Here is a 62,981-nt window from a genome sequence, read left to right as displayed (position 1 = left end):
CTTATGTTTTTTAATTTCCATTTGGTGTGTATTAAAAGAGAAGTAGCCTTATATGGCAAATATAGCCCAAGCCCTATATTTTAACAGGAAAATTTTGGGGTCATCTGATATGGCCAGTCATCTGATATACCAGAAAATATCGCAATTAAAATCTTATAAATACATGGATGAGAGAAATGTTAAAAATTTATTTCTCCAGGAATCTTAGTGACAGCAAGTTGATATATTCTTTCTAGTTTGTGAAGACTATCAGCCCCAGAGTCTATATTCTAATTCTTCCAAACTACTCCTCATTAAGCTAAACAATCTTAACTTGTCCTCTAATAAAGTGGCATATAAGATGGAAGCCACTCACCCAAATTCATAGAAATATCTAAGTAACTGACATCACATATAAATTCTTGAGAGCCATGAAGCTATTGAAGGAAAAATGGGACTCCAAAAGATAGAGTAAGAGAGTCAAAGGACAAAATTTTGTCAATTGGAAATTTCTTAGGTCAACATTTTTATTTTTAGCAGCAGCCATGCAGAGGATTACAAAGTATTGAAAATTGTGTCAATAGAAACCCAAGTCAAATAAATTAATTGCTGAACAAAAAATCAACAATATTTAAGAAACTACTTTCTATATCAGTAATCTAAATATTGATTAATAAAATAAATTATAAAGTTACTCAAAGTGAATTTTTGCTCTACATAAAACCTTAGTTATGTTATTCCAACACACTTAGCTACGATTCAATGAAAATTATACACTTACTTGCAGCACCAGGGATCACAAACAACAGTGTCTTGGGGATTGTATTCAGCAGACATATAATTCCTGTTTTCAGTTGAGGTGCTTTGCTTGAGCAATCCCCAAGGCCCACCAAATTCATGGTTTAATTCACTCCATTCTTATTGAATAGTACAGAAAGAAGTAAATTAGAATTCATGTCTGCAGTTATGCAGATAGAACCATAAAAAGAATTTGTGAGTATATTTATTTTTATTATTCATAATTCACTTTGCTTCAAAAAGAAAATTAAGTCCTGGGACATGTTAGACAACAGTATGCCTTTTCAAAATTCAAATGGAAGCACCTATATTTCTTTCTACAATGCCTAGAAGAAACAGCAGTATTTGAGTAGTATCTTCTTTGGACTCAAGCAGATACTGCCAAGCTCTGCACACCTCCTTTAAAAGATTCCTACTCTACATTTCCTCCATCCAGGACCGACCTCAGAAGTTCAAGTCAAGAGATTACAAGCACCCAAGAATCCATTTTCTCTTCTTTTAGTACTTAGGATGCAGAATTACACATAGAATCTGTGTACCTATGTAGGTCTCCTCTCCAGATATTTTCTGTCAGGAGGAAGTTGCTTATAAAGAAATGGACAGTTGTGTAGACAAACAATCTAAGGTTTGCCTATGTACATACATGAGATCACCACAAAGCTGCCAGGTGTTGAGCTTGGAAAGAAACTGGAACATGTCATGTTCTGAAAGCTACACTCTTCCTACATTCTACCAAGTTTTATAAAAGGGAACTTAAAGAAATCTAAAAGTTTCAACCTAACCTGGAATTTTCAGGTTAGTAAAAGTTATGCTATTTGAGTGAGAAAATAGTACATTTTGTCTAACAGTTTATTTTAAACATTCAAATATTTAGACATAAGCTAGGTGAGCCTCCATTGGTGTCTCATTCCTGAACCTGCATTTCCACTTTATGTCTGTATTTACATACCAAAATAAATTATTTTCTTTCTTTCCCTTTTCCATTCCCCACAAAAACAAGTCATCCAAACAAACTTACAAGTACAAATTGTATTCAGATTTACCAACGTGGTAACTAAAAACAAACTTCAGAGAACTGTACCAGCATAAGGTTTTTTTTTTGTTTGTTTGTTTCTTTTTTGCCTTGTACACAACCAGCTCATTTCAATTCCCAGCAAAGAGCCATTCTTTAACATTTGAAGTTCAAGGCATATCATCTTCATGATGATGGTCTTCATACCATCATATTACTTAAGGGCTGGGTAAAGCCTTAAATTTCATTATTTCCCCCAGGATCTCTTTTTCCATCTGCCTGCAACATTGTCTTCCTAGAGATTCCATGTGTTTAAAGTTTAAAGGGGTACATTAGCAATAGCAATAGTATAATAAGCTTTTGTTCCTTTCTTTTGTATTCTGTTGAATCTGCTGTAAAAAGACTTCATTAGTTTTTGTGTTGGCATTGCCTAGTATTTAAATTTTATTTTGAAAATGTCAATTGCTCACTGATCCACTAGGTGGTAGCAAATTCCTGATTACTGTATGATTGCTGGAAGTAACTTTCATAACATTCTGAATTGTAAGATCAACAAGTTAATGGAAAACTTTGCCTGGTTTTCAAAAGGCGAGTTTTGCTCTCTATCTGCTATTTACTAGGTGTCTAATCTTGGGCAAGAAGATATTTCAGGGTCTCTAATTACTTAGGATAGTACAGCGGGTAGGGCTCTTGCCTTGCATGCAGCCAACTCAGGTTTGATCCTAGTATCCTATGTGATCTCCGGAAACCACCTGAGGTTATTCATGAATGCAGAGTCAAAAATAACCCCTGTGTACAGCCAGGTTCTCCCCAATATCAAAGGACAAATTCCAGATCTAAAGTATTATTTAATAGCTACCATAGAAAGAGCCAGATATAGCTTAATAGTAAAAGATAGATACTTTTTTACCTTAGACATCTGAACAGTCTATATATATGGCACAGAGAACTTCCATTTGTCTGTTAAGCAATTGTTAACACTTTTCAGTCAGTGCCTATAAAAAAAGAAAATAATATTTCTAAGGGAAACTGTCACAATAAAAGATATATGATAATCAGTTAGTAGATGCTTTGGTTTTGTTGTTGCTGCTTGCTAAATAAAGTGGGGAGCAAGGGATATTGCCTCAAAAAAGTAGCACTTTAACCTCTTTCTACCCACCTCCACTAGCTGGGGAAATGTCTGGCCTGGGGTTAGAACTAGTAGACTTGGCTTTGAGCACCTGCGTGTTATAAATGCATAAGTGTCACACCAGCCTCACTGAGGCAAAAAAAGGCCACTGTACTTGAAGTTCAGGCTTGGGAGATGACTCCTGCCAATCCTTCAGGAATCTGTGGACTCAGGCTGGTGAGAGTAATTGCTCTTTGTAGAATAATAAAGTCCGATACTCACTTGGAATAGGCCTTCCTGTTCAGATCCTTCCTTGACAGAAAAAAAATTCAGAAGGATGAGAAATAGTGAAGTAAAATTGTCTTTTTTTAAAAGAAATGTAGAGAGGTATGAGGAAAGAGAATGAGGAAAATGTATATTGAAGAGAGAATATGTTTATGGATTGGGGAAAAAATTCTCAGAATGGCTTTTAGGAGAAGGTTAAACATAATTTTACCACTCTTGTCTTGGCTGGCAGTTCTCTGCAGACAAGGTTAATCTGGGTGTTGCCTTGGATTCTATGGTCCCTTCATGTTCTTATCATGATCTTTAAGGTCTCCTGTAGCTTTTTCTTTTTTGAGGAGGCTGCCCTTATAAATGACACTTCAGCTTCTCTATTTCCTAAAAGCTTGTGATTTACATCTCAATAAGATATGGTCTTCATGCTTTAGGGCTAGTTCAGGGCTGAGCAGTTTCATTTAAGTTTTATTCTTTCCCCTGAAACACTTTGACCAATCTTTTTTTAAATATCTTTATTTAAGCACCATGATTACAAACATGTTTTTGGTTGGGTTTAGTTATAAACAGTTCACCCCCCCTTCTGATTAAATTTTATTTCATGGCATTTGAATTTTATTCCACAGTATCTAAGCCAAGGATTTAAGCTGAATCTCACTTAAATGTTCAGACTATACACATTAAATTCCACAAGGATCCAAAAGTGCCTCATGGAATTCTCTCTAGTCTAACTTGCTACAGATAGCTCCAAGTCTTGGACTTCTAAGTCCAGAAGGATTTAGGTGCTCTGTCATTATCAATCATCATTAAAACTTAAAAGAATCTTGCAAGGCTGGAAAAATAATACAGTGAGCAGAGCATTTGTCTTGCATAATGGCCTACCAAGGTTCAATCCTCAGCTTCCTGTGTGGCTCCTGATCCCAGCCAGGAGTGATCCCTGACTACAGAGCCAGGAGTAAGTCCTGAGTGTTGCTAGTGTGGACCAAAAGAACAAAATACAAATAAATAAAAAAAGAATCCCCTAAGTGCAATGATCTGGAGCTGAAGACTGGTAACTCATTAAATTCTCCAGTCAGGAATGGGTAGTCAATCTAAATTCGTTCAAGTGAAAATGGAGGTTTTTCAATTTTAGCGAAAAATTACAAGACTAGTTAGTGACTGGAAGATGACCCCTACTGTAATACTATATATATATATATATATATAAAATTTCCTCTGATTATTTATTCTCATCACCAATTATATTACCCATTATATAAAAATTTTAAATATTTTGTTTTGTTACATATTTTATTTGTTTTTGCTTTTTGAGAGATAGAAAAGATATTTGGGGTAACAGCCAAAGGCTCTCAAGCACTATTCCTGTCTCTATGCTCAGGAATAATTAGAAAACCACACACACAGTTCCTGGGGCTGCACCAGGGCTGGCGTTATGCAAGAAAAGCTTCTTAATCCTATGTTATATGTCCAGTTCATTTATTGTATATTATCTGGCAGATTTTCCATGCTTTCTTAGATTTTGGTTTAAAGAGTAGGAGATAAAATTACTGAGAAAGGGTCAGAAAGATAGAATAAGGGTACATCTAATTCTGGTTTGATCTCCAGTTTCACATGATTCCCAGAGTATCTTACTCAGGGTATAGCCCTAGAGACAACAGGATACTTCCAGGAAGGCTCCATTAATCCCCATCACTTTATCCTAAATCTTTGTCATTGAAGCACCAATCTGATTGGCTGGCAATCTCTGGCCCACAGCCTTTACCCATAACTCCTCCTCCTCAGCATTGCTTGAAAAGTATACTCTTCAAGAATAAATGAGGTTTATAAAACAAATCAAATTCCTGAGAAAAATCTTAAAATTTAATCTCATTAGCTACCTTTACTTTGAAAATAAAATATAACTGTAATTATGTTAACAGAATAAAAGAGCAAAATATAAAAAAGATTTTTAGAGTGAATAGTAGGAATTATACTTGTATTCATTCTATCTCTTGCAGTGGAAACAATTTTCAAATATTGTACTGCAAGAGAATTTTTTTAATTTTTTGTATTTGGAATTCAGAGTTTAGTAAATGACTTATTTAACAATAATAAAAATGCGGGACCTGAGTGATAGCACAGCAGGAGGGCATTTGCCTCACACACAGCTGACCCAGGATGGACCTATGTTTGATCCCCAGCATTCCATATGGTGCCTCAAATCAGGAGATTTCTCAGCTCATAGCCAGGAATAATCCCTGAGCATTGCCAGGTGTGGTCCAAAAAAACAAAACAAAACAAAAAAAAATCTCACAATAATAAAAATGCATGCTAATTACTCAGTACATGTAATAGGTGAGTTTATCAGTGCTGCAAACAACGATAGCCTGACTAACCCAGGGCCAAAATGGTGAAGACTATCAGTGATGTTAGGTCAGAGAAAGTAGAATAAAGTGGTGCCAGGAATAAAGAGGGTCTAGAATACTAGTAATAATAATAATAATTAATAATAATAATAATGGCAGAATTCAAAGACAAGAATTCTCTAAGATCTAAAAGATTGCAAATAGTATTATTAAGAAAAATAAAAGGAAAAGGGTAAGTTTACCCCTTTCATGAAGCAGAATTAAGAATTTGCTGATGCTGGAGAGATAGCACAGAAAGAAAAAAAAAACAGAAAAGGGCCAGAGAGATATAATGGAGGTAGGGCATTTGCCTTGCATGCAGAAGGACGGTGGTTTGGATCCTGGCATACCATATGGTCCCCTGAGCCTGCCAGGAGCGATTTCTGGGCGTTGAGTCAGGAATAACCACTGAAAGCTGCTGAGTGTGACCCAAAAACAAACAAACAAAAAAAAACAAAAAACAAAACAAAACAAGAAAAACAGAAAAGAATCAAACCACCACAGTGAAGAAATAAAGTCAAGATCCAGCTTTTACAGGTATCTGGATCTCGGCAAGCCTATTACAATTGCTGGGCCTTACTCTCTGAATACCATTTCCTTTAAAGATGAAACTTTTAGCATTACTTCATAAATATAACACAATAGCTGAAAGTCAGACCTATAGCCTAGTCCTGGTCTTGGCTCTATGTGCTAGTTTTGTAACCTGGAGAAAATAATATAATTTTGTCTCCTAATTATTTAGACTAACAGTTTCCTTTTAACAGTAACAATGCATTTCAACAATACTATTTGATTTTAAGCTGATCATGAAAGAGAAAAATAATGAATTCAACAGGGTCAGCCAATTTTCCTGATTTTTTATAAATTCCCACACAGTCTTTTACTCTCCCTAATCCGCATACTTTTCAGTGTGTGAACAACTAAACTGCTTACAGAAGATTTACTGGTGATATAAACACAAGGAGGATTCCAGAAAATTACATCTAATCATCTTTTTGTGTGCTTTAGAGCAGTGCAAACTTTTACCATTACTGAAGTTGTGAAACCTCTCAATTGTTCAATTAAAGTCTAAATTTTAAAAAATGGTGGGTTGCATGATCAGGAGATAATATAACAGTTAAGGCACTTCTCTTACACTAGGACTATCCCAGTTCAAACTCCAGAATCACATCCAGCATCATATATGATCCCTCAGGAAGGAACTCAAGAACAGCTATGAGTAGCTCTGCTGGGTGTGGCCCAAACAGCTTTAAAAATGAAAACAAATGAAATTTAAATGTACAAAAATTAATAATTCTATTTCTATGAGATTTTACATCTTTATTTTCAAATTTGCTACAGATAGTATATGAAATGTTATGAAATTAGCAAATGTTGACAAATGAAGCCATCAAGAGACAATTGACTAGAAAAATAGTGTAAATGCATGGGGTGATTTTATGATGCACAGCTTACACTCCTGTGACACTGAAATTTATGGTAAATAGTGTTTCTGAGTTGACAAGGATACTAAACTTTTTAACAGAAGGCCTTCTAGCAGGCTATGAAGCGGCAGAGATGGAGAATAATGAGTTTGGAATCTGGGGAAATGCTAGATAAAGCTATAAAGAGGAATGAACTTAACTGACATTTTCATATAACCTCCTTATTCACCATTCCATCAGGGTCTTGGTATTCCCAATCACATTTGTAACACGGTGTATTACCTTACTTACTCTAGTAAAAAATGCCTTGAATGCAGCCAAGCATGGTTTAATTCCTGGTATCACATATAGTGAACTGAGCACAAAGCCAAAGTGATCCTTGAGCACAGAGAAGAGAAAGCCCTGAGCAAAGCAAAATATGGCCTCAAAATATAATTAAAGCAAAAAAAAAAGGGGGGGGGCGGAGAGATAGCATGGAGGGTAAGGAGTTTGCCTTTCATGCAGAAGGTCATCGGTTCGAATCCCGGCGTCCCATATGGTCCCACGAGCCTGCCAGGAGCGATTTCTGAGCGTAGAGCCAGGAGTAATCCCTGAGCGGTGCCGGGTGTGACCCAAAAACCAAAAAAAAAAAAAAAAAAAAAAAAAAAGTTAAATGCTTAAAACAATTATTCTATCTAATTCCTACATGGACATACAATTAAACCCATATGACCTTCATCTTCTGATGAATGGAATTAAAAACCTAGAAAGAACATGGAAGATTTAGAAAAGTAAACAGAAGCAACGTGTTAGTAAAGAGGCCAAGATTTGGAATTCTACAGAAAGAAAAGCTCAACTATTTAATTGTTTTTAACATTGGTATCCCAAAAATCATATTCTAAATTGATTAATATCAAGAATGTAAGTGATCTATAAAGCCAAAAATATTCCAAAAACCATTCTATTGAATACTGTTGAAGAATATTTCAAGGGTTCTTTGACAACAAAGTGCAGAAAGGAGTACATGTACTTAAAGATTTGAAGAAGAAACTGCCTCAATTGAAGGAGAAATGAACCTATGAGAGTAGAGTAAACCCTTTTTATTTCTTCCTTTATATCTTATTTTGGGGTGGGGGGGTGGCAAACCTGGTTGTCCTCATGGGCTACTCCAAATTCTGTGTTTGAGGTCACTCATGTGAGGCCAAAGGAAAATAAATACATGGTGTTAGTGACCAAACAGGGACCTGCTACATTAAATAAATAAATAAATAAATAAATAAATAAATAAATAAATAAATAAATAAAACTTAACCCCTATACTACTTCAATACCATTATAGGTATTGCTTTAAAACTATAGATTGCTTTAGTAAAAGTAACCATTTTAACCATTTTTATTTTCCCACCTATGAGTAAAGATATTTCCATTTCTGTGTGTCTTCTTTCAGTTCTTTTCATAATGTCACAGTTTTTGGGTTTTGGATCTTTCCTTTCCACTGTTAGGTTTATTTCCAGATGCTTTATCTTTTGTGATGCAATTGAAAATGGAATTGTTATTTTTCTTTGCTATAACTCCAGTTGCATACAAAAGTATGCCAGTTGTACAATTATTGGTTTTTATATCATTCCACTTTACTGAATACATTAGTATATCTACAGTGTACTAGTAATATTTTCTATATAATGTTTCTACTCTACAAATAGCAATAATTTTACTTATTTCCTGATTTGTATTTTTCTATATTTTTCTGGCCTAATTATTATATGCAAAACTTCAAAACTATGTTAAAAAGAAATGGTTGCAGTGGATACCCTGTTTACTTTAGATTTTATGAAAAAAACTCATTTTTTCATGATTAGTATGGTGTAAATTGTATGTTTGTCTCTCCTTAATTTCTTGTTGACTTTTATCATAAAATGTTGAGCATTAAATTTTCAGCATCTGATGTTATGATCACATAATTTTATAGTTTTTTTTCCATTTTTTGATAATAATATATGATGACTGTTATTTGCTGTTTTCCAGATAATTTGTCCTTTAATTTATTCAATGACTCAGGAATTATTCAAAACATATTCATTAGTTTCTACATATTTGGTTATTTTTCATGCTTTATTTATGTGTTTTATTTCTAGTATCATGTAACTGTAATCAGAATTGATATTTGGCATTTCAATCTTCATTTATTTATTAAGTCTTATTTTGTAGCCCAACATGTAATTTGGCCTAAGGACTTCTCTATGGATATTTGAAAATAATGAGAACTCATTTATTTTGAAATATCTATACCTACAGATAGATAAATGTCTCTCATTGATTACTCATTTCAACTTCATTTTTCTTAATGAGCTTTTGTATGGTGATGAGAAACATGCCATATAGAACTGAATCCAGGACTCTAGCATGCAAAGTAAGTGTTTTAGGTTTAGAGACCAATTTTCAGGCCCCCTGTTTCTTCATTTTTTTTAATTTGAAAGACTTCTTGTTTCTGGCTATTATTGGGATTAGATCATACTTTTTCATAAGCTTAACAATATTTTTGTGCAATATTATTGTCTGGTTGGTATTTGACTGCCAGTTCTGCCCTGTCTCTCACTTCCATTTAATTTTTTTAAGTTGAATCACATCACTGATATTTTTATTTGTTGTAGGTCACACCAAGAAGTGCTCAGAGACTCTGGACTCAGAAATCACTCTTGGCATTGCTTAGGTGAACATATGGAATGTGATAACCTGAACCCAGGTTATCAAAGTGCAAGGTAAGTTCCCTACCACTGTAGGGCTCTGACCCTTCACTGCTATTTTTCTTTCTTTTACTAGTATTTCTTCCCTTGCTCAGATTCTGTATTTTTTCCCCATGAAGAAGAGCTCATTCTTGTACAGTAGTTCATGTGGTAATGAACTCTATTAACTTTTAAAGATTATTTTCCATTAAAAATTAATGATAATTTTGAAAAGTAAAGTATTCTTGACTAGTATTTTTCATCTTTTAGTAGTGTAACTATGGCTTTTCACTCTCTACTAATCTAGGTTTCTGCTGAGAAGTCAAGTGAAATCCTGTTAGTGGTGCCTTTGTATATTACTTTTAATTTTCCCTAATCACGTTTGATATTTTTTATTTATCATAGGACTTTGATAGTTTACCAGTGATTTGTCTTGGTAAAAATTCATTTTGTATTTTAAAATATAGGTGTTCTTTCAGCATTTATACATCTGTGGCTAGTACTTTCCTTAGTTTAGAAAGAAAATTTTCTATTCTTTAAAGGTAGCTTGTGCTCCTTATGCTTCTTATTACCTTCTACAGTCTCATAACTCTGATATTACTTCTATGATATTTTCACATGCTTCCTTCATTTTGTTCTGTTTTGTTTCTCTTCCCTCCTGTATTTGAATCATTGCTGTGATTCTATAACCAATGTCTTAAGAATAGATCTAATTTGCTTGCTTTTATGTTAGATTAAATTTGATTCAATTTTATACACACACCTAGTATATCTTTTTAGAAACATTCATATCTCTCATGTCTTTGGTGAACTCCTTGTGATCAAATAGCTCTTTCTGATATCCTAGTATTGTTTCTCTTGTTTGATAAAAGTTATCTATATTAATTTCCTTGTAATAATTCTCCAATTTTTGTCTCCTTTGCCAATTTATATATGTGTGTATGTATATACACATATATATTTTATGTATACATATATATAACTGGCACACATATTTTTTGTGTATGAAGCTAGAAAGATTTTGGGGGGGGGAGGGTTTTCTTTTGGGGTCACACCCGGCAGCGCTCAGGGGCTACTCCTGGATCTAAGCTCAGAAATCGCTCCTGGCAGGCTCTGGGAACCATATGGGATGCTGGGATTCGAACCAATGCCCTTCTGTATGCAAGGCAAATGCCCTACCTCTATCTGTCCATTTCAAGCCAGAAAGTTTTTTATTGAAACTTGTTTAGAAAGATGTGAGGGGGGGCCGGCGAGGTGGCGCTGGAGGTGGGGTGTCTGCCTTGCAAGCGCTAGCCATGGAAAGATCGCGACCGCGGTTTGATCCCCCCCAGCGTCCCATATGGTCCCCCCGCCCAGCCAGGGGCAATTTCTGAGCGCTTAGCCATGAGTAACCCCTGAGCATCAAACGGGTGTGGCCCGAAAAACCAAAATATAAAATAAAATAAAATAAAAAATTAAAGATGTGAGGGGAGAAAAAAGAAGTACATGTTCAAGAGAAAATACAGGCTTCCCCAGAGTAGAAATAGTAAAGCAAAGAAACATTGAGACAAACAAGCAATATATGTGTTCAAGGGAAAATGGGGAATTGAAGAGCAGGTCTAGGTCTCTCCAGTTCTAGGTCTGAATTTATACTTTCAATATACTTGTCATTTGCAATGATTGCCTGCATTATTTTTCTGCTGATGCACTTGGTGTGGCTGTTTTTTATTTCCAGTAGATGGTGCTATGACTTTAGTATTGGAAACGTTTGTGTCTGCTTGGAAGTGGGAAGATGGTGGACTTGAGATGGAAAAACCTCAATAGATCAGTGTTTCCACAGGATGTGGAGATCCCAAAAGAGAGCTCTACACTGTCTTTTGGATTCTATTGCCATTTCCAATGCCTATTCCTGCCAACAGATCACTTCATTGTCTGCTCTTGGTGCTATAGCTTGATGCCTATGCTGCTAGGCTAGATGAATGGAATGGACTTATCTAGAATTTCTATCCTAGACCTTGATTTTTGCTGGTAGGCTTAGTCTTTCATTCCGTCTTCTTTTTTTAATTTTTATTGAGACAAATTTGAATTACAAGATTTTCACAATTATTTTTAAGGTACATAGTGACAGTGAATTAGGGCCATTCCACCACCAATGTTGACCTCCTTCCTAGCATGCATCCCATACTTCCATCCTTAGCCCTCTGGACTGCTAGTGTAACAGGTCCCTTTTGTGTATAGCTTGTTGTACTTTGGTCTCTTGATTCTATTGTCGTTGACTTTGGGTTGGGTATTTAGGTCTGATCATTTATTTCCACGCAGTGCTCATGAGACCACTTTACCCTGGTACCATCCACTTTTTTTCCCAATTTGTAGGGAGCCACAGAAATAGGAGGCAGAACAAGATGATTCATGTTCTATGGTCTGTTAAACAAAAATAGAGCCCTGTCTACAAGCTATAAATATAAATTTAAATAAGAAAATAGATAAAAAAGTAAAAGAGGGGACTGATGTGACAAGTTTGTGTTTGGGGTTTTTTGTATTTGTTTTTTGTTTGTTTGTTTGTTTGTTTTTGCATAGGCACAGTAAGTGTTGGAGAAATTAGTAAGGAAATTTTTTTGGCCTAAGAGATACAGAATGTCTCCACCCTTGAAGTATTCTGTCATGAGACCAACTACAGGCTCCAGACATGTTCATTGTCAACCCCAAGGTCTTTCTTTATGGTGCCAGGAAATGTTCTGCTTAGTCTTAGTTGTCAAAGTCAGTCCTTTGTAATTAGAGATCTTGGCTTTTTCACAGATCCTAGGACAAAGAGTAGGATAGAGTCTTTTGCTATGATCACAGGAAAAGTTCTGCTCAGTGGTGGTTGTTGTAGTCAGTCTTCTGTAATTAGTGACCTTGGTTTTTGCACAGATCCTAGAATGCAGTGTCTTCTGATTTCATTTCACCATTAGGTAATAGGGTAGGACAACCTGCCCTTGGATCAAATTGTAGTCAGTCTTCTGTAATTAGTGACCTTGGTTTTTGCACAGATCCTAGAATGCAGTGTCTTCTGATTTCATTTCACCATTAGGTGATGGGGTAGGACAACCTGCCCTTAGATCAAATTGTTGCTATTTCTTCATTGTCAGTGTGTCATATTAACCTACCCTGTTATAAGTTGGTGCTGGAGCAGTATTAGAGACTCCCCCTGGGGTCATTTGAATCCTGGAGCTGGTGCAGGTAACTGTGCCAGTTCTAAGGTTAGGATCTGGGGTTAGGGGTTGGATGTTCAATGTCTTATCATATGAGGTCTAATTATTCTTTCATTTTTGACTAAAGATCGGGCTACACTATTTGCCCTTTTTTCTTCCTAGTCAAATCTGCCTCAAGAAATAGCACTAATCCACTTTGGTCAAAATAAATATTAATAAAAAATTTAAAAACAAAACAATAAAAAGAAATAGCAGCAAGCTATCTACCATGCCTCTTATTGATTCTAATTAATTTCTCCAAATTTTGTTTCTTCCAAATTTGTTTTGTACTACAATCGCACACCTTTATATATGCAGATGCATTTGTCTACAGGTAAAGCAGGCTATGATTGGATAAAACTTTTCTGTATAATGTACTTAATTTCTGGTATTATAGTAGCAAATTTTGCTTTCCAAGATCAATTTGTCCACTTCACCAGAAGTACACTGAAAGTGGGCATCTTTAAGAAGCTATTACTGTGCTTAACAAAGCATATTAAATGATACCATGATGAACTTGATATAGAACTGAAAAAATATATAATGGTGTAAGTAAGGAATAAGATAAGGCTGAAAGTTTCAAAAAAGTTTCATAAATAGCTCTAAGAAAACATATGTGTGTGACTAAAGATTAAAATGCTTCTATTTTGACTTTTAAGTTCTGCATATTTAATTATACCCAAAAGGTCAATAACTTTTTAGGTCAATGACTCCTGTAAGTATGAGGTTGAATTAAAAGTCCATTTGATATTCTGTATAGTAAAGAAACCATCACATATGTTAATATATAAACCTAAACTGAATTTGAAGGTGCATCTTAACATGAAAATGTGCTCACAGAAAAAAATGCATTACCTATTGATAAAACTGAAATAAAATTAATATGATTTAACTAGTAAAGAAAATCTCTGGAAAAAATAAAATAATGGATAAATAACATAATAAACATAATTTTTACACAATTTGTGTTTTTAAGATCATTTGTTTAATAACATAACTATGATGCACATAGAATGGATTAAGAAATAGTTTCAAAGATTGACCTTAGTTGGAAAACATATAATGTATGACAGCAGCTTATGTAAAATGTAATCTATCTAAATTAAAAAAGTCAAACTATCACTATTTGCAGATGCCATGATGACATACATCGAAGACCCTAAAGTCCACACAAAAAGTTCATAGAAAACAATAAACCAATATAAAAAAGTGACCGGCTACACAAAAGACAGTTGCATTCCTTTATACAAATAACGACTTAGAGGAGAAAGAGCGCAGACTCTATCCCATTTAAAAGTGTCCAAAACTATCAAGTACCTAGGAATAAACCTAAAAAGAGGTAAGAGACCTATACCACAAAAACTTCAAAACACTTAAGAAAGGAATTGAAGAAGACCTGAGGAAATGGAAGAAAAATCCATTATCATGGTTGGAAGAATCAATATAATCAAAATTACCATCTTACCTAAACTTCTATATAGATTCAATGTAATCCCTATTCAAATTCAGACAACATTCTTCATGGACTTAGAACAATTAATTATAAAGTTCATATGGAACCATAAAAGATATAGCATAGTCAAAAAACCTAGTTTTTTTAGAAAACTAAGACCGGGAAACTTCTCATTACCTAATTTGACACTCTACTACAAAGTCATAGTGATCCAAAAACCATGGTATTGGAATAAAGACATACTTTCAAAACAAATGCGTCAGAATAAAATATCCAATGACAAACTCAAAGTATATGATCAATTCATCTTTGACAAAGTAGCCATGAGTTTGAAATGGAATAAAGAATCTCTTCAAAGAACAGTTTTGGAACAATTGGATAACCACATGTAAGAAATAAAATAAATTAAAGAGAGATCCATATCTCACATCTTACATAAAAGTCAATTAAAAGTGGATTAAAGATTGAGATTGGGGCCGGCGAGGTGGCGCTGGAGGTAAGGTGTCTGTTTTGCAAGCGCTAGCCAAGGAAGGACCGTGTTTCTATCCGCCGGCATCCCATATGATCCCCCCAAGCCAGGGGGAATTTCTGAGCACATAGCCAGGAATAGCCCCTGAGCATCAAACAGGTGTGACCGAAAAACCAAAAAAGATTGAGATTAGACCCAAATTCATAAAATTTATTTAGGAAAACATAGGCAGAACACTTCAAGACTTAGACCTCATAGAAGTCTTCTATGATAGGACGTCAAAAAAATTGTTAAAAATCAAGCCTGAATAAATGGGACTACATCAAACTAAAAAGTTTCTGTATGAAAAAAAAAAGAAAAAAAAAAGAAAAAAAATGGGCCAAAATTAGAAAACAGATAACTGAATGAAAGAAAAATTTTACATATAAGACATCGGATAAACCTTTGATATCTAGGATATAAAAAAATACTCACAAAGGTTAACTCCAGAATACCTAAATACTTCATCAAAAAATAGGGAGAAGAAATGAACAGACACTTTTCTGAGAAAGAACAACAGATAGCCAACAGACATAAAAAAAAATGCTCATCATAATTTATCAATAGGGAAATTAAAATTAAGACAATAAGATCTGATCTTATACCAGGGTAAATGACAAGTATCAAAAATAATGAGAACAATCTCTTTGGCTTGGATATGGGGAGAAACAAACTCTCATTCACTGTTGGTGGAAATGCTGTCTTGTTCAACCCCTGTGGAAAACAGTATGGAAGGTTCTCAGTAAACTCAAATTGAGCTGCCAGATGTCTCAGCAATCCCTCTTTTGGATATATCTCTAGGACAGAAACAAAATTCATTCAATATTCATTACAGCTAAAATCAGGAATCAACCTAGATGTCCAACAACCGATGAGTGAATCATAAAGATGTGGCACATATATACACAATGGAATACTACATAATTGTAAAGAATTATGCAATCATGCAATTTGTAGCAACAGGGGTGGAACTGGAATATATTATGTTAAATAAAGTAAGCCAGAAGAAGAAGGATAAATACAGAATGATATCATTTACATGTGATATTTAGAATAATTGCATGAGGGAACGCAACGTTCTAAATGGGAGTTGTCTCAAATACCCTTGGCCCCAGAATATTGAGAGAAGGAACAAAACTGAGTAGAAGAGGAGAAACACAAATATGAAAGGATAAGGGCCAGGGGCCTAGCTGTCTCAGGTGCATTGGTAGTGTAAAAAAAAAAAAAAAGGACAGAACTAAATATCCAAGCAAAAAGCAACAAAAATAAAATAAAGTGACCCAAACTTTAATGATCTAAAATTAAAACTGGCCTGTTATACTGGTAGGCTAGGGGGTAGGGGATAGGGGATAGAATGCACTCAGGGAATATTGGTGGAGGGAATACAGCACTGATGGTGGGATTGGCCATGATTCATTGTATGTCTGAATCCCAACTATGGCAGACTTCGTAAATCACAATGGTTTGAATAAAATAAAATTAAAAAAAAAGAAAAATATCATCTAGAATTCTATTCAAAAATATCTCTATTATTGATTAATAAAATGTCTGGTCACTTTCGTTCCATGTTATTATGAGTATTCCTGGTGAACAAATACAACAATGAATATTAGGGTATCTTTCTTAGTGAGAGAGATGCTGGCATTCCTGTAGGCAACAGACAAAATTAATCTGAATTTTTATTCCCAGAAAAATACATCTAATGGTACTATTTTCATTTCCATTCTAGTCAGTATAGTTTGCAGTTTTATATTACATTCATTCTAGTATAAGTATAACACAAGAGCCCACAAACATTTGTGAAACCCCTTTTGCATGCCCATATAATTACACTATAGAATTAATCCCTCGGGTTTCACCTTGAAACCTTGGTGAGTTGCAGGTCTTTAAACACCGTGATTAAAAAAATGATTATAGTTGAGTTTCAGTCATAAATAGAACACTCCTCTTCACCAGTGCAACGTTCCCATCACCAATGCTCCCCATCTCCCTCCTCCCATGATCCCACCTGTATTTACACAGGCTTTCTACTTCCTTTACTTATTGACATTTTATGATAGTGTGGTTATTTTTCTAACTGTACTCACCACTCTTTGTGGTGAGCTTCATATCATGAGCTGGTCCTTCTGGCCTTCATCTCTGGGAATTATTTCAATAATGTCTTTTATTGTCCTTAAAACTCATAGATGAGTGAAACTATTCTTTGCCTCTCTCTCCCTCTGACTTATTTCATCATAATAGATTCCATGTACATCCACGTATAGGAAAATTTCATGATTTTATCCCTCCTGACAATTGCATAATATTCCATTGTGTATATGGACCACAGTTTCTTTAGACACTCATCTGTTGAAGGGCATCTTGGTTGTGTCCAGAGTCTGGCTATTGTAAATAGCACGGCAATGAATATAGGTGTGAGGAAGGGATTTTTGAATTGCCTTTTTTGTCTTCCTAGGGTATATCCCAAGGATTGATATAGCTGGATCATATGGGAACTCAATTTCCAGTATTTTTGAGTAATCTCCATATTGTTTTCCATAAGTGCTGGACTAGACTACATTCCCACCAGCAATGAATGAGAGTTCCTTTCTTACCACATCCCTGCCAGCACTCCTTGTTCTCATTCTTTGTGATGTGTGCCAGTCTCTGTGGCATGAGATGGTATCTCATTATTGTTTTAATTTGCATCTCCTTTATGATTAGTGATGTTTATCATTTTATGTGCCTTTTGGCCATTTGTATTTTTTCTTTGAGAAATTCTCCCCATTTCTTCTCCCCATTTTTGATGGGGTTGGATTTTTTTCTTGTAAAGTTCTGTCAGTATCTTGTGTATCTTAGATAATAGCCCCTTATCTGATGGGTATTGGGTAAATAGTTTCTCCCATTCTGTGGGTGGCTTTTGTATCCTCATCATTTTTTCATTTGAGGTGCAGAAGCTTCTCAGTTTAATAGAGTCCCATCTGGGGCTGGAGAGATAAAATGGAGGTAGGGCATTTGCCTTGCATATAGAAGAATGGTGATTCAAATCCCAGCATCCCATATGGTCCTCCAAGCCTGCCAGGAGCAATATCTGAGGGTAGAGCCAGGAGTAACCCCTGAGTGCAGCTGGGTGTGGCCCCAAAATCAATAATCCCATCTGTTAATCTATGCTTTGGCATGTTTGGAGAGTGCTGTTTTCTCCTTAAAGATGCCTTTAGTCTCAATGTTTTGGAGTGTTTTAGCTATGTGTTGTTCTATATACTTTATGGTTTCTGGTATAATGTCAAGGTCTTTAATCTATTTGCATTAGATCTTAGTTCAGGGTGTTAGATGGAGATCTGAATTGGATTTTTTGCAAGTGGGTTGAACAGTTGTCCCAAACCACTTGTTGAAGATGCTTTCCTTGCTCCATTTTGAATTTAATGCCCCTTTATCAAAGATTAACTGACTATATGTCCGAGATACAGTCTATGAATACTCTAGTCTATCCACTGATTTGAGGGTCTGTCATTATTCCAATACCATACGGGAAACATCACTTTCCCCAACTTTAAATTGTATTACAAAGCTATAGACATTATGACAAACTTTTGAGTCTAAAGAAAGTTTGTCTTTCATTATCTACCATTCCCACCATAGCAAAACACTTCCTACAAAATGAATTGCTCTCTTCTCTGTCTCTCTTTAAAACTGAGTATCAGCTCCATTTTATAAAGCACCCATACCATAAATGCTTTCCCATAGATTTTTATAAAGGAATTCTGCCATAATTATAAAGAACTTCTCATCAGAGTTTTGTGCTTTGTCCCAGATGCATCTTAAACATCTAGAGTACTGTCTGGTGAATAGTAATATTTATAAAAGATTCATTTAATAAATGAGAAAGTTTGTGGGGGGGGGGAAACATGGAAAAAGCTATATAATTCTTTCAGAATCTAAATTCATTAAAGTTAAATTCATTCCTAAATTCATTATCTATCAATCAAATTCATACAATGCATTTATTTTTTCCATTAAAAAAATCCCATCTTTAATGTACCTTGGTTAGGTTACTCCTTTCTTCTCCCAGACACCACTGAGTAATCATCATTATTTTCTACAGCCATCATGGTTAAGTCAGAGTCATCCCTCAAAGATCCCAAACAGAGGGTTGGGATATGAAACTACTGATGAGAGTCTGAGAAGCCATTTTGAGCAATGGGGCACACTTATAGACTCTTTAGGAATGAGTTATCCCAACACCAAGTGATCCTGAGGTTTTGGGTTTGTCACATATGCCGCAGTGAAGGAAGTAGATGCAGCCATTAATGAAAGGCAGCACTATGGGAATGGAAGAGTGGTGGAACCAAAGAGGGCTGACTCAAGAAAGGATTTTGAAAGACTTGGTACCTTCTTAACTGTGAAAAATATTTTTGTTCATGGCATTAAGGAAGACATGTAAGAACATCACCTAAGATAGTATTTTGAACAATATCGGAAAATTGGGGTGATTGAATAATGACTCACCAGGTTAGTGGCAAGAAGAAAGGCTTTGCTTTTGTGACATTTGATGACCATGTTTCCATGGACAAGATTGTCATTCAGAAATACTATACTGTGAATGGCCACAACTGTGAAGTAAGAAAAGCCCTGTCCTAGTAAGAGATGGCTAGTACTTCATCCAGTCAACGAGGTTGAAATGGCTCTGGAAACTGTGGTGGTCGTAGAGGTAGTTTTTGTGGAAATGACAACTTTGGTCATGGAGGAAACTTCAGTGAGGGAGGTGGCTTTGGTGGCAGCCAAGGTTGTGGTGGACATGGTGGCAGTGGGGGTGGCTATAATATATTTTGCAATGATGATTATGGATGAGGCAGCCTGGTTATTCTGCAGGGAGCAGAAGCTTTGAAAGTGGTGGATAGGGTTATGGAAACCAGGGCAGTGGCTATGTTGGGAGTAGCAACTATGACAGCTATAACAACTGAGGAGGCAGAGGGAGCTTTGGCAGTGGTAGTAGAAGCAATTTTGGAGGTGGTAGAAGTAACAATGATTTTGGCAACTACAATAATCAGTCCTCAAATTTTGGCCCCATGAAGGGAGGAAACTTTGGAAGCTGAAACTTAGGCCTCTATGGTGATGGAAGCCAATATTTTGCCAAATAATGAAACCAAGGTAGCTACAGTGGTTCTAGCAGTAGCAATAGCTATAGGAGTGGCAAAGGATTTTAATTGTCAGGAAACAAAGCTTGGCAGGAAATGAAAGCCAGAGAAGTGATAAGGAAGGTACTGGTCGCAACAGATTTGTGAACTCAGCCTAGCTGCTACAAAGAAATCATGTTTTAAACAATATTCACATGTATGAACAAAAAAGACCTCTAGATTTGGATTTGAGATTAATTGTTTAATAGAATATTTTAGTTTATTTTATGTGGAAAGTTTAAAGCATTCCAACTCAGGGTTTTAATTTTTTTTGCATCCATGCTTTTGATTACTAAATATAATAGTTTAATTATGATGCTGAATAAATGTCCTTTTTAAAAAAATAAGAAAAAGTAAAATACTATCTTTAATTTTCTGTTAACCAGGAGAAAGTAGACAATTACATCTATAATCTTTCAGAAATGCTTGTGTTACCTTAGAAAAGTAGTAATTTCGGGCCGGAGATATAACATGAAGGTAAGAAGTTTGCCTTGCATGCAGAAAGTTGGTGGTTTGAATCCAGGCATCCCATGCGGTCCCCCGAGCCTGCCAGGAGTGATTTCTGAGCATAGAGCGAGGAATAACCCCTGAGCGCTGCCAGGTGTCACCCAAAAACCAAAACCAAAACCAAAAAATATATATATAATAAAAGTAGTAACTTGCATTATTTCACAGAACAATTAGACTTATTTTATTCCACATTCAGCATTTCAGAATAAGATTTTATTTATATTTACTTAATCAAAGGTTTTGGCAAATATTCCTTTCAAAAGTCAAAATTCCTCCTATCTCAAAGGTGATTGGAAATTCATCTTTAGTGGCACAAAGTGCCAATAAAAGCTTTGAAGTTCCAGAAATTTTTTTCATAAGCATTTAAGTCAGGGGTCTCAAACTCGTGGCCTGCGGGCCATTTGCGGCTCTCCATACAACATTTTGTGGCCCGCAGCTGGCCTTCAAATATCGCAGTATTCGTGATTATTCACTTACTGAATAATCACAAAAAAATCGCATTAATAAGAAAAAACTCGTATTAAACATTCACATACCTCGAGCAGTTTTGTTCAGGGTATGCAAATGTTTAATGCAATTTTATGCGATTTTTTATTGCTAATATTCGGTAAGCAAATAATCGCAAATACTTTGTGCTTAGTGCAGACGTCATTTCCGCTGCTCCTGCCCACTGTCCCTTGCATTATCAGAGGCTTAAGGGACAGAAGGGAGAGAAGTTTATTACAGAATTAGATTTTGTCATACCTTCATCATGACTTCATCAAAGCCTGCAGTGAAGAGAAAGATTGATGACGAGCACAGACAATTTCAGGAAAAGTGGGAGATGCAATATTTCTTTGTTGAGCACAGGGGCATCCCCACATGTCTTATTTGCTCAGAGAAAGTTGCAGTGCTCAAGGAATATAACTTGAAACGCCATTATTCAACTAAATATGCTGAGGAATGCACAAAATATCAAGGAAATGAGAGAGCCAAGCGGGTTGCCAGTCTTAAAGCATGTCTAATGAGGCAACAAGATTTCTTCAAGAAAGCAACCACAGAGAATGTTGCATCAGTCGAAGCTAGTTACATGGTTAGTGAGATGACTGCTAAGGCAGGGAAACCATTCACAGAAGGAGAGTTTGTTAAAAAAAAATGCATATTACAGGCTGCAAGTATTATCTGTCCAGAAAAGAAAGGTCAGTTTAGCAAAATCAGCCTTTCTGCCAACACTGTGGCAGAGCGCATTTCTGACATGTCACGTGATATTTATCATCAACTGTGTGAGAAAGCCAAATGTTTTGATGCATACTCAGTTGCTCCTGATGAGGGCACAGATATAACAGACACTTTGCAGCTCACAATTGATGTCCATGGTGTTGATTGCAATTTTGAATTGACAAAGGAGCTGCTCACAATAATTCCAATGCATGGCCAGACCACCACTAATGAGATATTTCAGCATCTGTGTGATGCCATTGAGGATGCAGGTTTGCCATGGAGGAGGTTTGTTGGAATAATAACTGATGGAGTGCCAACAATGACAGGGAGGAAAAATGGACTGGTGGCACTTCATCAAAAAAACTGGAAGAGGAGGGTGTAGAGGCCATTGCTCTTTACTGCATTGTCCATCAGCAGGCCCTTTGCAGTAAATACCTGCCGTATGACAATGTGATGTCTGTTGTTGTGAAATGCATCAACCAAATCAGATCCAGGGGCTTAAAGCACAGGAGGTTCCGTGCTTTTTTAGAGGAAATGGAGTCAGAATATGGAGATGTGCTCTATTTCACCGAGGTACGTTGGCTCAGCAGGGGAAATGTCCTGAAAAGATTTTTTGAGTTGAGAGAAGTGAAGCCTTCATGGAGAAGGATGGGAATGCTGTTTCTGAGTTGAGTGATCACAAATGGCTCATGGACTTAGCTTTTCTTGTTGACATCACACATAAGCTGAATGTACTAAACAAGATGTTACAAGGCCCTGGGCAGCTTATCAGTGCTGCCTGTGATAACGTGAGAGCATTCTCCAGAAAACTTGTCTTATGAAAATCCCAGCTCTCTCAGACAAATCTTTGCCATTTCCCAGCATGCAAGGAACTTGCATGGTATGCAGGCATACCATTCAGTGGTGAAAAATATGTTGATGCTATTTTTAAGCTAGAGAAGGAATTTGATCACATATTTGCAGACTTCAAAAAGCACAGAGCCACTTTCCAAATTTTTGTGGACCGCTTTTCCTTTGATGTGCAAGATGCCCCTCCTGTGCTTCAAATGGAGCTTATTGACCTGCAATGCAACTGTAATTTCAAAGCCAAGTTCAGGGAGATTAGTGGAAAAGCATGGGCAATTTTTGAGAGAATTGCCCCCCTAAGCTTTCCCAAATGTTCAATCACACAATGTGCCTTTTTGGGAGCACATATTTGTGTGAAAAATTATTTTCCACATTGAACTTCAATAAGTCAAAGTACAGGTGTAGACTTAATGATGATCATCTTCAAGCCATACTGAGGGTCTCAACTGCTTCCTCTCTAAAGCCAAATGTGGTTCAGATTTGTTAGAAGAAGCACTGTCAAGTCTCTGGCAGCAAGGAATAGGCAAAAGATGCCATGTTCAGAAGAAATGTTCATGATCTTCACTCAATATTCTATTCATGTTCATAAGAAATCATTAAAACTGTTAATAATGACGTTTGAGGACTTTTTTTTTTGAAATTCCTTATGCGGCCCTACCTCACCTCGACTTTGCCTCCTGCGGCCCCCAGGTAAATTGAATTTGAGACCCCTGATTTTAGTGAATTCAGATCAAATCTCTGCCTCCTTTATTTTTTCTCCTATTGTGCAAATAAACAGAAATTTTGAAAGGGGAATGTGTCTGCCAAGTTGTCATTAAGAAAGAAAGAATATGTCTCTCTTTATGGAATCAGAATCCATGCCTTCCAGATGCCCTATTATGTTTATGCAAAAACACATTTGAGTCCTTTCTAAATATTTTAATTAGCCAGATGTTAATGGCACCCACCTCAATAATAACTTAATGCATAGTCATCATTCCTCACAACCTGAGACATACCTGTGTACTGAGAACACAAAGAATTAAGTTAAGTATAATCTAAATTCTTCAATTTTCTATATAAATATTTCTAAAAATGTAATTTACAGACTTGTAAAATACATATAACTGTAAATTAAAAACAATGACAACTATCAGAAATTAAGAAAAATAGGCAATATTATATGGTAACCAAGAACACAAGATGTTAAGTATACTAAGAGGTAATGAAAATACATTATATTTTTTAATACACAATTTGATACTAAGAAAAACTTAGGTTCAAATGCCAGCTCTTCTATGGTAACCTTGCATAGTTATATTACCACATTTTTAGTACAGTTCTTGCAGAACTATTGTAGAAGAATAGGTATATAGTGGTATTTCCAGAAAGTCTTAAGTCCAATTTTAGTATGAAGTTTAATGTGATCTTCCAGACATTTTTTGTTGTTTAGTTTGTTCCCTCATTTTCTGTAGCTTCCATATCATACTATTTTATCTACTTCAAACTGGCATCCACACCACATCTCCAATGTTGCAGAAAGAAAAAAAAAAGCCATTCTGAAAATAGGTCGACTGCATAATTTCTCCTCTATACTGAGACAATTCTGAGTAAATTTATAGTTTTGCTTTTGTATTAATACTAGGAAACAGGTATTAATAAAACTTTTTCTAAACCGGAGCAGATGTTTATTTTAATCATAAATTTCCCAAATTTCCATTAAAAACTCCTATAAATGTATTTTATAAAAATGAAAATAATATTTATTGTTCTTTACATCAATAGCAAATCCCTATGTTTATGCTATGAACCCATTCATATTCTCTTACCTTCTCACCTTAAATTTTTCAGCCTGGCTGTTAGTCCTTCACACCTGTCTTCCACATATTTCTCTCTAACTGACTCCTTTCCATACAGATTCAAATATTCTTCAATGTCTCCAATTTTGAATAAAAACTTTCCTCAAACCTATGTCTTGCTCTTTTCATTACTATATTTTTCCCTCCCTGCTACAGAAAAATATATTGAAAGTTTTCTTTTCCTTTAACTCTAACTACACTTGCACATTCTTCAATCTGCTTTCCAATCTCACCATTCTACTGAAGCACACTTGATAAGATTACCAATGTTCTCAACAATTCTACTCTCCACTATCTCTCATATAATTTACTTGTTATATTTTTTAAACTCTCCACATCTTATAGTATGCTGTTCTCAGTACTTTTTCCAGACTTTATGACAGCACATTCAGAGTTCTTTTTACTTTCTCATTATTCTCTTTGAACTCCTCCTCCTTTATTCATTTCTTATTCACAAGTACACTTCAAGGTTCTGTATTAGGACTTTTTTTTTTCTGTTCATATTCTTTTAACTTCTGTGTAATCTACTATCAAGACATAACTTATCATCTTCAAGCTGATGCCTTCCAATTATATCCCTCCAGCCCAGTTTTCCTTTGTAGTTTTCAGGTCAAAATGCCCACTCTTAACAAAACTATAGCAATTTCAGACTCAACATTTCTATTACTAAACTTTTCTTCTTTAAACTATGCAGCCCAACTTTAGAGTTCCTGGTATTGGTCAAATGGAACTATCATAAAAAAATTTAAAAACTAGAAATATTTGTGTGTATAAAGTTTGGATACACTCAAGTATGTAAATCTATGTTTTTATAAAATGATGAGAAGGTTTTTTAAGTTCTTGTTTAGTCAATGATTTGCAAAAGCAAGTCTGATTCAGGTGACTTTCTTAGAGCTCCTCTGGCTTGCCTGTAAGCTTCAGGATTGCAGGTTTGAAACCCCACATCATTTGCAAGCCCTCCTGGGCAGCCTTATGCTGATAGGCAGAGAACTACTTTTAGTGATCTAATCTTCTTTTAGGATTATGCCTGGGGATAATGCCCGTGGGAAAAATAAAGATAGCTTGCACTAGTGAATAATCCATTGTCATACTGCTTGGTAGTAAACGGAAGGCTATTAGAAACGATTAACAGAGTAATTAAAAGATATAGCAAAGGGGTCTCTGAGAGTCAGTGACTGAGTCTCAAAGAAAAAAAGACCAACAGTCAAAATTATCCTAAACCTTAGCATGTGCTTCTGTGATCAGGGTAACAAGGTTTCTTTTCTTTTCTATTTTATTCCTAAAGTAATTTTTTTTCCTTCTGTCACATTGATTAACAATAAGAACTGTAACACATTTCAGAAACTATTTACCCAGGACCTCTGCATTAGCTAGTGTTCAGACAAGGTAATGTAACTAATAAAATGCAAACCAGAGTAGCTTAAATAACAATTTTTTTTTTGTCAAAAAAGAATACAGAGGTAATATTGATGATTTGCCTAGGAATTGGAAAACCATTCCATCTTACCTGCAGCCTTTATTTTTTTAAGTGTTCTGATTCGTGCCACTTGGTCAGTTTTTCAACTGCAACATCCGGGTCGATCTTTATTGTATATTTCTGTGCGAGTGTGTGTGTCTATGTGTGTCATTGTTTCATGTGTGTGTGTGTGTGTGTGTGTGTGTGTGTGTGTGTAACTTCTGTCTGTATTGTACATAATGCCTGTCTGTGTTGTATATAGTCCTTTTCCCTTTTATATATAACCATTCTTTCCTTCTCCACTGCTTACCATTTTACAAATCCTTTTCTATTGTTTTGTTATCTCACCCTGATTTGTTATTTCTTTTTACTTAATCCTTTTTACCCTCAGTTCTTAATTCCTCGGAAACCAAAATATTCTCCGCGCCCCAAACTGCTGACCAATTTGCTCCCAAAGTGAAAGAACAACCTTCCAGCTCACATTGCCTTGGCCACGGAAGAAGTTGCCACTGCTACTCCTGCTGATTTATTCTTAGTGACCCCCTTTTTCCCACCTCCTTTGGCTGTAGATCATTATTTACTACTGGATTCGGTTTTTGAGAGACCCTCAGCTCTAGGACATTTCCTGATCCCTGACTGCTGAGAGCCATTTATTTGTTTTTGATTTTCTTCAGAACCCACAAGACCACTTCCAAGAAGAAGATGTGCTCTGGATTTGATCCCCTACACAACAGACTATTTCAAAAGTCTTAAAGGAGATATGTATATTTCCTTTGTATATTTCCTTAGATTAGTTCCTTAATAGGTATAATTTTTATTGTGTATTTCTTATGTAGATGTAATTTTCCCCAATGCTTTTTACTGGATTTGTTTAGTACGAAATTCTAGTATATAAATTTATCTTAGGTTCTGAGTTCATGTTACAACCAGGTTATAAGGATTGCTTAGCTTGTTATTTTTACCCCTATATGCACAAGTAGAATACTGTGGCTTTGTTCCTTTTTGGATAGGCATATTAAGAGGGGGAAATCTTAGATATAAAAAGAAATTTTTATTTAATAGGGATAGGACCTCCTAAATTTTTTGGCAGGAGCTTTTCTCCCTGAACAATGTGCCTTAGTGACTTGACCTAGGCTTCATTTGATTAGATATCAGCCATTTATCTTGTCCCTTAGATTTTATCTTTGGAATCAGAACAATTTCCTTCATTAGCACCAGGAATCAAATTTCTTTTTTTTTATTTAAACAACTTTATTACAAACATGACTGTGTTTGGATTTCAGTCATGTGAATAACACCACCCATCACCAGTGCAACATTCCCATCACCAATGTCCCAAATTTCCCTTTTCCCCACCCAACCCCTGCCTGTACTCTAGACAGGCTTTCTATTTCCTTCGTACATTCTCATTATTAGGGTAGTTCAAGACGTAGTTATTTCTCTAACTAAAGTCATCCCTGTTTGTGGTGAACTTCATGAGGGAGCTGTAACTTCCAGCTCTTTTCTCTTTTGTGTCTGAAAGAATTGCAAGAATGTTTTTCATTTTTCTTAAAACCCATACATAAATGAGACCACTCTGCATCTTTCTCTCTCTCTGACTTATTTTACTCAGCATAATAGATTTCATGTTCACCCATGTATAGGAAAATTTAATGACTTCATCTCTCCTGACAGCTGCATAATATTTTATTGTGTAGATGTACCACAGTTTCTTTAGCCATTCATCTATTGAAGGGTATGTTGGCTGTTTCCAGAGTCTTGCTATGGTAAATAGTGCTGCAATGAATATATGTGTAAGGAAGGGATTTTTGTATTGTATTTTTGTGTTCCTAGGGTATATTCCTAGGAGTGGTATAGCTGGGTCGTATGGGAGCTCGATTTAGAGTATTTGGAGGAATCTCCATATTGCTTTACATAAAGGTTGAACTAGATGGCATTTGCACCAGCAGTGGATGAGAGTACCTTTCTCTCCACATCCCCACCAACACTGCTTGTTCTCATTATTTTTGATGTGTGCTAATCTCTGGGGTGTGAGGTGGTACCTCATAGTTGTTTTGATTTGCATCTCCCTGGTGATTAGTGATGTGGAGGATTTTTTTCATGTGTCTTTTGGCCATTTGTATTTCTTCTTTGTCAAAGTGTCTGTTCATTTCTTCTCCCCATTTTTTGATGAGTTTAGATGTTTTTTCTTGTAAAGTTCGGTCAGTGCCTTGTATATTTTGGAGATTAGCCCCTTATCTGATGGGTATTGGGTGAATAGTTTCTCCCACTCAGCGGGGGGGGCTCTTGTATCCTGGGAGCAATTTCTTTTGAGGTGCAGAAGCTTCTCAGTTTAATATATTCCCATCTGTTAATCTCTGCTTTCACTTGCTTGGAGAGTGCAGTTTCCTTTATGAAGATGCCTTTAGTCTCAATGTCCTAAAGTGTTTTACCTACGTGTTGTTCTATATATCTTATGGTTTTGTGTCTGATATCGAGGTTTTTCATCCATTTGGATTTAACCTTCATACATGATGTTAGCTGGGGGTATAAGTTCAATTTTTTGCAAGGAACTAGCCAGTTGAGCCAACACCACTTGTTGAAGAGGCTTTCTTTGCTCCATTTAGGATTTCTTGCTCCTTTATCAAAAATTAGGTGATTGTGTGTCTGGGGAACATTCTCTAAGTATTCAAGCCTATTCCACTGATCTGAGGTCCTGTCTTTATTCCAATACCATGCTTTTTTGATAACCATTGCTTTGTAGTACAGCTTAAAGTTGGGGAAAGTAATTCCTCCCATATTCTTTTTCCCAATGATTGCTTTAGCTATTCTAGGGTGTTTGTTTCAAATGAATTTCAAAAGCGCCTGATCCATTTCTTTGAAGAATGTCATGGGTATCTTTAGAGGGATCACATTAAATCTGTACAATGCTTTGGGGAGTATTGACATTTTAATGATGTTAATCCTGCCAATCCATGAGCAGGGTATGTGCTTCCATTTCTGCATGTCCTTTCTTATTTCTTGGAGCAGAGTTTTATAGTTTTCTTTGTATAGGTCCTTCACATTTTTAGTCAAGTTGATTCCAAGATATTTGAGTTTGTGTGGCACTATTGTGAATGGGGTTGTTTTCTTTTAATGTTTATTTCTTCCTTATTACTATTGGTGTATAGAAAGGCCATTAATTTTTGTGTGTTAATTTTGTAGCCTGTCACCTTGCTATAAGAGTCTATGGTTTCTAAAAAGCTTTTTCATAGAGACTTTAGGGTTTTCTAGGTAGAGTATCATGCCATCTGCAAACAGAGAGAGCTTGACTTCTTCCTTTCCTATCTGAATTCCCTTGATAGCAAGTACTTCCAGTGCTATGTTGAATAGGAGTGGTGAGAGAGGACAGCCTTATCTTGTGCCAGAATTTAGGGGAAAGGCTTTCAGTTTTTCTCCATTGAGGATAATATTTTCCTCTGGCTTGTGGTAGATGGCCTTAACTATATTGAGAAAGGTTCCTTTCATTCCCATCTTGCTGAGAGTTTTGATCAAGAATGGGTGTTGGACCTTGTCAAATGTTTTCTCTGAGTCCATTAATAAGATCATGTGATTTCGATTTTTCTTGTAGTTGATGTTGTGTATTATGTTGATAGATTTACGGATGTTAAACCAGCCTTGCATTCCTGGGATGAAACCTACTTGATCATAGTGGATAATCTTCTTAATGAGGCATTGAATCCTATTTGCCAGGATTTTGTTGAAGATCTTTGCATCTGTATTTATCAGCGATATTGGTCTGTAATTTTCTTTTTTGGTAACATCTCTGTCTGGTCTAGGTATCAAGGTGATGTTGGCTTCATAAAAGCTATTTGGAATTGTTCCTGTTTTTTTGATTTCATGAAAGAGTCTTGCCAGGATTGGTAGTAGTTCCTCTTGAAAGGTTTGAAAGAATTCAATAGTAAATCCATCTGGGCCTGAGCTTTTGTTTTTGGGCAGACATTTGATTACTGTCTTAATTTCCTCAATAGTGATGGGTGTGTTTACATATGCTACATCCTCTTCATTCAACCATGGAAGATTATGAGTCCAAGAATTTATCCTTTTCTTCCAGGTTTTCATATTTAGTGGCATAGAGTTTCTCAAAGTAGTTTCTGATTACCCTTTGAATCTCTACTATATCAGTAGAGATCTCTCCTTTTTCATTTCTAATATGAGTTATCAAGTTTCTCTCTTTCTCTTTTTCTTTGTTACTTTTTGCCAGTGGTCTATCAATCTTGTTTATTTTTTTAAAGAACCAACTTCTGCTTTTGTTGATCTTTTGGATTGTTTTTCGGGTTTTCACTTAATTGATTTTTGCTCTCAGCTTTTTTATTTCCTTCTGTCTCCCTATTTTTGCGTCCTTTTGTTGAGTACTTTCCAATTCTATGAGCTGCGTCATTAAGCTATTCAGGTATGCCCCTTCTTCTTTCCTGATGTGTGCTTGCGAAGCTATAAATTTTCCTCTCAGTACCGCTTTTGCTGTGTCCCATAGGTTCTGATAGTTTTTGTCTCCATTGTCATTTGTTTCTAGGAACGTCCTGATTTCCTCTTTAATTTCATCTTGGACCCACTGGTTATTCAGTATTAGGCTGTTTAACTTCCAGGTATTAAAGTTTTTCTTCTCTGTCCCTTTGTAGTTAACATATAATTTCAGGGCCTTGTGGTCAGCGAAGGTAGCCTGCAAAATTTCTATCCTTTTGATATTATGGAGGTATGTTTTATGTTCTAGCATGTAGTCTATTCTGGAGAATGTCCCATGTACATTAGAGAATAATGTGTATCCAGGCTTCTGGGGGTGGAGTGTCCTGTATATATCTACTAGGCCTCTTTCTTCCATTTGTCTTTTCAGGTCTAGTATATTCTTGTTGGGTTTCAGTCTGGTTAACCTGTCAAGTGTTGACAATGCCATGTTGAGGTCTCCCACAATTAATATGTTGTTATTGATATTATTTTTTAGATTTGTCAACAATTTTATTAAATATTTTGCTGGCCCCTCATTCAGTGCATATATGTTTATGAGAGTTATTTCTTCCTGTTGTACGTATCCATTGATTTTTTTTTGTTTATTTGGCCACACCCATTTGACGCTCAGGGGTTCCTCGTGGCTATGTGCTCAGAAATCACTCCTGGCTTGGGGGGAACATATGGGATGCTGGGGGATCGAACTGCGGTCCGTTCCTTGGCTAGTGCTTGCAAGGCAGACACCTTAACTCTAGTGCCATTTTCCCGGGCCCATATCCCTTGATTAATACAAAATATCCATCTTTGTCCCTTACAACTTTCCTAAATATAAAGTTTGCATCATCTGATATTAGTATGGCCACTCCAGCTTTTTTATGGGTATTGTTTGCTTGGATAATTTTCCTCCAGCCTTTTATTTTGAGTCTGTTCTGACTATTCAGATGCGTTTCTTGTAGACAGCAGAAGTTTGGATTCAGTTTTTTGATCTATTTAGCCACTTTCTGTTTCTTAACTGGTGCATTTAGTCCATTGACATTGAGAGAAAGAATTGTCCTGGGAGTTAGTGCCATTTTAATATCAAAGTTTGGTGTGTCTGTTGGTCAGTCTTGTTTTAAAGTAAGCCGTTTAGTTTTTCTTTTAAGAATGGTTTTGAGTCTGTAAAGTTTCTGAGATGTTTGTCTGTGAAACCATGCATTGTTCCTTCAAACCTGAAAGTGAGTTTTGTTTGGGTGCAGTATTCTAGGCGAAGCATTTATTTCACTGAGTTTTGTCACTATGTCCCACCACTGCCTTCTGGCCTTGAGTGTTTCCGGTGACAGGTCTGCAGTAAATATCAAGGATGTACCCTTGAATGTAATTTCTCTTTACAATCTTGCTGCTTCAGAATTCTGTCTCTATCTGTGACAGGATTCGTCATTGTGACTAGGATGTGTCTTGGGGTGTTTTTTCTGGGGTCTCTTTTAGTTGGTACTCTTTGGGCATGCAGGATTTGATTGCATGTATTCATTAACTTGGTGGTTTCTCTTTAATGATGTTCTTGACTGTTGATTCTTCCTGGATATTTTCTTCCTGGGTCTCTGGGACTCCAATGATTCATAAGTTGTTTTTGTTGAGCTTATCATAAACTTCTATTTTCATCTGTTCCCATTCTTTGAGTAACTTTTCCATTGTTTGATCATTTGCTTTAAGACTTTTTTCCAATTTCTTCTGCTGTATGGAGTTGTTATTCATCTCATCTTCCAGTGTACTAATTCTATCATCAGCTGCTGTTAACCCATGGGAAAGCTCAACCATGTTTTTCTTCAATTAATCTACTGAGTTTTTCAGACCTGTTACTTGACCTGAAATTTCACTTTGGAGTTTTCTGATTTCTATCTTTATATTCTCTGATTCTTATTAGTGTTCTCTTCTATACTTTCTTTGAGTTCTTTGAACATCTTCCATATTGCGACTCTAAACTCCTTTTCTGAGAGACTGACTAGTTGGTTGGTCATGTTCAAGTCATCAGAGTTGCCATGTCATTCTTTATGTCTGGCGCTGGGCTGCATTGTTTCCTCCTTGTCACACTTGTATTGTTGTTTTTCTTCTTGTTTTGGTTGTATTCATTGGCTAAATGATGTGCACGGTAAGCGAAGCAGAGTGGCCGTGCTTCTCTGGCTCCACCCTTTCTGGCTTGTAAACTCACGTCCAGGGAAGGCTCCAGGGAAGGCGAGCCATCCTCAGATGAGCCACACACAGGATGAAATCAGGCCAAAAATGGAGTTCCAGCAGAGTTTAGCGGCTTCCCCTTTCTGGGCTTGTAAACTCACCTCCAGGGAAGGCTCCAGGGAAGGCGAGCCATCCTCAGATGAGCCACACACAGGATGAAATCAGGCCAAAAATGGAGTTCCAACAGAGTTTAGCGGCTTCCCCTTTCTGGGCTTGTAAACTCACCTCCAGAGAAGGCTCTAGGGAAGGCGAGCCGTCCTCAGATAGCCACACACAGGATGAAATCAGGCCCAAAATGGAGCAAAGCACAGAAGACAGGCAGATAGGGGTGCTGGCATCTGAGTTCCAGCAGAGTTCAGCAGCTTCCCCTTTCTGGGCTTGTAAACTCGCCTTCAGGAAAGGCTCCAGGGAAGGTGAGCATCCGCATTCTGGAGGAATCAAATTTCTACTGGAGAAGACCCTAGTGCTGCACTGGCATTTATTTGCCGCAGGCTGGGTTCATATGAAACCCTGGCAACTTGAAAACAGTAAAACTTTCTTTCAGGGTGGGCTTTCCTGTCTTGAAAAATAAAAGTGAGATGAAACCAAAAGATGCTTTGTGACATCCTGACTTTGACATAGGATTTGTTCAGAAACAAAGATCTCTGATTACTGAAACCTAACTGTGACAACCATGATTGAGGAGACCTTTTCCTGAGTCTATGAAGAAAAACATTGGGCCCAGACAATTTAGCATGCCCAGAGCCTGTAGTTGGTCTAATTGCAGGATGCTTCATGGGTAGGATACCCTATTTTTAAGTGAAAGAGTTATTCTTTCTATTTTCCCAACTTCTGCAGTGCCTATGCAAAAGAAACCTGCTACTCTTTTTTTAAATCTTTTAGATAGGGGCTTCCACATTTTTCATAGAACCTTGAGACACAAATTACTCTGTTCTACATCATATATTTGCATTTTCCCAAAATTAGAAAGTAGGGAAGAAGAACGGATAGGAGCCAAGGGCAAGTGGTCTCAAATGGATTGATGGAGATAAAAAGCGTCAGACTAAATATCGAAGCCAAAGTCAACAATAATGGAATCAATAGACCCAAACTCTGCCAATCTAAACTTTAGATGGGTATGTTATACTGGCAGGCTTGACGGTAAAGGATGGTGATTGACATACACTCTGGGAACATGGTGGAGGGAGGTTGACACTGGTGGTAGAATTGGCACTGATTCATTATATGTCTGAAATTCAATTATGAAGGACTTTTTAAATTACAATGGTTTCAATAAAATTAAATATTTTGGGGAGTGACACCCAGCAGCGCTCAGGAGTTACTCCTGGCTCTGCACTTGGAAATTTTTCTGGCAGGCACTGGGGACCATATGAGATAGAGGGATTCGAACCATCATCTGTCCTGGCTCAGTTGTGGGCAACGTAAATACTCTGATGCTGTGCTATATTCCCAGTCCCAATAAAATTAAACTTTAAAAAAAGAATGCAGAAGTGCGAGACCAGAAAAACAGCATAGTTGTAGGGTATTTGTCTTGCAAGTAGCTGACCTGGGTCTGATTCCTGGCACCCCATATGGTTCCCTAGTCTGTCAAGAATAATTTTTTGTTGTTGTTTTTATTTTACTTTTTAAAATTAGTGACATTTATTATTTGATATTTCCTTTTTTATATAATTATTTTATTTAACCACTGTGGTTAATACATTTTTCATGGTTGATTTTCAGTCATACAATGTACACCACTCTTCACCAGTGTGAATTTCTCACCACTGTCCCCAGTTTCCCCTCCCACTTACACTGGCTTGTCTATCTCCCCCGCAACTTAAGACCTCCACATTTTTTAATCCTCCATACAAGACTATTATACCCCCTATATAAATATAGACACACTATTTGAATTATCTTTGCAAAGGAACCATAGAAAACTCAGTGTGGCATGACAGGAAGCTAGCAAAATGAAAAGCTTCTGCTTATTGCTGTTACTCTGGAGCTATATCCAAACACTGTTCTATTATTAATCTTTGCTTCATAGTCTTCCCTATTTGCTATGACCTTTTAATAGTCTCTGAACTGATTTTTTGACCATTAGATGTCTTTGATTATTAGAATTAATGTGTGCTTCCAGAGGATTCTAGTTCCAAATGAGTTTAAATCCCCTACCTGAGTTTCACAGCATGAATATCTTCTAGATCTATATACATAGCCTTATCCTTAATTTTGTCTCGATTATTCAAATGATCTAATGAACATAACTAATATTTATTTTTTAAGTAAAACAGGTTTTATTTGGACATAATGAAGAAAGGGAGGGAGAGGAGAAGTGAGAGAGTAATGCTCTCAGGAGAGAAAAAGGCTTAGGGCCCTGGTACAGAACCCAGCATGAAAGTACAAAAGTTCACATCTAAAAGGGAGAAGTGCAGGCAACACATGCTCAGGTACCATGTATCCAGGCAAACACATGTGCCCAATATTTTATTTTCTTTAACTGGTTGTAAGAAAGCTGCTGGGCAATATTAAAAAATTTAAGTTTAGAAAAATATCTAAAATATTTCAGGAATAGTGAAACAACAAAACAGTGAAGACATTTTACTATCTGCACTGCATTTAGTGTACTGTGAATAGCATTTTAATTGCAAGTTCTTCATTAAAATAAAACAATATTTTTCTACATATACAGTAAATAGAATCATCTAAAAATGGTTCAGAGATGGAAGATACAAATCTTGTCCTGTTACTTTAAGATTTATTTTTTTGGCTAGTTTCTTCTTCCCAATCATAAAATTCTATTTAAAGAATATTTATATTTATATTCAAACATTTACCTTGAAAATTTCTTAAGACAAGCAGGATAATAAATTACTATCTACAGTCTTAAATTTCCATAGCTGGAAGTATAAACAAGTCAGCGAACGATTAAAACATCTAAATTTCAACTATGTCAGCTTAGTTTTTCTACGAAAAAAGAAATTGTCACTATAGAGATTTCACCTTCAGATATTTAGAAAGTTAATAGTTAGTTGATACTAGAAAAGGAAAAGAAATACCTTGTCTTTTGGGAGTACTTTGTTTCTAAAATACTATTTGGGGCTGGGTTAATGGCACCAGAGTAGAAAGTATGCTTTGCATGTGCCTGACCCTGGGTTTAGTCTCCTGTGCTGCATGACCTCCCCACCCTAGCAGTGTTGGGTGTGGGCCTGATGAACCCACGCAATGCCAGGTGTGGCCCAGTCAACAATTTTAAAAATGCATTTAGAAACGTAGTATTTTTGTATTTATTATGACTCTAAGTTATTAAAGAAAAACCAAAAAGCACAAGAGTAGAAAATAACATTTAGAAACTATTACTATTGGGAAGAATTTTAACCTTTAGAAGTCCTGGAAGGAGAAGGAGATAGTTAATAAGAAAATAAAGGTGCGATTCATAAAGATATTTTTGTAATACACAAATAACGTTTTCACAACATTATGATATTTGAATTTAATAAGATTCTTTTCCTAAAATATAACACAACAAAATGCTTTTAAAAGACATGAATGTAGTAGCCAAAGAAATAGTAAAGAAGGGGTTAAGTCATATGCATTTTTATGTAGTTAACTCCAGTTTAATCCTTGGCAACATTTATATATAATTATATATAGTTTTTATATAGTATATTATATAATTCTATCTTTAACATGAGATATAATTATATATTAATAATCAAGTACACCTGTGAAGGTCCAAAGTCAACATAGAGTGTGGCCTGGAGGTTCCCAAAATGTCCCAGGTGACACAGAACGTAATATTGAACCACAAACCTGGCTGGCTAAGAATTAATGAAGTGGGTTCTCAGGTCTCCTCAACACTGCCCTGGAGGCACAATATAAGTAAATAAATAAAAAAATGGGAGTGAGGCTGAATTAAGTAGTAATTTAGTATAGCATTACCAAAAACTGTGGTTCATGTGAAGGCTTAACAGTTCCAATGGAGAGAATGATTGGGACACTGGAGAAGGGGTGTTCAGAGACTTGAACAATGAAACTGAACCTTCTTTCATTAGAAATATTTCTTATTTGGGGATTTTGGGGGAGAAGGACAGGAGGGAAACTGGGAATATTTGTGGTAGGAAATGTGCACTGGTCAAGAGATGGACATTGGATACTATATGATTGAAACCCTATCATGAACAACTTTGTAACTGTATCTCACAGTATCAAATTAAAGATTTTATTTCAAAAATTATTGACCCTCATCAATTATTCTATATTTCAGTACTTTAAAATATAGTTGATAAAAAAACTAATGAACTTTCTTAATATATCAGAAACATGAATGCATTGCTACCGATAAATGGAGTTTGAAAGAGAACTGTGGTTTCAGGAATGGCTTATCCAAGAGTTCATGTACTACATGAACTGTTTTTGTTCATGTAGTCTCTGTTTCACTTTTATTTCTATGTCCTTTTTTACTTTGTGTCCCTTTTCTTTTTAGGCAAGTTTCACTTAAAGGACAGCAGGGAAGAAAATAGGAACCTGTGTTTTATGTCACTGACATGCTTTTAGCTAGAGATTGCAGCCTTTATCTGGAGAGTTGTAACAGAGATGACAGATGACAGCGGTCTAAACTAGGTTAGTATCCATAGAAATGACAAGACATGAATTAATATGCACAATATCTACAAAGTAGAGCTGACTAGATATAAGGGAAGAGGAAGAAGGAACAGTCATGGATGGCCTTCTATATGAAAGGAAGAAGGGGCTAGACTGCAGCCAACAGTGCTCAGAGCTCACTGACTAAACTCAATGTTTAGGGATAACTACTGATGGTGCTCAGTTATGGGATTAATCTGGGGTTGGTTGAGTGCCAAGCATGTGCTTTGATCCCTATGCTTTTCTCTGGCCAGCTTTTTGACCAACAATATTTACTGGTAAAATAATGAAAAATTTAAAAAAATAATGAGATTTTGATATGAGAGCTCAGTGATCTGCAAAGACAGACTTATTTAAAGTACTATGTGTTTTGTAGGAAATTTAAACTTTATCTGTTGAGATAAATGTCCTGTGTTTGATCTTTGACAGCAGATATATACACAGTAGACACTTTAAAAGTGAAATATCTAGACACCAAAAACAAATGAAACTAAAAGAAACAAAAACACCAAGGAATGAAAAAATTCTTACATTTACAAATTTGAAAAATTAAGTATTATTAAAATGACCATCTTAACTAATCAGTATATATATTCATTGAAATCCTTTTGAAAATACCAATTGCCATTTTTTAGAGAAACACTAGGAAACAGTTCTAATATTGTTATGGAACCATAAAAGACCCTAATAAACAAAGCATTTCTGAGAGAGAAGAAAGATGTTAGCATCATGCTTCCTTAAGTTACAAAGCAATAGTAAAGAAAATAATGTGATACAAAAACAAAAAAACAGGCATATAGACTTAAATGAACTTATAGAACCCACAAATAGAGACACACATGTATGAACTTATAAATACCTAATCCATGGAAAAAAGAACCAAATTCATGTACTGGGGAGAGGACTCATTTTTCAATAAGTGATTCAGTGAAAATTGGGTAGCCATATATTATTTAAAAATTCGATTTATAGTAAAGCATCAGACTGCAAAATAAACACACAAAAGTTCATGGCTTTCCTATACACTAATTATTAAATAGAAGAGAAAGATTTAAAAAAAATAATCCCATTTTGCCTCAGATAATCAAGTACTTAGAAATTAATTTAATTAAAGAAGCAAAATACATATACAAAGAGAATTACAAAGCAAATTAAAGAAATAAAAGAATACTCAAGTAAATGGGAACGCCCTGTTTTTAGCATGGGAGGATTAACCAATGGAACTATAGCAAATTAAGAAACTTCTGCTCTTCAAAAGAAATGATGACCAAAGCACACAAGAAACCTAAAGACTAATAAAAAATATTTTGTTTATCATTCGTCCAGTAAAGAGTCAACATTTAATATTATAAAGCACTAGATATAACACTAACCCATCAAAAATGGGGAGAAGATATGAGCAGAAACTTTCTCAACAAAGAAATACAGATGGCCAAAGTCATATTAAAAATGCTCCATAGAGACTGAAGTGAAAGCACAGAGGGGAGGGTGTGTGCTTTGCACATGGTAGACTTGGTAGCACATGTTCAATCTCCAGCCTTTCTAAAAAATAATATGTTATTTCCCAAAAAATGGAAATTAAGCCCCTATATGATCTAGCAAACAATACCTAGAATTATGAGTGACTAATGAAACTGTATTGTATCTAAGAAATGGAATGCTATTCATCCTTTAGGAAAAACAAAGTCATTAAGTTTGCTTATATATAGATGGACATGAAGATTATTATGCTGAGTGACATGAGTATGAGGAATAGGGATAGACATAGAATAATCTCACTCATCTGTGGGATAGAAAGAAAAAGACAGTATGGTAATAATCTCCAGAGACTATTAATAGAGATGAAGATTAGAAGGACTAAGCATTGGTAGGAATTTTGCCACGAAAAAAGGAGAGTGCAGTTAAAGTAGAGAAGGGTCTAGTAGGACAATGATAAACTTATCACTTTGAACAAGAACTGGGTGCTAAAAGGGGATAAGGTGACATGCAGGACACACCTTCATTAACAATAGTGCGAATAGTTGTGCAGTGTCAAAAAGAAAAGAGACAAAGAATGAGAGAGAGGAAAGTAAATGGCTGGCCCAGAGGCAGGCATGTGAGTGTGGATGGGAGGAAAATTGGGGACATTGGTGATTGGAAATGTACACTGTACTGAAAACCGAAGTGTATAAAAGGAAAAAAAATAGGAAGAGAGAGAAAAAGATAAAAATAGAGTGAGTGGAAGAGAAAGAGAGAAGAAAATGAATGCTCAGAGATGAGAAGATGAGAGGGTATTGGGGAGAATGAGAAGAAAACTGGGGACATTGGTAGCAGGAAATGTGCACTGGTGAAGGTTTTTTTTTTTTTTTACATAGCACGCCTGTAACTTAATTCTGGACTACTTTATCTGTAGGGGGAAAAACTATATTATGAACAACTGTGTAACCACAGTGCTTAATAAAATAAAATAAAATAAAATAAGAATTTAAAAAAGAAAAAATAGGCGAATCACTGAGGTGTTAAACATATCTAATATATTGAGATACCTGAGTTTAATTCCTAGCACTCCATAGATCCTTATAATATTGAGAATGATTCTGGTTGCTCTCAAGCACTATACAATAAAACATTCATGGTAAAAAGTGGGTAGGTTTCACCCTATATAATCAATAAATTAAAGTATATATAGGGGTTAAATACGATAAACACCTTGCCTAAATATTAGTAATGATTTAGAAACTGAAATCTAATATCAAGGGAAACAAACAAAAAATGAATTAAAAAAAAGTGTATACCTAGTTTGAAAGGTTTATGAACGTTAACAACATTAACAAAGGAAACTTAGCAAATGAGAGAAAATATATGCTTTCACACAAGAGACAGGGTATTATTACCAAACAAATATGAAGAGTTCTGGGGCCAAAGTGATAGTACAGTGGATAGAACCTTGCATAGCCTACATGGGTAGGCTGGTGTACCCTATATGGCCTCTTGAACCCTACCAGTAGTGATTTCTGAGTACAAAGTCAGGAGTAAGCCCTGAAACTTATCTTTTTGTTATTGTTGTTGTTGATTATTTGGGTCACACTCAGTGACGCTCAGGGGTTACTCCTGGCTCTGTGCTCAAAAATCACTCCTAACTCTGGGAATCATATGGGGTGTTGGGGATCAAATCTGAGTCCATCCTGGATGAGCCAGGTGCAAGACAAATGCTGTGCTACCACTCTGAACCTTGAAACTTAACTTATTAATTAGCTCATTAAATTACATAAAACTACAATTCCCATTCCAGGCTAGCAAAAATGAAAATTAGTCTCCCCCCTCGTGTCATATCTTGACATTTTATGTATATCAGATTGTAAGTGATGTAAACATTTGTAATCTTATTTGTAAATTTGTAAACATTTGTAAATGATGTCATTGATTTTTTAATTACTTTAAGCACTGTGGTTACAAGGTTGTTCATAATACAGTTAGGTTTTTTTTCAATGTTAAAAAGTTGTTTATGTTTGAGTTAACAGTCATACAATGTACAACACCCTTCACCAGTGCACATTTCCTACCATCAATGCCCCCACTTTCCTTCCTGCCTCTTCTAATGCCCTCCTTTCTGCCTGCCTCTGGGGAAGACATTTTCTTTTCTCTTCCTTTATTTTCCTTTTCAACACTGTGGTTTTCAATATTGTTACTGAAGGGGTACCATATATCACTTTATCTCCTTTTATACCCAGTTCTTGTCCACAGTGATCGTTTCCAAGTATCATTGTTGCATTGGTTCCTTTTCAGCCATAACTACACTCCTTTGCCTTTTGTGGCAAACTTCCTATCATGAACTGGTCCTCCTGACTCTCGTCTATTGTTTCTGAATATTATTACTATAGTATTATTTTTTAATCCCACAAATGAGTGCAATTATTATATGCCTATTCCTCTAATAGTATCAGTGTTAATATAATCAGTTAATGTAAGATCATTCTGGAGTAGAGTAGACTTCTAATTAATATGATTGTTGTATGAAATAGAAAAATTTGGAACATAAAGTGATAGCCACAGGAGTTAAGGCACTTGACTTACATAATAATTCATCCCTGGCACCAATATGGTCCCTGCGTAATGTTATTAGTAAGTCCTAAGACCAGAGTCAGGACTAAGCTTTGAGCACTGAGAAGTGTCCCAGACCTACACCAGAGAGAGAGAGAGAGAGAGAGAGAGAGAGAGAGAGAGAGAGAGAGAGAGAGAGAGAGAGAGAGAGAGAAACTTAGTCATAAACATCCAAGCAAAATATTGTGCACAGATGTAGAAGGGAATTAGAATGATGCCTCTACTAGCCAAACTACACCAAAGACTCTGGAAATCACCAGAAACCAGGGAGAAAGCATAGAATACATTGTCCCTTAAAGCCCTACTGGATATCCCTGCTGAAGCTTTGGTCTGTTGTTGATTTAGGTTTCCACCTTCAGAGCTGTGGATAATATCATTTTGCTGATTTCAGGCTAATCTAGGAAAGAGAATGTACTGGGCTATCCTCAACTCTGCATAGGCATTTACCCATGCTTTCTCCAAGAAAGAGCAATTTCCCTTCTTTCCTAGCCAAGGTATCTTAGAAGTCTTAAATATTATTTAAGAAAGAAATGCTCTTTAGCCTCTCAGTCTGGTCTTATCCCTGTTCATCTCCAAGTTAGGCATACCATAAATTCTGCAAGATTTTAAACTTCAAAGCACAGTTTACATTAGATGATCTCTTTAATCTTCCTTTTATGGTTGATAGTTCAGGTTAGAACTGGTCCAATTGAGACTGACACATAATTTGTGCTCAAGAGTACTGATTGCTAGGCCCTCTGATTTTAACCTTGTTCCGTAATTTTGATTATGTTCTTTAATTTTAATAGGAATTACTAATTTCTGAATATTGCTTAAAATACCCAACAGCCTTAACAATCCAACTACAACAATATTTGTATCGCATGTATATATTCATGTGTCTGAAGTACTCTCATATTTCTATTCTATAATTCATTATTGTCATACCTAACATTTTATTCCCTTCTACCACACATCTGTAAAAGCAATAACATTTGTTAATGTACTAGGCTCCAAGAATGTTTTTGATTTGGATCCTATATTACTGAAAAGAATTTAAATTATTTGGCAATCTGACATCCTCTTAAGTTTCTATCTGTCTGGTAAAGCAGATGAGAGAGAATACCAAAGGAATGAAGCATTTAAGAAATAAACATTAGTATTTCTGTTGATGGTGAAATTTTTGTGAGTGTTATCGAGAATCTATAGAATAATAAAAGCTAAACACCTTTATTTCTGTAAATAGACATAGTACAGATACATTTGTAAATATAGGTAGAGAAATGGCTTTGAATAGGTTATTTTACCTATTTTTTTATCTACACTAATTTTTTTTTGTTTTTTTTTGGGGGGGGGGCCACACCCGTTTGATGCTCGGGGGTTAATCCAGGCTAAGCACTCAGAAATCGCCCCTGGCTTGGGGGACCACATGGGACGCCGGGGGATCCAACTGCAGTCCTTCCTTGGCTAGCGCTTGCAAGGCAGATACCTTATCTCTAGCGCCACCTCACCGGCCCCTCTATACTAATTTTTAATTTGACTTTTCACTTTTAAAAAATTGTACCAATTCTTGAAACAAATTTGCTTAAGGAGATATACTCAGAAAACTCTTTGTTATAAAGCTTTTAATAATTGTTCAGATGGAAACAATTGGATTTAACCTAAACAGATGTTTTTCTATTTTTAATTTTTTAATAATTTTTATTGTGATCAAAGTGAATTACAAGTCTTTCACAGTAATATGTAAGATACATAGTGACCAAGATTTAGGGTCATTCTCACCACCAATGTTGTCCTCCTTCCACTCCTGTTCCCAGCATGCATCCTATACCTCCCACCTTGGCCTCTTAGACTGCTAGTGTAAGAGGTCTCCTTTGTGTACAGCTTGCTGTAGATTGGGTATCGATTCTAGTATTGTTGACTTTGGGTTGGGTGCTCAAGTCTGATCATTTTTTTATCTCCACTAAATGTTCATATGACTGGCTACAATCCATTTATTTTCCCCTCAAAATTATGAGGGAGAACAAGATGATTCAAGTTCTGTGGTTCTGTTGGAAAAGAAAAGAAAGAAGAGAAAAAATAAAATAAAATCTCTCAGCACCATGATTACATGCATGATTGTAGTTGGGTTTCAATCATAAAACACCCCCCTTCACCAGTGCAATGTTCTCACCACCAATGACCCTCTCCTTTCTTCCCAACTCTTGCCTGTATTTGAGACAGGCATTCTACTTCTCTCATTCATTAAGATTGTCATGATAGTTGTTAGTGTAGTAATTTCCCTAACAGTACTCATCACTCTTTGTGGGGAGCTTCATATTGTGAGCCTATCCTTCTGGCCATCATCTCTATTGTCTCTGGGTCTTATATAGTAATGTCCTTAATTTTTCTTAAAACCTATAGATGAGTGAGACAATTCTATAGTTATCTCTCTTTCTCTGACTTATTTCACTCAGCATAATAAATTCCATGTACATCCACATATAGGAAAATTTCATCTCTCCTGATGGCTGCATTATATTTGATTGTGTATATGAACCACAGTTTCTTTAGCCTTTCATCTTTTGAAGGGCAACTTGGTTGTTTCCAGAGTCTGGCTATTGTAAATAGTGCTGCAATAAATATAAGTGTGAGGAATGCATTTTTGAAGTGTATTTTTGTGTTTCTAGGGTATATACCTAGTAGTGGTATGGCTGGATCATATGGGAGCTCAATTTTCAGTTTTTGGAGGAATCTCCATATTGTTTTCCTTAAAGGCAAGACTAGACAGCATTCCCACCTGCAGTGAATAATAGTTCCTTTCTCTCTACATCCCTGACAGCACTGATTGTTCTTGTTGTTTGTGATGTGTGCCAGTCTCTGTGGCATGAAGTGGTATCTCATCATTGTTTTGATTTGCATCTCCCTGATGATTAGTGATGTGGAGCATTTTTTCATGTCTTTTGGCCATTTGTATTTCTTCTTTGAGGAAGTGTCTGTTCATTTCTTCTCCCCATTTTTGATGGCTTAGATGCTTTTTCTTGTTAAGTTCTGTCAGTACCTTGTATATTTTTGATATTAGCCTCTTGCCTGATGGGTATTGGGTGAATAGTTTCTCCCATTCTGTGGGTGGGTTTTGTATTCTAGTCACTATTTCCTTTGAGGTACAGAAGCATGTCAACTTAATATATTCCCATCTTAAATAGATGTTTTTAAGTAACTACATTAATCACATATTTTATTTATGTGAAAATAGATATTATCCTATCATATAAAATTATTTGATATGATGTCTTCAAAGATTCTGATCATAGAATTGGAGAGTGTCAAGGCTATACAAATATTATCATATGAAAAAGTTTATGTTAAACCATGACATAATTTATAGTAGGATATACTACTTCCCAACAAGGGGCAAAGGAGAAAAAAGTGATCAGATTTGTGTCATTCATTTAGTAAATTTCTTGAACACTTACTCTATAAGTTTTGTTAACACAAATTTGAATTAAAAAGATAGTTATCTGGAATAAACTTATTTTATTGACTTCTAATTAGGTACTAGGAATCTGGCTTACTACATTGACTTCTTTCATCCTTACCAGAGTCCTGTGAGTTAGGCAGTATTGTTGCCATTATTTAATAAAAACTTAATTTCCAAGGTTCTAGAATATCAAACTAGGGTTTAAGTACAAACATGCCTGACTCTAATGCTTAAATTCTACCCAAGGTAGGGACCCCCGGCGTCCATGGTGAGTGCACTCTTTTAGGGCGCTCACACGTGGACGACCCGCAGCCGCCAGCCACCCTGCGCGCGACCCCCCCCCATAGACTGCAGAGGCCAGCCCCGCCAACGGGGAGTAGGGACCCCCGGCGTCCATGGTGAGTGCACTCTTTTAGGGCGCTCACACGTGGACGACCCGCAGCCGCCAGCCACCCTGCGCGCGACCCCCCCCCATAGACTGCAGAGGCCAGCCGCGCCAACGGGGTGTAGGGACCCCCGGCGTCCATGGTGAGTGCACTCTTTTAGGGCGCTCACACGTGGACGACCCGCAGCCGCCAGCCACCCTGCGTGCGACCCCCCCCCATAGACTGCAGAGGCCAGCCGCGCCAACTGGGGAGTAGGGACCCCAGGCGTCCAGGGTGAGTGCACTCTCCTAGGGCGCTCACAGGTGGACGACCCGCAGCCGCCAGCCACCCTGCGCGCGACCCCCCCCCATAGACTGCAGAGGCCAGCTGGTTGGCACAGAGACCACACCACCCGTTGCCTCAACTTCCAGGCCCCAGAGTTCATCCCACCTGACCTGAGCGTAGACTGGGGAGGACATTCCCTAGTACCTAGTGGGCCGGAGTCACCTGCCCAGCTGGGACAGGTGGGACGAATAGACTAGGTGAGCTTGGGCCTGCCCCCTGGACCTTTAGGTAACCTAGAGCAACCTAGCCCCGAGCCCCAGAGTGGACCGGAGACCCCCCCTAGGGCTGAGAGCAGCTACCGGGAGGGCTTGACTGGGGGAATTTCTCCCGCGGTAACTCGGAGGAGCAGAGCTTCATTGACCCCCAGATAAGGGAGGGAACAGAGAGTCAGGCTCAACAGCGCCCGCAACCAGTGTGGCCAGAAGCGGAACTACACCTGCTGACAGAAATTAAGAGGAAGACTGACTTCCAAGTAGTAGAGGAGAGGAGAAAAAGGAGAGGAGAAACAGTGCCCCCCACCACTGTGGTCAGGAAAGGGCCAGTACTAGCTGCCAACAAAAGGGGAAAACAACTAACCAGGCCACATAAAGAGTACAGGAGGATCAAAACCTCAGCGAGTTCACCCAAAAGTCCCTCTAGAACCACCCTCAGGGAGGGAACCAACTCCCACACCACAGGGGATCAAAACAGGTGAAAATTAGAAGCACAGCACTCTAAAACACACCATTAAATACAAAGAAGTATGCGTAAATCAAGGAGATCACTAATATCTGGAGATATGGTGACAAACTCTTGCAAGCTTCCAAGTTCACCAAAACGCACAGATACACGCGATGAAGACCTAAAAGCAGCCATGAGGAAGGAAATGCAAGAATTAATAAAAGGAATGAGAGAAACCCTAGCTATCGAGTATAAGAAATCTATGGATGAACAAATCAGCCAAATTAAAGAAGAAATGTTAAAGAACATGAGAGATTCCATACAAAAAGAAGTGAAGGAATTAACAGACAAAGTAACAAGCCTTACAGCAGAAACACAGAATTGGAGAAACACATTGAAGAACTCGAAGGAAAACTGCAAACAAAAAATGATCAAGAAACCAACAAAGAAATAAAAGGCAAAGCACTGGAAGGAAAGGTCCAGTATCTAATGAACAAGGACAAAAGAAACAACCTAAGAATTGTGGGTATACCAGAAGGGGAGGAAGTAGGGAAAGGGGAAGAACAAGTAGTCAGAGAGATAATAGCGGAGAACTTCCCCACCCTCTGGAAGGATACTGCAATGCCAATACAGGAAATAAAAAGAGTTCCCAATAAGATAGACCCCAATAAACAAACACCAAGACACATGGTAATCCAATTGGCAAAAAACAAAGAGAAAGAAGAACTCCTTAAAGCAATAAGGAAGAAAAGAAACCTCAAGTACCAAGGTAGGGACATAAGAATCAAACCAGATCTCCCATTTGAAATAATTCAAGCAAGAAGACAATGGAATGACATATTTAAACGACTGAATGAAAGAAATTTCCAACCTAGGGTCCAATACCCAGCAAAACTTACATTCATATGGGAGGATAGACTAAAAACATTCTCAAACAAGAACGAATTTGAACTATTTGTGCAAACAAAACCGATCCTAAACGACTTACTCAAAGACGAATTACACAATCCAAACCCCCGATTGTAACAAAAACCACCCTACACAACACAACTACACAACAATCCTCTCTCTCAATAATCTCCCTAAATGTTAACGGACTAAACTCTCCAATTAAAAGACACATAGTAGAGAACTGGATTAGGAAAAATAAACCGGACTTCTGCTGTCTGCAAGAAACACACCTACAGATGCAGGATAAGCACAGGCTTAGAATAAAAGGATGGAAAGTGATTATTCAGGCCAATGGAAAACAAAAAAGAGCAGGGACAGCAATTCTTATATCAGACCAAATTGCATTCAACCTCAAGAAAGTGATCAGAGACAAAGAGGGTCACTACTTACTGATCAGGGGAACATTAGATCAAGAAACACTAACCCTGGTCAATATCTATGCACCTAATGTAGAGCCAGCAAAATATGTGAGGCAACTACTGGCAAACCTGGAGAAACACATGAAGGGAAATGTGATAATAGCAGGGGACCTCAATACTCCACTATCACCACTGGACAGATCCACCAAACAGAAAAATAGCAAAGAAATAAGAGCTCTGAATGAAAAATTAGAAGATTTAGGGCTAATAGACTTATATAGAGCCCTCCACCCCCAGAAAGCAGAATACACATTCTTCTCAAGCCCACATGGAACCTTCTCCAGAATAGACCATATATTAGGATACAAAGCCAACCTATATAAGACCACAAAGGTAAGGATCATTAGAAGTACCCTCTCAGATCACTATGCCACAGAGCTCAAAATTGAGGTCAAGAAGAAGCAATGGAGAAAAACTAATACCTGGAGATTAAACAACATGCTGCTCAACAACAGCTGGATCAAAGAACAACTCAAGGAAGAAATAAAAAGATTCCTTGAGACAAATGACAATGAAGAGACAACATGTCAAAATTTATGGGACACAGCAAAAGCAGTAATTAGGGGGAAACTCATAGCAATACAGGCCTATGTCAAGAATCAGGAAAATAACAAAACCAACAGTTTAAAAGATCACCTCAAAGAATTGGAACATCAGCAACAGAGAAGTCCAACCACATCCAGAAGGCAAGAAATAATAAAAACCAGAGCAGAAATAAACAACATAGAAACCAAGAAAACAATACAAAAAATCAATGAGACCAGGAGTTGGTTTTTCGAAAAAATAAACAAGATAGACAAACCACTGGCAAAACTCACCAAAAAAAAGAGAGAAAACACCCAAATCAGTAGGATCACAAATGAAAGGGGAGAGATTACAACAGAACCCCAAGAAATACAACATATCATGAGATCATATTATGAACAACTATACTCAACTAGGCTAGAGAACCCAGTAGAAATCGATAGATTCTTGGACAAACACCCTCTTCCAAGACTGGAAAAGGAAGATCTAGAAAGCCTAAACAGACCAATCACCTCAGAGGAAATTGAAGATGTAATTAAAAAACTCCCTAAGAACAAAAGCCCAGGCCCAGATGGATTTACAGGTGAATTCTATCAAACATTTCAAGAAGACTTACTACCACTTTTCCATAGGCTCTTCCAAACCATAGAAAAAACAGGAATCCTCCCCAACTCCTTTTATGAGGCTAATATCACACTCATTCCCAAAGAAGGCAAAGACACTACCAAAAAAGAAAACTACAGACCAATCTCACTAATGAACATAGATGCAAAGATACTCAATAAAATATTAGCAAACCGAATCCAGCACTTCATCAAAAAGATCATACATCACGATCAAGTGGGATTCATCCCAGGAATGCAAGGTTGGTTCAACATACGCAAATCAATCAACATTATACACCACATCAACAACATGAAAGACAAAAACCACATGATCATATCAATCGATGCAGAGAAGGCATTTGACAAAATCCAACATCCTTTCATGTTAAAGACACTCAGCAAAATAGGGTTAGAAGGAACCTTCCTCAAGATAGTTACAGCTATCTATGAAAAGCCTACAGCCAACATTATACTCAATGGTGAGAAACTAGAAGCATTCCCACTAAGATCAGGAACTAGGCAAGGCTGTCCACTCTCTCCACTCTTATTCAATATAACCTTAGAAGTCCTAGCAATAGCAATCCGACAAGAGAAGGAAATCAAAGGAATTCAAATTGGGAAAGAGGAACACAAGCTATCTCTCTTTGCCGACGATATGATGATATACATTGAAAACCCTAAGGAGTCCACAGTAAAACTCCTAGAAACAATTAACCAATACAGTAAAGTGGCTGGTTACAAAGTCAATACACAAAAGACAGTAGCGTTTCTATATACAAACAATGAAGTTGAGGAGAGAGAGATTAAAAATACAATTCCATTTAAGATAGTATCAAAAAATATCAAGTATCTAGGAATCAACCTTACAAGAGAAGTGAAAGACCTATACCAGGGAAACTTCAAAACACTCCAGAAGGAAATTGAAGATGATCTAAAGAAATGGAAGAACATCCCATGCTCATGGATAGGTAGAATTAACATAATCAAAATGACTATCCTACCCAAACTCCTATATAGATTTAATGCAATCCCTATCCAAATCCAGACACAATTCTTTAAAGAATTAGAACAAGCATTCACAAAATTCATCTGGAACCACAAAAGACCCAGGATAGCCAAACAAATACTGAAAAAAAGAAGCTGGGAGGCATCTCCTTACCTAACTTGAAACTATACTATAAAGCCATAGTAATCAAAACAGCATGGTACTGGAACAGAGACAGGACATCAGACCAGTGGGTCAGAACAGAATTCCCAGACATAAACCCCCAGGTATATAGCCAACTAATATTTGATAAAAGAGGCAAGAATCTGAAATGGAACAAAGAAAGCCTATTCAACAAATGGTGTTGGTACAACTGGAAAACCACATGTACGGAAGTGAAAATCAACCCATACCTTACTCCTTATACAAAAATCAACTCAAAGTGGATCAAAGACCTTGAAATCAGACCCGAATCCATAAAGTTTATTGAGAATAAAATAGGCAGAACACTCAAAGACCTATATATCAAAAAGGTCTTTGAGAATGGAGCACCAATGTCAAGAACGTTAGCATCAAATATAAACAAATGGGACTACATCAAACTAAAAAGCTTCTGCATGGCAAAAGAAACCCTGCTTAACGCAAGAAGACAGCTAACAGAATGGGAAAAAATCTTTTCACTCGACATATCAGATAAAGGGCTGATATCTAGAACATACAAAGCACTCAGAAAGCTGAGCCCCCCAAAACCAAACAAAGCTATAAAAAAATGGGGAGACGAAATGAATAGACACTTCTCTGAGGAAGACAGAAGGATGGCCAACAAACACATGAAAACATGCTCACCTTCACTCATCATCAGGGAGATCCAAATCAAGACAACAATGAGATACCACCTTACACCAGTGAGGATGGCCCACATCAAAAATAATGGAAACAACCTTTGTTGGCGGGGATGCGGTATGAAAGGAACTCTCATCCACTGCTGGTGGGAATATCCCCTAGTCCAACACCTATGGAGGAAAGTCTGGAGAGTGCTCAAAGAACTCAGAATTGAGCTGCCATTTGACCCAGCAATTGCCCTCCTAGGCATATACCCACAAGATGGAAGGACATTCATTCCAAAATACGTATGCACCCCACTATTTATCGCAGCACTCAGTATAATAGCCAAATCTTGGAACCAACCTAGGTGTCCAACAACGGATGAATGGATCATTAAGATGTGGTACATATACACAATGGAATATTACATGGCAGTTAGAAATGATACAATCACAGACTTTGCAGCAAAGTGGATGGACCTAGATCATGTTATGTTAAACGAAGTAAGCCAGAAGACAAAAGATAAACACAGAATGGTAGCACTATTCTGAAACACCTAGAACATATATTTTATACACAACTAATACCTAACAATCATATAACAGGGTTTAACAGGGTAGAAACTCCGATCACTGTAATAGTCAACATATACGTGGGAGCAGTGTCCAAAATACATGAAAAAGGAACAATGCAAACTCTTGACTTCACATTATACCACAAGGAAAACAGCAACAACAGAAACAGCAACATGGAGAGAACAGGTATGTAACCAGACTCCTACAACAAAGGCCCACAATAATCCCTTAGAGATCGTAAACAGGAACACAAGTATAGAACACCGCGGGAAATCACGTAATGCAATGGCAACATACCATAACACTACGTTTTAATCCCTTTACCTTACTATATTTTAAAAATAACCTCTCAGCTTTTCTTTCCACAGGCGCCCTTAGATACAAAGGGCGGACAAACTAAGATGGCAATTCGGGATACCACACGAGATACCATACCTTGCTTGCACTATGAGACGGCCACGAGAAAACTCTTTAACATACACTTTATCTCTAGGTTAAACCTTCTTTTAGGAATCGAAGCACGTGACCAGTCAGACCACCAAAGCAGTACCTGCGATGTACAGACCTAAACTACAGGCTCTAGTCATCGAACACATTCAACCAAACCAGCATTCCCTTGCTATTCTCTCCTTTCTTCTCTCTATTTTTTTCTCTTCTCTTTTCTTTTTCTCTTCTACTCTTCTCTTTACTTTTTTCCCTTTCTCTTCTCCCTTTCTACGGTATTTTCTTTTTTCTCTTCCTTCATACCCCTCCCATATACCTTCCCCTTTCTCCCCCCCGGAAATCCAACTATCCCTTCACCCCTCAATCCCATCCAGATCTCCCACCATATTAAAACTCTCCACCCTCAGTCCTTAATCTTTTAGGCATCAAGATCGACCTCCTACCCAATGAACCAGTACCCAGCACCCAGGCGAGGGGACACCCAACCGAACCCACACATCGTCTCCTGCAAGAAAAGACAGCCAACTCCCCTGTGGACACATGCTGCGAGACCCTCCCTACCAACTCCCCCTAACATGGACTGTTTCTTGAAACCGGACTTAGGTCCAATAGTATCCCCAATGCAAGAACTCTTCCAAGACCTCCCAGCTGCAAATTTTTACCAATCTGAAGGGGGGCAGGGGGTGTGATTGGAAGATGCCTGGGAACCCACACACCACAAGAAAAATCCAAAAGACAATGGGAAAACTGTACTTCCAACATAGGCATAAGACCTGTAATACACCAACTCTTTACCTGTTCTCTCCCAAATGCAAAGTAGTCTTTTGCACCACGTTGGTCCTTTAAAAACTTCGCTAACTCATTTTATTTTTTTTATTTTTTTTAATTAACTTATTTATTTAAATGTTTGCCTTACATATACATTTGTGGGCACATACACTTTTATTTCCTTTTTTTTTTTTTTAATTGTCTTTGGGTATGTGACCTATCTCTGTTACCCACTCTGTCCACCCCAAATACTACGACATATAATGGAGCACCACTTCCCCCTGCAAAGGCACACTAAATAAAGGGGAAATCTTACATATTTAAAAAAAAAAAGAGCTCTTATCTACTAGAGATAGGAACTCATAGTTGTTTACAATACAGGGTTATCTCCTACCTTGAAAATATGTCAAGTGGAATCAACTTAGACCTCAGGTGATTAGATACCATTCAACCAGCCTTGAACCCTGGATCCCAGACATAGAAACGGCACAGCTCCTCACAACAGCTATAAGAAACAATCTCCATCTGGGACAGCCTTATTACTGCAGGGTCAACAACAAGGGCCAGCTCTAACATGATATCTCGACAATGAGGAAAATGTGAACAACTTGACCTTAGAGCAGTTTAGCCTACCTCACCAGCTAACGACAAGACAAAACCAGAAGACGCGGCACCCTTTGGTAGGTCCAAAAGCCAAGATCGTGATTTACAGATGACTGGATACTAGAACCACGACCAGACTGTATACATCTTGGGACCAATAAAAAAGCCCTAGTCTAGGGTTTGAACTAAGACCTGCACAATAAGCATGATCCCCAGTCCCAAAGGTCCGGCAGAGACAATTGTAACGGAAAGGGGCTTCTGGAAGAACAAAGAAAGACGCTATCCTAGATGCCTTCCTAGGTTCAGCGCAAAGACCAAGATCACCAACCACAGAAGATGGATTAAAATGGCACTGAGGTAACAGAACCTCTAGATTCACAAAGACTGACTTCACCATAAGTCCCACCTCAGGATATGTACAGATACTGGGACTGCTAAACACAGAGCTCTGACGGTATCACACTGGACAGAGCAGAAGCCTTCCACACACCAAAAAAAAAAAAAAAAAAAAAAAAAAAACCACAACCTGGAGAGTAATGATCCTGAGCAAAGACTAGAGCTGATTCCATGACAGTATACTCCAAGGACGGAGAAACCCCATATCTTATAGGGCAAGTGAATTCCTTTTCGAATGACCCCAATATTTACTGTGCCAGGGCAGGAGGGAAAAAAAAATACAAAAAACACAAAACCTTGGTTATGTATATATATATATATATATATATCTTACCTTCATTTATTATTGTTATTATTATTTTTATTTACCTAGCTATTTTGGTCGATTCCTCAGTTTGGATGTGATTATTGAAATTGTTGGCCCCAATTATTCTTTTTTTTTTTTTTTTCTTTTCTTTCTCTTCCTTTCTTTTCTTTCGTTATGTGCTACGCCATGTTTCTTATTTCAAGACAACGGCGTGTTTTTTGTTTGTTTGTGTTTGTTTTTAGTTTGTTTTGGTTTGTTTTTTATCTGTTTTTTTGTGGTGCTTATCGTTATAGCTGGAGTCCTCACTGGATATTTGACACTTCTTTTGGTACTGGTGGAGTGTTTCAACTTCTTTTTCTCCTTCATTTCCCAAATCGATGATGAGAACCTCTAGAAGGATTCTGCCCATTTTCGGGGTATTAAACTCTTACCCCGGTTTATTTATTTTCTCTTTTTCAGGCAAAACCACGCAACTTGAACTAGCTACCCCTGCCCCTACTTAGAGGGGGAAATAAGGGAGGCATCAAGACCAAACTGATGCAAGACTACTAAGTAGTTGGTTAGAGACAGAGGGGACCACATATTCTAGCCGCCCTGGGGGTGAGGGAAGAGGAAATGGGAGGTAAGACAGAAACGGGGGTGTAGGGAGGACAATTTGGGGATGGGAATCCCCCCTGATTTTATGTAAATATGTACCTAAAATATTATTGTCAACAATATGTAAGCCACTATGATCAAAATAAAAATTATATTTAAAAAAAAAGATTATAATATCAAAAAAAAAAATTCTACCCAATATGTAATAGTACCTACCTCGTAATTCAAGTAGTATAATTTTTCTCCAGATCAATAGAATTCAGTTTGAATTTTTAACCTGAGAAAAATAATGTGAAAGGGAGCTTATGAAAAGGGATTTAATTTCAGTGCAATACAGAAATAGCAGAAAGTAATCTTTTCTTCGAATGTGTTTATGGACCATTTCACATAAGCTCCCTAAGTTCAAAAGTCAGGATTATAGCAATTTTGGTTTATTTCAAGTAAATTTAAGAAAAACAGTAATGAAAGAAAAATACTGTTAGTATTTCAACTCCAATATAGATAATATCTCTCTTTTTCCTCTCTCTCTCTCTGTGTAGATGGAGTTGTTAGCTAAGAAATAAACCCACTCTTTTAATAACAAAGACAGAAGTTAAGCTTCTGTCTATATGTACATATATATAGATATATAATTTACTTTTGGGGCCACACCCTGTGACACTCAGGGGTTTCTCCTGGCTCTGCACTCAGAAATTGCTCCTGGCTCAGGGGACTATATGGGACACTGGGAGATCGAACCAAAGTCTATCCTAGATCAGCCACATGCAATGCAAATGTCCTATTGCTGTGCTATTGATCTGGCCCCATGTATACATATTATTTCCTATATTTTATATAGGAGAAGTCCATAGTTTTCATGAGCTTTTATAAAAAACATTCTGACCCAAAATTTTGAGCTAAAATGGAAAAGAAAATGCTTTTCAAGAGTACAGAGAGATGATGGTGTATACATGTAACTATTAAATTCATATTCTCAAAATATTTGAGGGTCATCTACTAAAAGAGAATACTTTTCCTCAGGTTTTTAGAGCCTAATGTTCTCTGATGTTAATCACTTTGATACTTTGTCTTTCATTATTCCGGGTAAGGATGACAGGCTACACATACAATATCTGTGGTGTGGTCTGAGCTTTTATCCCAGGCAAGATGTTTTCTTGGTTTTTGTACCAAGCAGCACCAAAACTGGCGAGGATAGAGAAAATATATATATATATAAAAAATAGAACAAATATATAAAACTGAGATTAAAAAGTAAATTGAGAAAATAAAGGAAATAAAAGGTATTTGAAAAAAGAGAGTGATGGGGAGGCTGTATGTTTAGGAATACATATCTTAAAATGCATTATTATAAAGGCATTAAGCTTATGTAGGCAATATTGGCCTCCCAATTAGGTCTTCTGAGATATTTTTGTGGGGAGTGAAAGCCAAGGCCCTTTTTCGTATCACAGACTTTGGTCTAGAGTTTAAGATATGATTTGCAGCATTTCAGAGTCCTGTAATGTCCTTGAGCTGGGGGTTTTGCTTCAGCTGATTCTGGTATCATGCAATAGTCCACGATTTTATGGGGGTGAGAGGGGTCACAAGCTTAAGTCAGCAGGCGTGTTGGTTGTGGTTTCTTGCTGAGACACGAGATGGGGGATTGAGAGGGTGTCTTTCATTGAGGAGCTGGATGGTGGTCTGTTGGGGAAGGAGGCCGGTCTTGGTGCCTAACGAGTTAAGAACTGAGGGTAAAGAGGGTTAAATAAGGGAAAGATAACAAATACGGGTTGGGATATGCGGGAGTAGAAGGGTCTCTGGGTGTGGAAGGGCAATATATAAGAGAGGCTATATACATTGTATAGATGAATTGTTTAAGGATAAGGCTCGGCATTCAGAGAGGACAACTGTATAGAAAGTAACGTTCAAATAGACACTGATTTCAGAGATCTATTTGAGTGCTATCCTTTATATATAGGGTATTACATTTCCTTTCATATAAATAGTCAAAAATTAGAATATTTGGGGATGATGTTTAAAAGGGTATTTGTCACGTGGGCGCAAATGTGCCCGCACGCTTTTGAAAATGGTTATCAGTAAGAAAAGACACCCCTGCAGGCGATCTACTATGGATAAGAGAATTTTCCTTTGGCTAGCTGTCCTGGCATGTGGGGTCTCTGAGCCCAGCTCTAGCCTCTGCAATTTATGAATGCATATGGGAGGAGTTTTCTTCCACCCCATCCCATCCCCCAGGGCCCAGGTTACCAGATCTGGCCATGAAGACCATTCTGGCATGGGGGGATCTGGCCCCCCAGACTAATTGGCAGTCCTAGGTGGTCTTTGGCTAGCTGTCCATCCTAGTGCCCATCACATACCAGTGCAAGAGGGACAGAATTTCTGGCATGTGGGGTCTCTGAGCCCAGTTCTCACCTCTGCAGTTTGTGAATGCATAGGGGAGGAGTTTCACTCCACCCCATTTCATCCCTCAGGGCCCAGGTTACCAGATCTGGCAGTGAAGACCATTCTGGTGTAGGGAGATCTGGCCCCCCAGACTAATTGGCAATTTGGGGTTTCTTTGGCTAGCTGTCCAGCCCAGTGCCCACCACATACCAGTGCAAGAGGGACAGAACTCCTGGCATGTGGGGTCTCTGAGCCCAGCTCTCGCCTCTGCCCATCTATGGGATTTAAGAAATATAAAATACTTTCTTGCAATAATCTTCTGAGACAAAAGAGAGGAGGGCTGGAATTTCCAGCTCACTACATGAAGCTCACCACCAAGAGTGATTAGTGCAGTTAGAGAAATAACTACATTGAGAGCTATTATAGCAATGTGAATGAATGAGGGAAGTAGAAAGCCTGTCTAGAGTACAGGCGGGGGTGGGGTAGGGAGGAGGAAGATTGGGGATTGGTGATGGGATTGTTGCACTGGGGAAGGGGGGTGTTCTTTACATGACTGAAATTCAACCATAATCATGTTTGTAATCAAGGTATTTAAATAAATATAATATATTTTTAAAAAAAAGATAGGAATTTGAGGGAGGGGTTACAGTAGGCTGTCTCTGCCCAGAAAGGCTGGATTAGAGGAGCACTGCTGCTCTGCTTGACTTTGCACAAATCTTCTAGTTAGTGAACCTCAGTACAACATGTAAAAAACAGCACACTACAAATTTGACAATAACAAAACAATGCAAGACCATGCATAGAGAATGAAGATGGCAGCTTTGATGACCTCAAAAGTGCCAGCCACTTATTTAGTCACTCAGATAAGGCATTTAAAGAAGAAATATGGAGGCTCTTCATAGAAATCAAAGAAAGCATGGATTGAGTTGAGCAAACCACAAATAATAATCAAGAGGATATGAAGATAGAAATCAGAAAATTTCAAACTGAAATAACAGGATTGAAACACTCAGTAGACAAAAATGAAAACCTCACTGGAAAGCCTCTCCAACAGAGTAACAGCAGCTGAGGACAAAATTAGTGAGCTGGAAGATAAATAGCATAGTCCCCTGTGCCTGCCAGGAGCTATTTCTGAGCAGACAACCAGGAGTAACCCCTGAGCACCACCAGGTGTGGCCCCAAAACCAAAAACCAAAAAAAAAAAAAATTACAACAGGAGAGACTGAAAAAGAGTATTAAAACAAATGATCAGACAATGGTAAAATCTTCAATTAATGTGAAATGAAGAAAATAGAAGTCTTTGGTAAATACAACAGAAACAACAGAAGAATCATTGGGGTCCCAGAGACCCAGGAATAAAACCCCCAGGAAGAATCAACAGTCAAGTATAGCAGTGCAGAGAAACTCTCAGAGCTAAAGACTACATGCAACTAAATCCTGCATGGCCAAAGTGTACCAGCTAAAACAGACCTGAATAAAAGTACCCCAAGACACATTATAGTCACAGGAACAAATCCTACAGATAGGGATAGAATACTGAAAAAAGCAAGATCAAAAAGGAAAATTACATTTAAAGGAGCATCCTTAAGATTTACAGCAGACCTGTCACAAGAAATGCTCAAGGCAGAAGGCAGCGGTGGGATATAGTGACAAAACTCAATAAAATAAATTCTTCGCCTAGAATTCTGCACCCAGCTAAACTCACCTTCAGGTTTGAAAGAAGTATACATAGTTTCATGGATAAATAACAGCTCAGAAAATTTACAGACTAAAACCAGTTGTAAACCAAAGGTTTACTTTAAGACAAGACAGACTAATAGACACACCAAACTCCTACACAAAGATGACAATACATACTGTGACAATTATCTTTCTCAATGTCAATGGACTAAATGCAGCAGTTAAAAGACACAGAGCTGCAAAATGGATCAAAATGCTGAATCCAACATTCTGCTGCCTACAAGAAACATATCTGAATAGTCAGAAGAAATATAGACTCAAAATCAAAGGTAAAAGAACAATCATTCAAGCAAATAACTCCCTTAAAAAGGCTGGAGTGGTCATATTAATAAGAGAAAAAATAAATGTTAGATTTAAAAATCTGATAAGGGACAAATATGGACATTTTGTAATTATTAATGGATATGTATAACAGAAAGAAATGACAATCCTAAACATATAAGCAATCAATGAGGGACCAGAAAAATATTTTAAAAATTATTGACAAATCTAAAAGAAGACATTGATAGCAACACAATAAGAGTGGGAGACCTAAACACTGCCCTGTCACCTCTTGATAGGTCAACCAGGCTGAACGCTATAGAGAATATATATCTGTAAAAGGATAAATGGAAGAAAGTGGACTAGTAGCTATAAATAGGGTACTCCATCCTCAAAAAACTGGATACTTATCCAATGTACATGGATCATTCTCTAGGATAGACCATCTGCTGACACATAAAATGTACCTCTATACAATCAAGAGGATAGAAATTTTACAAACTAGCTTCTCAGATCACAATACACTGAAAATAGAAGTGAACTATAAAGGGTCACAGAAGAAAAACTTTAACACCTGAAAATTAAACAACTCACTTTGAACAACAAGTGGGTCAAAGAAGAAATCAAAAGAATCTTGAAAACAAATACAAATGAAGACACAAATTATCAGAATTTGTGGGACACAGCAAAAGCAGTACTAAGAGGAAAATTTGTAGCTTTAAGAACACACATCAGGGAAAAAAGAAGGGGCCTACATAAATAACTTAATAACACACCATATAAAATTAGAAAATGTTCAACAAGATGAACCAAAAAATAGGTAGGCAAAAGGAAATAACAAAGCTTAGAGCAGAAATCAATGAATTGTAAATCCAAAAGACAGTACAAAAGATCAATGAAAGCAAAAGTTGGTTCTTTAAAAAAATAATCAAGATTGATAAACCACTAGCAAAACTCGCAACAAAAGGAAGAGAGAGAAAATTAATGAACCATTTTAGAAATGAAAAGTGGGAGATCACTAACAATAGTATAGAGATTCAAAGGGTGATCAGAGACTACTTTGAGAAACTCTATGCCATATAACATGAAAACTGGGAATAAATAGATAAATTCTTGGACTCTTCTAATCTTCCAAGGTTGAGCCAGGATGATTTAGCATATCTAAACAGACTCATCACTATTGATGAAATTAAAATGGTAATCAAAAGACATCCCCAAAACAAAAGCCCAGGGCCAGATAAATTCACTAACAAATTCTCTCAAACTTTTTAAGAGAAACTACTACCAATTCTTTTCAGGCTCTTTCAGGAAATTGAAGAAACAGAAATACTTCCAAATAGGTTTTATGAAGCTAACATCACCCTGATACCAAAAAATAGACAAAGATGCTTAAAAAACACCTAAATACTAATATCTCTGATGAACACAGATACAAAGTAAGATCCTCAACAAAATCCTAGCAAATATGCTCCAATGTCTATCAAGAAGGTCATACACAAGGCCAAATATGTTTCATTACAGGAATACAAGAATAGTTTAAGATACATAAATCAACCAACATAATACACCATATCAACAAAGAAAAAATAAAAATCATATGATAATATCAATAGATGCAGAGAAAGCATTCAATAAGGTACAATACCCATTCATTAAAAAAAAATCTCAATCAAATGGGAATGGAAGGAACTTTTCTCAATATAATCAAGGCCATCTACCACAAGCCGATGGCAAATATTATTCTCAATGGAGATAACTAAAAGCCTTTCCTCTAAAATCTGGTACAAGACAAGACTGCCTTCACTCACCACTTCTATTCAACATAATGCTAGAATTTCTCTTTCTTTTTTTTTTTTTTTGTTTGTTTTTGGGCCACACCTGGCGATGATCAGAGGTTACTCCTGATTATGCATCCAGAAATTGTTCCTGGCTCAGGGATTATATGGGATGCCAGGGATCAAACCCAGGTCTATTTTGGGTCTCCTGTGTGCAAGGCAAATGCCCTATAGCTGCACTATCTTTCTGGCCACATGCTGGAAGTCTTTGGCATAACAGCTAGGCAAGAAAAAGATATCAGGGGCATCCAGATAGGAAAGGAAGAAGTCAAGCTCTCACTGATTGCAGATGACATGTACTATCTTTAGAAAACCTTAAAGACTCTAACCAAAAAGCTTGTAGAAACAATAGATTCATTAACAAAGTGGCAGGTTACAAATTAACAAGTAAAATCAATAACCTTCTTATTCACAAATAATGATAGAGAAGAAATAAACATTTAAAAGAAACTATCCCGAGGCTGGAGATATAGCACAGCGGTAGAGTGTGGCTTACACAGGATGAACCTGGGATCAATTTCCAGAGTCCTGTATGATCCCGCAAGACTGCCAAGAGTTTTTTCTGAGCACAGTGCCAGGAGCACTGCCAGGTGTGGCCCCAAAACAAGCAAAACAAAACAAAATAAAATAAAAAACAGAAGAGATAAATAGCTAGGACTATATTAAGCTGAGGTGCTTCTGCATCTCAAAGGAAATAGTGACTAGGATACATAACCCACCCACAGAATGGGAGAGACTATACATCCACTACCCATCAGATAAGAGGCTAATAACTAAGATATACAAGGTACTGACAGAACTTAACAAGAAAAACATATAACCCCATCAAAAAAAGGGAAGAAGAAATGAACACACTCCCTCTAAGAAGAAATACAAATGGCCAAAAGGCACATACAAATGCTTCACATAACTAATAATTAAGGAGATGAAAACCAAAGCAACAATTAGGTACCATCTCATGCCACAGAGACTAGCACATATCACAAAAAAACAAGAACAATCAGTGGTGACAGGGATGTGGAGATAAAGGAGCTCTCATTCACTGCTGGTGAGAATGCTGTCTAGTCCAGCTTTTATGGAAAATAATATAGAAATTCCTCATAAAACTGGAAATTTGATTCCATAGGATCCAGCTAGGAATAGACTCTTAGAATACAAAAACACAACACAAAGTGCCTTCTGCACACCTACATTCATTGCATTGCTATTTATAATAGCCAGGATCTGGAAACAACCCAGCTGCCAGGCAACAAGTGAGTGGCTAAAGAAACTGTGATCCATATACACAATGGAATACTATTCAACCCTCAGGAGAGATGAAGTCATGAAATTTTCCTATACGTGGATGAATAAGGAAACTATTATGCCGAGTGAAATAAGTCAGAGGGAGAGAAATAGACACATAATAATTTCATTCATGTATGTGATTTAAGAAAAATAAGACATTACTGTAATAATACACAGAGAAAATAGAGATGAGGGCTGGAAGGACAGGCCCATGATATGAAGCTTACCACAAAGAGTGGTGATTTCAGTTAGAGAAATAACTATACTGACAACTATCATGACAATGGTAGTGAGTGAGAGAAATAGAATGCCTGTCTCAAATATAAGCAGGGGATGGGAGAGGAGGGGGATGGGGGAAGTGGCGGTGGGAAGGTTGCACTGGTGAAGGGGAGGTCTTTTTTTTATAATTGAAACCCAACTACAAAGGACTCACTGTCCCTTTGGAAATGTGATACCTGTCAGTGTGACCATCAAGATGAAGCCAAAACCAGGTCTTCTCCCTGGGGGAACAGATATACCACAGGACCAACCTTTCTGATCTTCAATAACTCCATCAAAGTTAATGATCTCAGCAAGCATACTATAGCTTGGTGTAAATCCTGGCTGTACCAACTACTGCTGGTATTCCTAGAACAAGTCCTTTTTGATGTCTTCTTTAATAGGCTACACAAATAACACCTTAATGGGTGTGAGTAGATCCAGGTGAGATAGGATCCAAATGTCTTTAACCTAAAATTCTAGAACTCTGAAGTTGTTTTTCCAAATTTCAGTTTCTGCCAGCTGCATAGTTTTCTTTCCCAACCAGAATATTGCTGATTTTGTGAAGTGATATTTTCCTACTTCTAGAAGTATCAGATTGGTCAAATATATGATGGTTATTGAATACTGTGTAACTCATCCTATCTTTCATTTCTCTCTTTATTGTCCATCCATTGTAACTGAACAGGAAGTTAAGGATGAGAACCAAGAGAGTATGCTCATTCACCTCATACTGGAGACAGAGTAATTCATCAAGAACTCCAGTTTAAAACTCCATATTGTTCCTGTCCAGGCTGCCCTTGCATGGACTGATCCAAGCAAAGACATTTATAGCAGAGATAATAAGAAAAAATTCTATTGCAGAGATGCATGAAATTAATTTTGGACAAGTTTGTCTGAAGAATGGCCAAATCTCAAAGATTTTTGCTAAAAGTTTTGTGGCACTCCACCCAACATTGACTCAATCTCTAAGGCCAAAACAGAATGACTCAAACTTTAAAGGTTTTATTTTGTTGGAAAGAGAAAGTAGAAGTTAGGAATGAGTGATAATAATAGTTAGGAATGCACAAGCTTAGTTACTGGTAAAGAATTACCATGGAGTCTAATTATAAATTAATTGTTGATGTGTATTTAAAACAGATATTATATACATTATTGATAAAATTGAACATAAGTCTAATCAA

The 62,981-nt window shown here is 37.0% G+C and overlaps 1 pseudogene; it reads left to right on the top strand.

The window, feature by feature from the left end:
* Positions 1-13,598: 13,598 nt before the first annotated feature.
* Positions 13,599-20,036, top strand: LOC126032173 (heterogeneous nuclear ribonucleoprotein A1-like; annotated as a pseudogene).
* The last annotated feature ends 42,945 nt before the right edge of the window (positions 20,037-62,981 follow it).

Source organism: Suncus etruscus, chromosome 16 (genome assembly GCF_024139225.1).
Source record: "Suncus etruscus isolate mSunEtr1 chromosome 16, mSunEtr1.pri.cur, whole genome shotgun sequence".
NCBI classification, from domain to species: domain Eukaryota; kingdom Metazoa; phylum Chordata; class Mammalia; order Eulipotyphla; family Soricidae; genus Suncus; species Suncus etruscus.
Note: the sequence above shows the minus strand (reverse complement) of the source record. Positions and strands in the feature narration are given on the sequence as shown.